Here is a 72,089-nt window from a genome sequence, read left to right as displayed (position 1 = left end):
ATCTACAGCCACTACAGCTTGTGTTCAATCCCCGGCCAGGGTGCTAACAATATGGAGCAGCAGACCTCTCCTGAATTCCCTGTTGCTCCCCTCAGCAGTGTATTTCAGTCAGTCTGCCTGCTCTGTTCCCCACTCTGTCTCTGGTGAATACTCTCACTCACCACCCCCCACATCTCTGGCCTGTATCCCAGTTCTTGTATGCATAAATAAATAATCTTTAAAAAAAGATATCACTACCTACCTACTAGAATAGCTAAAATTAAAAAACAAATTTGACCATGCTAAATGCTGGCCAGGATGCAGAGAATCTGGTTCTCTCTGATAATGATAGTTGAAATGTAAAATGTACCATTTTTGGAAAACATTTGGCAATTTTTTACAGTAATAAACAAGGAAATACTAAATACTATGGCAACTCAAAAATCATACTTTTGGGCATATACACTAGAGAAATAAACTATGTTCATACAGAGACATGTATAGAAGTGATCATATAAGTTTTATTTATAATTTATAAAATCTGGATGTCTTCTAAATTGTGAATTACTAAATAAAAATATATATTATCTATACCATGGATGATTACTCAGCAATAAATAAAGAACAAACTATGAAGACAAGACACAATTGAAGAATCTTAAAGGAATTATGCTGAGTTAAAAAAAACAGTCACTCTAGAAAGGGAACATACTATATTATTATATTTGTATAGCATTCTTGAAATGTCAAAATTACAGTTTAATCAGATATTAAAGAAAATACATATATAGTGGGAGACTTCAACACCCCACTCTCACCAATGGACAGATCAACAAGACAAAAAATAAACAAAGACACTAGAGACCTAAATAGAAACATAGAACTCATGGACTTAACAGACACTGCACCCAAAAAAATCTGAGTATACATTTTTCTCAAGTGTGCATGGATCATTCTCCAAAATCAATCACATACTGGACCACAAGACAAACATCAACAGATACATGAAAATCAAAATCATTCCAACTATCTTCAATGATCATAAAGGCATCAATCTAGAAATAAATCACGAAAAGAAAACAAGGAACATTCCCACTTCGTGGAGATAGAAATCCACACTACTGGAAGACCATTGGACTAATGAGGAGATCAAAGAAGAAATTAAAAAATACTTTGACTTGAATGACAAGGAGGACACCATTTTCCAGAAGGTATGGGATGCAGCAAAAAAAGCAGTAGTAAGAGGAAAATATAGAGCAATACAGGCTCACATCAACAAACAAGAAAGAACTCAAAGAAACAACCCAATCTTACATTTCAAAGAACTAGAAAAAGAACAACAAAAAAAACCCTAAAGCCAGTAGGAGAAAGGAAATAATAAAAATCAAAGCAGAAATAAATGAATTAGAAATAAAAAAAAATCCAAAAGATCAATGAAACGAAAAGTTGGTTCTTTGCAAAAATAAACAAAATAGACAAACCTCTAGCAAGGCCCACAAAGAAAAAATGGGAGAAAACACATATAAATAGGATTACAAATGAAAGAGGAGAAATCACAACAGGCTCAATAGAAATCAAAATAATAATAAGAGATTACTATGAACACTTATACACAAGCAAATTTAACAACATATAAAAGATGGACAAATTCTAGAACAATATAATCATCCAAAGCTGGACAAAGAAGAAATAGAACAACTAAACAGACCAATTACAAGCAGCAGAATTGAAGCAGTAATCAAAGCACTCCCCACAAATAAAATCCCAGTCCCAGATGGCTTCACAAATGAATTCTACCAAACTTTCAGCAGTGAATTAGTGCCTATCCTACACAAACTCGTTCAAAAAATTGAAAAAGAAGGAATACTACCAAATATATTCTATGAAGCCAACATTACACTAACACCAAAACTCAACAAAGACAACACAAAAAAAAGGAAAATTACAAGCCAATCTCCCTAATGAACACTGATGCAAAAATTCTCAACAGACTCCAACAATGCATCCATAATATAATTCACCACGACCAAGTAGGATTTATTCCTGGGACACAAGAATGGTTCAACATCCGAAAATCAATCAATGTAATCCAGCACATCAACAAAAAGAAATATAAAGACCATATGATAATACCCATAGATGCTGAAAAGCATTTGACAAAGTACAACATCCATTTATGATAAAGGCCCTTGAAATTCTCGGGATACGAGGAACAAATCTCAACATCATAAAGGCCATCTATGACAAGCCCACAGCCAATATCATTCTCAATGGTGAAAAGCTGAAAGCATTCCCATTAAGATCTGGAACAAGGATGTCCTCCACTCTCACCTCTGCTTTTCAACATAATACTGGAAGTCCTAGCCAGAGCAATACGACAAGAGAAAGATATATACAAGGAAATCCAAACGGCAAGGAAGAAGTCAAACTATCACTATTGTGAATGATATGATAATATAAATAGAGAACCCCAAAAACTCCACAGAAAAACTAATTCAACTAATCAATCAGTTTTGTAAAGTGGCAGGAAACAAAATCAACACATAAAAATCAGTAGCCTTCGTATACACAAACAATAAATCTGAAGAAGAAGAAATCAAGAAAACCATTCCTTTAATTATTGAAACAAAAAAAATATCAAATACCTGGGAATAAACCTAACAAAAGAAGTAAAGGACCTATACAAAGAAAACTATAAAAACACTGTTAAAAGAATATAGAAGTAGACACAAAGAAATGGAAAAACATCCCCTGCTCATGGATCGGAGAATTAACATTATCAAAATGGCCATCCTACCAAAAGCAATCTACAGATTCAATGCTATCCCAATTAAAATTTCAATGTCATTCTTCAAAGAAATAGAAAAAATATTGATGAAATTGATATGGAGCCACCAAAAGTCTTGAATAGCCAAAACCCTCCTGAAAAAAAAGAAGGGAATGGAGGCATCACTCTCCCAGATTTCAAACTATACTACAAAGCCATAATAACCAAAACTGCATGGTATTGGAACCAGAACAGACACATGGACCAATGGAACTGAACAGAAAACCCAGAAATAAACCCAAAGATCTATGGTCAACTAATTTTTGTCAAAGGAGCAAAGACTATACACTGGAGCAAGGAAAGTTTGTTCAGTAAATGGTGCTGGTAAAACTGGGTCGCTACATGCAAAAGAATGAAGCTTGACCACTACCTTACACCATACACAAAAACCAACTCAAAATGGATTAAAGAACTAGACATAACACCTGAAACCATAAAATATATAGAAGGAAATATAGGCGAAACACTACATGACATGCACCTCAAAGACATCTTTACGGACACATCACCCAAAGCAGTGATAGTGAAGGCAAAGATAAACAGCTGGGACTACATCAAATTAAAGAGTTTCTGCACAGCAAAAGAGACAATAACCAATGGACAATAACCAATAACCAAAACAAATAGAATCCCCATTGACTGGGAGAAAATTTTTGCTCCTAACACTAATGAAAAAGGACTGATCACAAATAATTACAAAGAGCTGATGAGACTCAACAAAAACAAAGAAAATAATCCAGTCAAAAAATGGGCAGCAGGGTGCCTCCCCTGGTGGTGCAGTGGTTGAGCGCTGGGCTGTGAGGCTGCCCACAGCCTCTGCAGCACCAGTTCGATCCCCGGCCACTGGCGAGGGTCCCACAAAAAAAAAAGAAAAAAAAAGAAAAAAAATGGGCAGAAGAACTAAAAAGGAATTTCTCCAAAGAAGAAATACAAATGGCATATGAAAAAATTGTTCAGCGTCACTTGCAATCAGGGAAATGCAAATCAAAACTACAATTAGATACCTTCTCACACCCGCGAGAATGGCACATATTACAAAAAAAAAAAAAAAAAACCTAGGAACAACAAATGTTGGTGAGGATGTGGAGAGAAAGGAACTCTCTCCTGCACTGCTGGTGGGAGTGAAAACTGGTCCAACCACTATGGAAAGCTGTGTGGAGATTCCTCAACCTTCTAAGGATAGAGCTTCCACATGATCCAGCAATTCCACTCCTAGGTATTTACCCAAAGGACACAGAAACATTAATTCCAAAGAGCACCTGCACCCCTATGTTTATAGCAGCACGATTTACAATAGCTAAGCTTTGGAAACAATCCAAATGCCCAAAAATAGATGACTGGATCAAGAAGATGTGGCCCATATACACAATGGAATGTTACTCAGCATTCAAAAAAGATAAACACATGCAATTTGCAGCAACATGAATGGAGCTGGAAGGGATCGAAATAAGCCAGAAAGACAAAGAAAAATACCAGATGGTCTCACTCATAACAGAAATCTAGAAACCTAAATAAGGGACCAGGAAAAATAATAACTATAAGAAAGAAAAAAATCAAAATCAACAAACAACTATGAACCAGAGATACACTTTAGGGGGCTGGCAGGGAAAGGTGGTATTTGGGTCAAAGTCAGGGGGTTGCAATTGTATGGGAATATAAAAATAAAATAAAATTTAAAAAAAAGAAAAATAAATAAATAAATATATAAATAAAACCACCCCAAAAATGTACTGGAAAAAAAACTTACAGTTTAATGACTTACAAGGGTTAAGGAACTTGACTGGAAAGGAAGTTGCTATTGTTAGAAATAGGTAGCAAAGGAGTTCTTGCTACCCCTTAAATTCTCTTTTATCTTGACTATCGTGGTTGTCACACCAATCTACACAAATGTTAAAATTGCATTGTACTAAATATACATGCACACAAATGACTCCATACATAACTGGTGAAATCCAAATAAATTTAGTAGATTTTATCAATGTTAATTTTTTTGTTTTGATTTTATATTTGGTAATGCCAGATGTTTAACGCTGGGGAAAATTGGGCAAAAATACACAGGACCTCTGTGCATTATTATTTACAATTGCATTGTATATGAATCAATAATTATCTCAAAAGATTAGCTTTTATTTTTCACCAGCAGAGTGGATTTATTCAGAAAGAACAACAACAACAAAATTTGAGAAGTGTGGTCTCAGAATAAAGCACATGTAAAAGATAATTTTTTAAGAACGAAAATGTGGTGACAGAGCAGTTCCCTGCAAGTCTAGATCCAATGTAAGGTGCAGTCAACACACACTCTATGTGAACTCTGGTTTCATTTTTGCTTCTGAATCAAATATGGCATGCGTCAAGGATTCAGAATCTTCTTCAGAAAGAACATATGCCCCAGAAAAAAAAGTTATAATTGTTGGGCTTTTGGCATGGCTTGTGCCATCAGTATCTTAATGAAGGACTTGAAAAATGAACTTGTTCTTGTTGACATTGTGGAAGACAAATTGAAAGGATAGATGATGAATCTCCAACATGGCAGCCTTTTCCTTAGAACACCAAAAATTATCTCTGGCAAAAACTATAATATGACTGCAAACTCTACGCTGGTTATTATCACAAATGGGGCATGTCAGCATGAGGGAGAAAGTCATCTTAACTTGTTCCAGCATAACGTGAACATCTTTAAATTCATCATTCCTAATGTTGCAAAATACAAATTCCAATCCAATGGATATCTTATGGAAGCGGTTGCAAACCTGTATTGAGTCTAGCTCCCTTACCTAATTGGGAAAAGGCTGGAAGTTCACCCACTAAGCTGTCCTGGGTGGGTCTTTGGGAACCATGGAAAATATAGTGTGCCTGTTTGGATTGGAGTGAATATTGTTGGGATCTCCCTGAAAAACCTTCACTCTGATTTAGTCACTGATGCAGATAGGGAAGAGTGGAAAGAGGTTCACAAACAAGTGGTTGACAGTGCTTATGTGGTGATCAGACTGAAAGGCTATATACATCCTGGGCTATTAGATTATCTGTGGCAGATTTGGTAGATAATATAATGAAGAATCTTATACAGGTGCATTGTTTCCACTATGATTAAGTGTCTCTGGAATAAAAGATATCTTCTTCGGTGTGCTTCTCATTTTGGAACAGAATGGAATCTCAGATATTGTGGAGGTGAATCCGACACCTGAGGAAGAAGCTCCTTGAAGAAGAGTTCAGATGCATTTTGGGGTATCCAAAAAGAGCTGCAGTTTTAAAGTTTTCTAATATTGTACCACTTCACTCTCTAGGCTACAATAGGATTTTAGTTGGAGATATTGAGCATATTGTCCTTTTCATTTGATCTGTGCCTAAAGTAATAATATTAAGACAGCCTGATTAAAAAAACAATCAATTTCCTAAAGCAGAAATAGGAATGATTCATAAAACACTACAGCTATATTCTAATGCTGGATGGTGGCCCTAAACTAGTTAGTGTAAAATAAGTCTACCGCTGTGGAGACACCACTGCCAGTGTTGCACATGCTAAACATGTCCTTGAAAACAGATGTGTATTTACTATGTTTTATATAATTTCTGGTTCCTTTACCCAACATGCCTAGTCCTGTCTATCACATCCTGGGATCCAGTATATATTTCCAACATTGCATGCCTTGAGCATAGCTCTTCTAAATAATAATATTTTGTGTATTATATATATCAAAATGTGTACATTACTATATATTGTAAAAATAAAATAATGTAGCCAACTATCAAATGATGTACCAACTATATAACACCTTGAACCTTCAAGTAAACTTTGAACTGTGAAAAAAAAAAAGTGGAGGGCCTCCCTAGTGGCCCAGTGGGTTGAGCACAGTGCTGTGAAGCTGTCCACAGCCTCTGAAGTGCAGGTTCAATTCCTGGCCGGCTAGGGAGATTCCCACATGGCGCACACAGTCGTCTGCCTGTTCTGCTCCCCACTCTGTCTCTAGTGAATCCTCTTACCCTCCTGCGCCTCTGGCCTGTACCCCAGCTCTTGTATAAAAATAAATAAATCTTTAAAAAATAATAAAATAAATAAAAGTGGAGCTATTACAATGTAATCAATGAGGAAAGTTATTCACTATATACACATTTCTGAACAGCAAATCAGATGCAGACAATTATACATAATATAATATTTACTATTAAATAATATTATTTCATGTACAGGAAAAGGTAGTAAAGCAACATTGGGCAAGACGTTAAATATAAATTTGCTTCTATTTCATCAGACAAAAAAAAAGAAGACATTTGAACTAATTCATCTCTAAAGTTCCTTCTTGCTCCAAACTCCTACAACTCAATGACATTGGAAGTTGGGAAAGACAGGCTTGACTAAGAAATGACTTTAAACTGGTGGTAGGTGTGGTGTGGTAACATACATCTGAAAAAGAAAAGATGTGAAACTACCATTATTTACAGATGATATATATAGAAAACCCTAATGACTGTACACACACAAATTACTGGTAAAAGAATGATACAGTGAAGTGGTAGGTCACAAAATCAGCATAAAAATGCATTGCATTTTTATATACAAAACAACATATGAGAAGAAAAATAAATTAAGAAAAAATTCATTCACAATAACTTTTAAAAGAATCAAATATCTTGCAATTAGCCTAACCAAGGAGGTAAAGGATCTATACAAGAACTGAAAACATATTTTTATGTGATTTAGATCATGCCATAAGGCAACAGAAAGACATTCCATGTTCATGACTGAGTAGAAACAATACAATAAAAATTGATTATTTTTCCTAAAGAAATATATAAATTTAATACAATCCCAATGAAAATTCCAACAATATTCTTCAAAGAAATTGAACAAAAATCATTGAAATCTACATAGAACCATAAAAGCCTTGAATAACAAAAGCAATCCTAAGGAAAAGGAAAGAAACTGAGGGCCGCCCTGGTGGCACAACAGTTGAGTGCTGGGCTGAGAAGCTGCCTGCAGCCTCTATAGTGACACTTCTATCCCCCGCCACTGGCGTGGGTCCCACATGGTGCGCAGACCTCTCCTGCCAAGCCCGCTGCTCCCCTCAGCAGTGTGCTTTGTCAGTCTACCTGTTCTGTTCCCTGTTCTGGCTCTGGTGAATTCTCTCACCCTCCCGCACTTCTGACTCTGCCCAGTGCTTGTATAAATAAATAAATAAATATTTTTTTTTTATTAAAAGGAAAGAAACTGAGGCATCACATTACCTAACTTTATACAATAAACCAACAGTAATTAAAATAGTGTGGTATTGGAACTAAAAGAGACACTTGGATCAATGGAACATAATCAAAAGCCCAGAAAGAAATCTATGTGTATATCAATAATTAGTGATAAAGAGCCATGACCACACAATGGGTAAAGGAAAGTCTCTTTAATAAATGGTGCTGGGATACATTTGAAGATACATAAACCTGTAGGTGTGAATCATATACAGTTTTGCAATTTGCAGTGCTGTAAATTAATATCACCTCAATAAAGATTTTTTAAGATGCATTTATTTATACATACAAAAACTGGGATATAGGCCAGAGGTGTGGGGGGTGAGAGGATTCACCAGAGACAGAGTGGGGAACAGATCAGGCAGATTGACTGAAATACACTGCTGAGGGGAGTAGCGGGCAAGTCAGGAGAAGTCTGCTGCACCATGTGGGTAGCTCCCAAGCCAGGGATTGAACTCGTGCTGCAGTGGCTGTGGACAGCTTCATAGGTTGCATCTTAACCCGTTGTGCCACCAGGGAGGACCCACAATAATTTTTTTTTAAGATTTATTTATTTATTTATTTGTTTGTTTGTTTGTTTGTTTGTTTGTTTATTTATTTATACAAGCACTGGGTACAGTCAGAAGCGCATGAAGGTGAGAGAATTCACCAGAGCCAGAGAGGGGAGCAGAACAGGCAGAAGGACCGAAGTACACTGCTGAGGGTAGCAGCGGGTGCGGCAGGAGTGTTCTGCAAGCCATGTGGGACCCTTGCCTGTGGCCGGGGATTGAACCAGCGCTGCAGAGGCTGCGGAAGGCTTTGCAACCCAGTTCTCAATCGCTGCGCCACCAGGGGAGGCCCTGCTCCTCTTTTTTTAAAGATTTATTTGTTTATTTATACAAGAACTGGCGTACAGGCCAGATGTGCGGGAGGGTGAGAGGATTCACCAGAGACAGAGCAGGGAGAAAAACAGGCAGACAACCAAAAACACTGCTGAGAGGAGCAGCGGGCAAGACAGGAGATGTCTGCCGTGCCATGTGGGTATCTTCCTTGCTGGCCGAGAATAAATCTGCATTGCAGAGGCTGCAGACAGCTTCACAGCTCTGTGCTCAACCTGCTGCCCTGCTGGGGAGGCCCCATACTTTTTTAATTATTATGGCTTTGTAGTATAGTTTGAAGTTTGGCAGTGTGGATCACTTCAATTTTTTATAACATTGAGAAATAGAAAAGCTATTTTGAAAAAATAACCTTACAAAGTTGTTCAAAGTTTATTAATTCACTAAGTATTGCTATTTTTAAGTCTTTATTACAAAATCTGATAAGAGTTAATACTATGAAATCATGAATACTGCAAATAACTTATTTCTATAATATATATCCCCATATATATATATATATATGTGTGTGTGTGTGTGTGTGTGTGTGTGTGTGTGTATATGTGTATGTATATATAAAACAGTGCTATCTAAAGAGTACTTAAAACAGTACCCATGACAGTGCCAATGTGGGAGACAGGTGACTCTGAGTTTTCACCCATATGCTAATAATTGAAAGAGCATGCAGGCTCAGGGAACAACAATGCAGTTTATTTAACAAATAGGAAGTTTTGGAAACTCTACAGTTCTGAATTACTTAACAAAGAAAACAAAACTTTTGATCTATTGGTTTTAAAGTGCTCTGTCTTTTTCCTTTCAGCTTACCTGCTTGCATTTTCTCCCTATATACCGTTTTCATGCACTGGCTCACTGATTATCGACACATCACAAGAGGCCAGCTGTCTCACCCAAAATAATGTCTTCAGTGTCCAGTAGTCCCAAACAAAACACTGCTTATTCAAGATGGTGCTGGAGCTGGAGCTAATGGCACACCAGTCAGCAGCATAACTGTAGTAACTCATGGTAGCAGCTGAAGTTGTTCATGGGTGGATCTCTGAGGTCCCACAGCAATAGTGTGAAGGCCATGTTGGACATTACTATTCAATGGACCAGACAACAACAGAGACAACAACACTGGGAGGTTGTGCTAGATGATCAGATGGGGTGGACAGCTCTCAAAGGTGGCTGGACACAGAGTGAAAGTCACCTGCCAACAGTGCTGGTTAGTGCCTCTCAGCAGTGCCAGTCACCACTGGTCACAAGAAGGCAGTTTCAGAGATATCAATGTTACACCTTTCTTTGAGTCGTTGGCCTTCACCACCAACAAAAAGTTCTTTGTGAGCTATTGGTGTAAGCCAATAGCAACCAACTCCTTTGAAACACTGGGTCAGGCCAGCAGTGCTCTTTGCAGGCAGTCTCAGAAGCAGGGTCAGAGGCAGGTGCAGCAGCCAGGTGTCTGCAAAGGTCTATGGAGATCTGGAAGTCTGCTGAATACCATGGAGGTCATCTGCTGAATGTACCTTCTCTTGGAGAACTTCTGCTGAATCCTTCATATCTCTTCAGAGGACTTAAGCAGAATGAATCAGTTTGGTTCCTGCCCTGCATTATATCCTCTTTCAGGTCCCCAACTATATAAGCCTGATAGACACATTTACAATCCTAAACATCTGATTGGTGCCAGTTAGCACCAATCAGCTCATTTCACTTCCATTATATAACCAAGATGAAAATGCATACATTGTGCAAAAATAAAAAATTATGTAAAAATATATAAAATAAAATTAAAATTAAAAAATTGAAAATGCATACATTGTGCAAAAATGAAAAATGATGTAAAAATATATAAACTAAAATAAAAATTCAAAAAGCCTATGTCTTCCCATCACCCACATATATTTCTGTCTCCCCCACTCTTAATTGTTTGTATCCCAATAATCTTTGATTATTTTTTTTTCATTATAGTGTTACTTACCTTTGTCTTTTAATCTTTCTGGTAGCTTCATAAGTGATTTATTCACTATCTTTACTACACTTTTATTTTCTTAGAAAATTTACATATGGCTTCATATATTAATAACATTTTACTGCTTTATCATTGGTTTATAATGTTATGTAAGCTTCAGGAGTACAGCGTCATACTCTGATACATGTATATACATCACTGCCCCACCACTGACATTCTAGTGTCATTCTCCATTATCAATTTGACATCCTCAAATCTCTCTTCCCAACCCCTTCGACTTGTCTTGGCAAACAACATATTTCTTAGAGTCTGAGAGTTATTTTTGTTGTGTTCAGTTACATCATTTGCCTTGGTTAATTATATTCCACACACGAGTAAAGCCATCCTGTAATTGTCTTTCACTTTCTGATGTCACCTAGTATAATCACCTCAAGTTCCATCCATATTGCCATAAAAGGCCAATTTTTTTCATAGCTAAGTAGTATTCCATTGTGTATATCTACACAACTGCTATATACAAGATTGGCTTGAGTAAGAATTGAATTAATTTATTAAAGTATACAACTGCTATATACAAGATTGGCTTGAGTAAAAATTGAATTAATTTATTAAAGAATCAAGATTTAGGACTCAAGCTTGGAAACAGGTTCCAAATGGCTCTGGGAGAGATGCTTAACCTTTGAGCTTCTCAATCATGATTTTATAGAATTTGTAAGGGAAACACATCAAGGATCCAGGCAGGTGGTTAATGTATCTATCTGATGTTCTCTATACATTAAGGAAAACAAAAATTGTTGACATTTATCCATCTATATACAGCCTTATCTTCTGGAAATTGGGAGTTTTACCAGTGTCGTAATCCATGAAGTCTGTTTTTCTTTGAAGTTACTGATTTTCTTGGAGGCAGCAGTATTCAAAATGTTACTTTTTCACAAGCGCAGCATTTTTTTTTTTTTGGACATAGGAGCAGAAAAGTTGCATGTTGACTCTTGACTTGTGCCCTTTAGTTGGAATAAGAGAGTGGGGTACCCACTTAATTGTTAGCTTTGGTCAACAATCCCCCCTCCCCTTTTAGTCAAAATAATTTCTGCATTGATGACAATTTGGATGGTGTTTTGTTGGATCCTGTTGATAATCTTATTCCCCATTGACCGATTTGCCAAATGACCAGTCAGGGTTTCTAGCTACCTGATTTGCAGCCTAAATGCATTTTTTATTCCCTGTTATTAAGCTCAATGCCCCACCACAATTTGCAAATTATTATGTAAAGATTTTAAGTAATAAATAATTTAGCATAGTTTGGATTGTGATGCTATTGAATGCAATATTTAAGATTTATTTATTTTTGCATATGAGAGCTAGGGTACAGCCAGAGATGTGAGTGGTGAGAGTGTTCAACAGAGACAGAGTGGGGAGCAGAACAGGCAGATCCACTGAAATACACTGCTGAGGGGAAAAGCGGGCAAGACAGGAGAGGTCTGCTGCACCATGTGGGTCACCACCCTGTCCAGTGATCAAACTCATGTTACAGTGGCTGCGAATAGCCTCACAGTGCTGCACCTTAACCCCTTGTGCCATGAGGGAGGCCCCAAGGGAATAAATATTTTTGACATCCTAACTATCCAAAGAATCAAGTACATTTTATCATATTGTTTTCCTAACTATGTCATCTAGGAGATGAATCAGAAGTTGGGATCTGTGAGGCCCAAAATGTTTCAAAGAAAATAATACCAGATATATATACACCAAGACACATAATAATAAAGCTGAAAGAACCAACGTCAAGGACAGGATATTAAAAAATATGAAGAGCAAAATGGGTAACTATAAGGAAATACCAATCCAATTGTCAGCAGAATTTTTACCAGAAACATTATAAGTATGAAGGAAACAGAAAAGAGATATTTAAAATACATAAAGAAAAATACCTACAGCCCAGAACCCTTTAGGATGACAATAAAGACCTTCATGGAAAAGAAAAATCCAAAGCAATTTACCAATACCAAGTAACATGTGAAAGGCATTACTATAAAGCAACAGAAAAATGAATGCTGAATTAACAGACACCTTAATCATTCAATATGAAAGAGGAGGAGGAAAGTAACAATGTGTACCACAAGAGCCAGCCAGAAATCAGACCTTCAAATGGGTCACACAAATAATCCATCATATACGAACCTCGGTAGAACCCTCAAATAAAGTGATAGAAGTAACACAAAAGACAATGAAAATGAAACTAAAAAAATAACAAAAATCCATCAAAAATAAGAAAAAATGAAGAAAAACATAATAAAATAGCAATGAGCAGATATGTCTCAATAATCAACTTAAACATAAATGGCCTGAAGTCACCAGTCAAAAGATGTAGAGTGGTTGAATGGGTTTCAAAACAAAGTCAAGTATCTTTACAAGAAACATACCTTACCAACAAAGACTAGCATAGATTTAGATTAAAAACTGAGTGACAGTTTTACAAGCAAATGGCAACCAATGAAAAATAAAAAAAAAAAATCAGCTATGTTTGTGTCTGATAAAATAGACTGTCAATTAACAAAAGTCATAAGAGATAGAGAAAAACACTATACTATGATTAAGGGTCTAATACAGGTAAAAATGATACTTATAATATATATGCACCAAATGATGGAGCACCAAAACACATAAGGCAATTAATAATATAAATTAAGAGGTTTTTTTTTAACATTTTATTTTTTGTAAAGATTTATTTATTTATGCATAAAAGAGCTGGGGTACAGACCAGAGGTGCGGGAGGAGGGATGAGAGGATTCACCAGAAACAGAGTGGGGAACAGAACAGGCAGACTGATTGAAATACACTGCTAAGGGGAGCAGTGGGCGAGACAGGAGGGGTCTGCTGTGCCTTGTGGGTTTCTCCCTGGCCAGCCAGGGACCGAACTCGTGCTGCAGAGACTACAGACAGCTTCACAGGTTTCATCTTAACCCCTTGCACCAACAGGGAGCCCCCTAAATTCAGAGATATTGATAACAATAGAATAATACTAGGGGAAATGAATACCCCCAATTACAGCAATGCACAATTCAACAAGACAAAGTATAAGAAAGAGTATCTTTAAATAAGGAGTTATATGATAGAAGCCAGAGACATCTACAGACTACTCCACCTAAACCTACTACATAAATACTGGTTTCAAGTGCATATGGAACATTTTATTTTATTTTTTTAAGATTTATTTTTATACAAGAATCAGGATACAGGCCAGAGGCACAGGAGAGTGAGAGGATTCACCAGAGGCAGAGTGGGGAGCAGAACAGGCAGATGACAGGAATACACTGCTGAGGGGAGCAGCAGGAGAGACAGGAGAGGTTTGCTTTACCATGTGGGATTCTCACTGGCTGGCCGGGATTGAACCCGTGCTGCAGAGGCCGCAGACTGCTTCACAGTGCGGCGCTCAACCGCCTGTGCCACCAGGGAGGCCCACATATGGAATATTTTAAAGGATAGACCATACTGGGGCACATGTATATTTTCAATAAAATACAAAGACAAAAAATATATCTAGCATTGTCTCTGACCATAATGCCATAAAAGTAGAAATCAACTATGTCATAAACAGGAAAAACATGACTATATGGAGACTAAACAACATGTTGCTTAATAACGTTGGATAAAAGAGGAAATAAAAGCAGAAATTAAAAAAAAATACCTTGAGATGAACAAAATATCAGAATCTATTGAAGTAGCAAAAGTGGTCCTAAAGGGGAAAATAATTGCAAAGCAAACCCACATTAATAAGCAAGAAAGATACTAAATAATCAATTTAATATCACATGTAGAGGAATCTGACAAAGAGGGACAAAAAAAGACCCAAAAGCAGTAGAAGGAAATAAATAATAAGAGCAGAAAGTAATGAAAATAGAGATTAAAAGCTATGCAAAAAAATCTTTGAAGCTAACAGCTGATTCTTCAAGAAGATAAAAAAGTAGATAAATATCTACTTAGGCTAACAAAAAAAAGAAGAGAGTAAATAATACAGTATTACAAATGAAAGAACAGAAATCACCACAGATAGCACAGAAATATAAAAGATAACAAGATATTACTAAGAACAATTTATGCCAATAAATTTAATAATCTTGAAGACATGGAACAATTTCCAGATCAAAAGTCTACCAGATGGATTGCACAAACCAATCGTAGGCACAGAAATTGAAACAGTAAAAAAAAAAAAAAATCCTCAGGAAAAAAAGAAGCCCCAAAGCAGATGGATTTACAAATGTATTTTATCAAATCATAAAGAACTAATGCTTACCATGCTAAATTGTTTCTAAATATTCAAGAAGGAATGTTCCTTAATGTATTTTATGAAGCCAACATTACCATAATACCAAAACCAGAAGAAAACACATGAAAAGAAAATTAGAGACCACTATCCCTCATGAATATCAACACCAAAAACTTCAACAAAATGCCAACAAATTGAATTCAACATATACCACAAGAAATATGCATTATGATCTAATGAGATTCATCACAGGGATGTGAGGATCGTTTAATGGTAATGATAAAAGACCCGGCCATATCAAAAGACACAGAGAAAGCATTTGATAAGATTCAGCAATTATTTATGATACACACTTTTTTTTTAAGATTTATTTATTTATTTTTACAAGCACTGGGTACAGTCACAAGCATGGGAGGGTGAGAGAATTCACCAGAGCCAGAGGGGAGAGTAGAACAGGCAGAAAGACCAAAGTACACTGCTGAGGGGAGCAGTGGGAGGCAGGAGAGGTCTGCGCGCCATGTGGGACCCTCGCCCGGTGGTCAGGGATCGAACCGGAGCTGCAGAGGCTGCGGGCAGCTTCACAACCCAGCGCTCAACCACTGCGCCACCAAGGAGGCCCTGATACACACTCTTAATAAAATGGAGATAGAGGAAACTTACCTCAATAAAATAAAATCTATATACCACATGCCAGCAGCCAATATAATACTCAACGGAGAAAAGCTGAAAGCTTTCTCCATAAGATTTGACACAAGACAAAATGCTTATTGTCTTCTACAAGTGGATGGAGCCCAAAAAAAAATCAGGGCCAGCAATAATAATAATGGATAAAATAGATTTCTGGTTAAAAATAGGTAATAAGACACAGGAATGGACACTACATAATGGTTAAGATAACAATACATCAGGAGGATGTAACAATTATCAGCAAAGGAGCACTGGAATACATTAGGCAACTACTATCAATTCAGAAAACATATACTGGAAAAAACACATTTGTTGTAGAAAACTTCAACACCCCACTCTCACCAGTGGACAGAGCAACAACACAAAACAATGAATAAGGACTTAATAGCTTCAAACGAAGAATTAGACAATATGAACCTAATATTTATAATATAGGATCCTGCATATCAAAAAAAGCAATAAAACCCAGAGTTTACTTTTTTTTTTTTCAAGTGCACATGAAACCTTCTTTAGGATTCACTACATATTGGGCCACAAGACAAATATCTATAAATTCATGAAGATTGAAATCATACCAAGTATCTTCTAGGAACATAAAGGTATCAAAGTAGAAATCAGCTACAAAAAGAGAGCAAACATCTAATATATGAAGACTGCACAACACACTACAAAAAGACCACTGGCTCAAAGAGGAAATCAAAGAAAAAATCAGAAAGTAACTAGCAGAAAATGACAACGAGAACACAAATTTCCAGAATATATGAGACACAGCAAAAACAGTGCAAGAGGGAAGTGTGTAACAGTATAAGGTCACATCAAAAACAAGAAAGGGCACAAAGAGACAACCTTATATTTCATCTTGGGAACTAGGAAAAGAAGAACAAAAAATTCAAAGACTAGTAGAAAGAAGAAAATAATAAAAAATAGAGAAAAAATACATGAAAAAGAAATTTTAAAAACATCAAAAGATCAAGGAAGCAAAAAGCTGATTCATTGAGAAAATAAAATTGACAAACCTTCAGGTAGGCTCAATAAATAGGATCAGAAATCAAACAGAAGTTACAACAGACACTGCAGAAACTCATAAAATAATAAGAGACTACTGTGAATACTTATACATAAACAAATTCAATTAACCTAGATGAGATGGACAAAGTCTTAGAATTATACAATCATCTGAGACTGAATAAGGAAGAAATAGAAAACCTAAACCAACCACAAGCAAGGAAATGGAAACAGTAACCAAAACTCTCCCAAAAAGGTAAACAAGGAACAGATGGCTCCCCAATTGAAATCTGCTAAATATTCAAGGAGAAAATAATACTTATTCTGTTCAAACTTTTTCAAAACATTGAGAAGGAAGGAATACTACCAAATATATTTTATGAGGCCAACATATATGTTAACACCAAAGCCAAACAAAGACAACACAAAGAAAGAAAACTCCCTAATGAGCACAGATGGTAAAATCTCCCTAATGAGAAAAAAAATGGTAAAATCTCCCTAATGAGCACAGATGGTAAAATCTTCGATAAAATCTTAGCAAACTGAATTCACAGTGCATTGAAAAAATTATACACCATGACCAAGTGGGATTTATACTAGGAACACAAGGGTAATTCAGTATCTGAAAATCAACCAACATAATTCACCACATCAACCAAAAGGTAAGTAAAAAACATATGGTCATATTAATAGATGCCAAGAAAGCATTTGACAAGATTTATCAAACATTTATGATGAAAACCCTTGAATAACTGGGGATAAAAGGGATATATGTTAACATAATAATAACCATACATGACAAACCCACTGCAAGTATTCTCGATGGCGAAAAATTGAAAGTATTTCCACTTGTCTGCTATAAGACAAGGATGTCCACTTTCAGCACTACTATTCATTATAGAATTGGAAATCCTAGCCAGAGAAACTAAGTGAGAGAAAAAAATATAAAAATGAATCCAAGTTGGGAAAGAAGAATTAAAGGTATCATTATTTAGAGGTGATATGATACCTAAAGACCCCATATAAAAACTAATCAAATTAATAAACCAGTTCAGCAGAGTGGCAAACTGTAATATCAACACCCAAAAATCAGTTGCTTTCCGGCATGCAAATGATGGGCTAGAAGAAGAAATAAAACTTTTTCATTTATAATGTCACATAGTTACTTAAATACCTGAGAGAATAAACATAACAAAGGAGGTGAAGGACCTATGTAAGAAAAACTAAGAAACATTGCTAAAAGAAATAGAAGACACAAAGAAATGGAGAGACATTGATGGCTTGGAAGAATCAACATTGTCAAAATGGCCATCCTACCCAAAGCAATTTACAGATTTAATGCAGTCCCAATAAAAATCTCAATGGCATTCTTCAAAGAAATTGAACAAATATCACCGAAATTCATATATGGAATTGAAAAAGTCAAACTACAATACAAAGCCATAATAATCAAAGCATCATGGTATTGGAACAACAACAACAACAACAACAACAACAAACAATAGACACACAGACTGATGGAAAATAATTGAGAGGGCCTCCCCTGGTGGCACAGGCAGTTGAGTGCTGTGCCGTGAAACTGTCAGCAGCTTCTGCAGCGCTGGTTCAATCCTGGCTGGCCAGAGAGGGTCCCACATGGTGAAACAGACCTCTCCTGTCGTGCCCACTGCTCCCCTCAGCAGTGTATTTCAGTCGTCTGCCTGTTCTGTTCCCCGCTCTGTCTCTCGTGAATCCTCTCACCCTCCCGCGGATCTGGCCTGTACCCAGGCTCTTATATAAATAAATAAATATTTAAAAACAAAAAAAAAAGAAAACAATTGAGACTCAGAATAAAGTCACATATATGCAGACAACTAAGCTACAATAAAGATGCAAATAATATACACTGGTGGGAAGAAAAAATTCTCAAGAAATAGTGCTGGAAAAATTGAACTGAAACATGCAAAAGAAATTAAAAAAAGAAGAAAATAGACCACCAACTCACAACATATATGAAAATCAATTCAACATGGATAAAGGACATGGATGTAAGACACAAAACCATAAAATACATATAAGAAAACAACTGCAAAACACTCCATGGCATAAACTTCAGAAATCTCTTTGAGGATTCATCTCCAGAAGTAGGAAACAAAGGAGAATATAAACAATTGGGACTACATCAAACTGAGAAGTTTCTATACAGCAAAATAGATGGCAGCCAAAATGAAGAGAGCCCCACTGAGAGGGAGAAAATATATACACATCATACATCTAACCTGGGTTTGATATTGAAGGACTAGAGAGATTACACACAACTCAACAAAAAGAAAACAAACAACTCAATCCAAAAATGTGCAAAAAAGATAAATAGGCACTTCTCTAACAAAAACATACAGATCACCAACAGCACTTGAAAAAATGTTCGTCATCACTTATCATCAGGGAAATGCAAATCAAAACTACAATGAGATACCATCCCATACCTGTGAGAATGACCCATATTTAAATAATAATTTTAACAAAAACAGAAACAGTAAGTGCTGAATAGGGTGTGGAGAAAAAGGGACCCTCCTACACTTGGTGGGAAGGTATACTGGTCCAACCCCTGTGGAACACAGTGTGGAGATTCCTCAAAGACTGAAAATGGATCTGCCATAGCACCCAGCAATTCCACTTCTAGGTATCTATTCAAAGAACACAAAAAATCAATTCAAAAGGAAACCTGCATTCTTATCTTTATCTCAACATTTTTTACAATACCCAAGACATGGAAATAACCTAAATGTACCATAACAAATGAGTGTATATATACCACATCAAAAAGATGTGGTATATATACACAATGAAACAGTATGCAGCAATCAGAAAAGATAAACTCGTGTCATTTGAGGCAATGTGGATGGAGCTGGAGGGGATTATGCTAAGCAAAATAAGCCAGGAATTGAGCGCTAAATACCATATGGTATATGTTGAACATAAAATAATCAAGCAAAAGGTCATACACTTTAAAACCAATTCTTGAAAACTAAAAATATATCTGAGGTATCTGAGAAGGGAGGAGAAGAGGAAGGGAGAGACAGTGGAATGAGATTGTGTGGGGGAAAGGAGAGCACAATGGACTCAGATGGGAGATTATGGGTGCTTTGGTGTTGGGAGACATGTGATCTCCACACCTGAAGGGAGAAATTTTACATTGTCAAAATATTAACAAAGATGTAAAACAATGATTCTTCACTAACAAAAACATAGTAAAAATAAAATAAAAACTTAAAAATTTGGTGGCATATTATATTGCAACTGATGAAAGCACAGACATCAATAAAACCACACAGTTAACTATATTTATTCACAGTGTTCAAAGGATTTTTGATATGACCAAAGGATTTTTGGGCAAAATGTCTCTAATAGGAATAACATTAAGAAATTACTTTTTGGGGGCCTCCCTGGTGGCGCAGCAGGTTGAGCGCAGCACTGTGAAGCTGTCTGCAGCCTCTGCAGCACCAAGTTCGATTCCCGGTCAGCCAGGGAGATTCCCAGCTGGCCAGGGAGATTCCCACATGGTGCAGCAGACCTTTTTTGTCCTGCCCGCTTCTCCCCTCAGCAGTGTATTTTTGTCTGTCTGCCTGTTCTGCTCCCCTCTCTGTCTCTGGTGACTCCTCTCACCCTCCCACGCCTGTGGCCTATACCCCAGCTCGTGTCTGAAAATAAATAAATCTTTTTTAAAAAGAAGAAATTACTTTTTTATGTATTATTAGGGAAATGTTCATGTTGGACAAATTCAAAATTATTAATCAACACTGTATAAATGATCAGTGGTCTATAAGTTTAATTCAAGGTAACAACATGCTCCTAAGTTACAGAAGTATAAGAAATAATAACCGGTCCGTGCCTCCCTGGTGGTGCAAGGGGTTGAGACACAACCTTTGAAGCTATCTAAAGCCACTGCAACACCAGTTTGATTCCCGGCCAGGGAGATACCCACATGGCACAGCAGACCTATCCTGACTCGCCCGCTGCTCCCCTCAGCAGTGTATGTCTGTCAATCTGCGTATTCTGTTCCCCACTCTGTCTCTGGTGAATCCTCTCAACCCCCCACACCTCTGGCCTGTCCCCCAGTTCTTGTATGCATAAATAAATCTTTAAAAAAAAAGAAATAATAACTGGTCCACTTTTGTACCCTAAAATTGGTTTCTAGAAATTAAAATATTGCTTCAACTAGCTTCTCAAAAGTAGTAGAGTTGAGGACTGAGTTACAAGAAATATTATCTGACTTAACATTTTATAACAATGACTTAGCATTTTGCAGTTAACCTTCTTTTGTGAACAAAGAACTAAACATACAATACTAAACTGTGGCAAAACAAAGCTGCAAAACAAATATGTTGGCATTAAGATATTAGAACTCTACAAGTATTTCAGATATAGCTATGCTAAATAAGAAACAAGTCTGCTAAAATATTATCGATGTTCAGAATGCTCTATGTTCGCTGTTTTCAAATCATGAAAATGAATAAAATGTAACAATGCCCCTATTAAAGTATTATGCTTGAATATTTATTGTACATGGAAATTCAAAATGCAAAAATGAAAGGTATACCTTAATTCCAATGAAAAAAATAACTGAGGACAGAGGGAGAAACATAAGTACTGGATGGTTTCACTTATTGTGGAATCTAGAGAAAATAAACAAATGATAAGGAAAAGACAAACTCTAAAAGTGACCCTTGAAAGCAGATGTAGATTTGAGACCCTCAGGAAGGGAGAGGAAGGGGAAGTGAGTGGAAGAGTATAGAACTGGGGGGATATGAATGGTATGGAGTATAGAGGAGCACTGTGGGAAAACAATGGTGACCACACATAAGGAAAGTAATCTTACATTTTGAAAATAAATAAGTATGTTTAAAACAAATATTAAAAAATTGAGGGTTTGGGTTCCAAATCAAACAAATAAAAAAATATGAAATAAAGATGATGACTATTTTCACCACTTCTGTTTAACTTAGTACTATACATGGGTTGACCAGTTATCAGACAAACAGGAGATAATGGGAATCCAAGGAAGAAAACAAGTGAAACTATCATTATTCACAGAAAATATGATATTATATATAGAAAATTCTAAATACTCCCTCAAAGTTGTTAGAAACAATAAATGAATACAGCAATATGGCAGGCACCAAAATTAACATCACATATTTATAGCCTTTTATTTTTTTATTTTATTTTAATTTGATTTTTATATTCCCCATACAATTGCAACTTCCTTATTTTGACCCAATTTCCTCCTTTCCCCAGCACCCCATAGTGTGTCTCTGGTTCACAGCTGTTTGTTGATTTTGATTTTTTCTTTCTTATAGTTATTCTTTCTCCTGGTCCCTCATTTAGATTTTCTAGATTCCTGCTATGAGACCATCCAGTATTTTTCTATTTCTTTCTGGCTTATTTCTCTGAGCATGATCTCTTCCAGCTCCATCCATGTTGCTGCAAATTGCATGTGTTTATCTTTTCTGAATGCTGAGTAATATTCCATTGTGTATATGCACCACATCATCTTGATCCAGTCATATATTTTTGGGCATTTGGGTTGTTTCCAAAGCTTAGCTATTGTAAATAGTGCTGCTATAAACATAGGGGTGCAGGTGCTCTTTGGAATTAATGTTTCTGTGTCCTTTGGGTAAACATCTGGGAGTGAAATTGCTGGATCATATGGAAGCTCTATCTTTAGTAGGTTGAGGAATCTCCACACAGCTTTCCATAGTGGTTGCACTCCCACAAGCAGTGCAGGGGAGTTCCTTTTCCTCCACAACCTCGCCAAAATTTGTTTTTGCTAGTTTTTTTTTTTTTAATATGTGCCATTCTCACTGGTGTAAGATGGTATCTCATTGTAGTTTTGATTTGCATTTCCCTGATTACAGGTGATGTTGAACATTTTTTCATATGCCTGTTGGCATTTCTCTTCAGAGAAGGTTCTTTTCAGCTCTTCTACCCATTTTTTGACTGGATTATTTTCTTTGTTTTTGTTGAGTCTCATCAGCTCTTTGTAGATTATTGTGATCAGTCCTTTATCATTAGTGTTGTGTGCAAATATGTTCTCCCAGTCAGTGGGGTTTCTCTTTGTTTTTGTTATTGTCTCTTTTGCTGTGCAGAAGCTCTTTAACTTGATGTAGTCCCAGCTGTTTTTCTTTGCCTTCACTATCACTGCTTTGGGTGATGTGTCCGTAAAGATGTCTTTGAGGTGCATGTCATGTAATGTTTCGCCTATATTTCCTTCTATATATTTTATGGTTTCAGGTATTATGACTAGTGCTTTAATCCATTTTGAGTTGGTTTTTATACATGGTGTGAGGTAATAGTTAAGTTTCATTCTTTTGCGTGTAGTGACCCAGTTTTCCCAGCACCATTTAATGGACAAACTTTCTTTGCTCCAGTGCATAGTCTTTGCTCCTTTGTCAAAGATTAGTTGACCATAAATCTGTGTGTCTATTTCTGGGTTTTCTATTCGGTTCCATTGCTCCATGTGTCTGTTCTGGTTCCAATACCATGCAGTTTTGATTATTATGGCTTTATAGTATAGTTTGAAATCTGGGCAAGTGATGCCTCCATTCCCTTCTTCTTCTTTTTTTTTGTCAGTAGAGTTTTGGCTATTCGGGGTTTTTGGTGGCTTCATATGAATTTCATGAATTTTTTTTCTATTTTTTGAAGAATGACATTGAAATTTTGATTGGAATAGCATTGAATCTGTAGATTGCTCTTGGTAGGACGGCCATTTTGATAATGTTAATTCTTCTGATCCATGAGAAGGAGATGTCTTTCCATTTCTTTGTGTCTACTTCTATTTCATTTAATAGTGTTTGATGGTTTTCTTTGTATAGGCCCTTTACTTCTTTTGTTAGGTTTATTCCCAAGTATTTGATTTTTTTTTGTTTCAATAATAAAAGGAATGGTTTTCTTTATTTCCTCTTCTTCAGATTTATTGTTTGTGTATAGGAAGGCTACTGATTTTTGTGTGTTGATTTTGTTTCCTGCCACTTTACTAAACTGATTGATTAGTTGAATTGGGTTTTCTGTGGGGATTTTGGGGTTCTCTATGTATATTATCATATCATCTGCAAATAGTGATAGTTTGACTTCTTCCTTGCCTATTTGGATTCCTTGTATGTCTTTCTCTTGTCTTATTGCTCTGGCTAGGACTTCCAATATTATGTTGAAAAGCAGAGGTGATAGTGGACATCCTTGTCTTGTTACAGATCTTAATGGGAATGCTTTCAGATTTTCACCATTGAGAATGATATTGGCTGTGGGCTTGTCTTATATGTCCAGGTATGTTCTTTGTATCCCGAGATTTCAAGGGCCTTTATCATAAATGGGTGTTGTACTTTGTGAAATGCTTTCTCAGCATCTATGGATATTATCATATGGTTTTTATATTTCTTTTTGTCGATGTGTTGGATTACATTGACTGATTTTCGGATGTTGACCATCCTTGTGTCCCTGGAATAAATCCTACTTGGTCATGGTGAATTATCTATGGATGCATTGTCAGATTCTGTTGGCAAGGATTTTGTTGAGCATTTTTACATCAGTGTTCATTAGGGAGATTGGCCTGTACTTTTCTTTTATTGTGCTGTCTTTGTTGGGTTTTGGTATTAGTGTAATGTTGGCTTTGTAGAACGTATTTGGTAGTATTCCTTCTTTTTCAATTTTTTGAAAGAGTTTTTGTAGGATAGGCACTAATTCACTGCTGAACGTTTGGTAGAACTCATTTGTGAAGCCGTCTGGGCCTGGGATTTTGTTTTTGGTGAGTGCTTTGATTACTGCTTCAATTTTGCTGCTTGTAATTGGTCTGTTTACTTGTTCTATTTCTTCTTTGCCCACCTTTTGATGATTATATTGTTCTAGGAGTTTTTCCATCTCTTCTAGGTTGTTGAATTTGTTTGTGTATAAGTGTTCATGGTAACCTCTGATTATTCTTTTGATTTCTACTGAGTCTGTTGTGATTTCTCCTCTTTCATTTATAATCCTATTTATATGTGTTTTCTCCCATTATTTCTTTGTGAGCCTTGCTAGAGGTTTGTCTATTTTGTTTATTTTTGCAAAGAACCAACTTTTCATTTCATTGATCTTTTTGATTGTTTTTTAAATTTCTAATTCATTTATTTCTGCTTTGATTTTTATTATTTCCTTTCTTCTACTGGTTTAGGGATTTTTTGTTCTTTGTCTAGTTCTTTGAGATGTGAGATTAGGTTTTTTCTTTGAGTTCTTTCTTGTTTGTTGATGTGAGCCTGTATTGCTATATATTTTCCTCTTATTACTGCTTTTGCTGCATCCCATACATTCTGGAAAGTGGTGTCCTCCTTGTCATTCAACTGAAAGTATTTTTTAATTTCTTTTTGATGTCCAGTGTTCTTCCAGTAGTGTGCATTTCAATCTCCACGAAGTGGGAGGGTTCCTTGTTTTCAATTCATGATTTATTTCTAGCTCAATGTCTTTATGATTGGAGAAGATAATCAGAATGATTTTGATTTTTATGTATCTGTTGATGTTTGTCTTGTGGTCCAGTATGTTATTGATTCTGGAGAATGATCCATGCACACTTGAGACAAATGTGTGCTCGGATTTATTGGGTTGCAGTGTCCTAGTGATGTCTGTTAAGTCCATGAGTTCTATGTCTTTATTTAGGGCCCTAGTGTCTTTGTTTATTTTTTTGTCTCTTTGATCAGTCCATTCGTGAGAGTGGGGTTTTGAAGTCTCCCACTATATATATATTTTCTTTAATATCTGTTTTCAGAGCTGATAATAATTGTCAAATATATTTTGGTGCCCCTTCATTTGGTGAGTGTATGTTGATGAATGTTACAAATTCCTGATGTATTGCCCCCTTGATCATAATGTAGTGTCCATCTATGTCTCTTTTTCCTTTTTTTAATTTGAAGTCTATTTTATCTGATATAAGTATGGCTGTTCCCACCTTCTTTTTTGGTCCATTTGCTTTTAGGATTGCTTTCCAACCTTTTACTTTCAGTGTGTTTATCTTTTGTGGTTAAATGTGTTTCCTGGAGACTGCAGAAGGTTGGTTTTTGTTTTTTAATCCAGTCTTCTACTCTGTGTCTTTTTATTGGTGAGTTTAATACATTTACATTTAGAGTTAATATTGATATGTTGTCATCTGTGTTTGCATTTTGTTTCTCTTTTTTGTATTTTTATTTCTTTCTTTATTCTGTTCTTCTTGTTCATTCCTCTGATGTTTTTCGCTTTAGGACTTGTAGAATGTTTTGGAGTGGGGTTTTAGTTGCAATGAATTTCTGGAGTTTCTGTTTGCCTGAGAAGGTCTGTATTTTTTCTTTGTAGAGGAAGGAGAGCTTTGCAGGGCAAAGTATTCTTGGTTGGCATTTGCTGTCTTGAAGTTGGCTGAATATGTTACTCCATTCTCTTCTTGTCCGTAATGTTTCTTCGGAGAAGTCAGAAGTTAATCTTATTGGGTTTCCCTTATAAGTTATCTGTTTCTTCCCCTTTGCCAGTTTCATTATCTTTTCCTTGTCTTGAACTCTTGCAGGCTTTACTATTAGGTGTCTTGCTGTAGTTTTCTTTTCATTGTGGTAATTGGGAGTTCTTCTTGCTTCTTGTATGTTTATATTCATCTCCTTTTTCATGCTTGGGATGTTTTCTTCAATTATGTCCTTGAATAATTTCTCAGTTCCTTTGTCTCTATCCTCACCTTCTGGAATGCCTATAACTCTTACATTTCCTCTCTTCATGGAGTCTGATAATTGTCTAAGAGTCTCCTCATACTGCTTCATTTGCACTTCTCTCTCCTTTTCTCTTTGGCTCTTTTTATTTCTGTATTTTGATAGTACTGATTCATTCTTCCATTTCATCGATTCCATTTTCATTGCTTTTCCCAGAGTTCCTTATCTCCTCTAGTAATCTTTTTGTCTCCTGCTTTTCTTTTCTTTCCTTTCTTAAGGTCTCAATTTCATTCTTTAGTTCAGTGATTATTAGTCTCAAGTTGTTTTTTTTCTTTTCATTTTCTTTCTGCTTTTTAATCAGGATGTTCCTTAATTCTCTATCTGATGGGCCTAGAATTTCTTCCATGTCATTGTTGAGCTCTGGTGACTGTATTTCTTTACGTGGTGTGTCCTCCTGCTGGCTTCCTTGGTTATTTATATTTTTTCTTCTCCCTGTTGTTTGCTTTCTAATTAGTTCTATGCATTGGGAATTTGTGCCACTGGTGTTGGCGGGCATCTCTTTGGAGTGCTGCTTTAGGGGTGTCGGAAAGTGTTTACCGAACTGAGACCAGCACTGGTAGTGTAACAGGGTGGTCCCCAGGAAAGGGGAAAGTTCCAGGTTCCCTGCCCCACCCAAGGGAGGGTGGAGCTGAGCAGGAAGAGGAGAAGCTGCAGAAGAGACTGAGGAAGGAAGCAGGATGGAGCCAGAAGGAGACCTGGAGGAGGCGCATGGAGCCTAGAGACACGTAAAGAAACTGCTTGTCTTTTGGTCGTGGACTGGGTGACACAGATGTGGGTGAGACCCGTGGGGAGGTGACAATGGCAGTTTTTATCTTGATGTTGATTTTGCTCTTTTCCTTCCGGGCTTGTCCAGTTGTTTGTGACCCTTTTCTGTGGGTCCCCACTGGAAGATGTTTTAGACTTGTGGTAGACTTTGGGGCCTTGTTCTGGGCCGATCCCATATGGATGGACTTTTACCCACGAGGGGATGGGTAACTTTGGGTGCTTCATTTAGAAACTAGACTCTTTGCCTTACCTGTATTGTTTCCTAGTTTTATTAAAGTTCCTTCCCATTAAAGTCTCATGTGTTTTGTGTTGATGCGGCGGATGGCAGAACCCATTTAGAATAGGCAGGTTTGCGGGGCTTGGGCTGCCCCTCTCCCTGTCCTATAACAGTAGGCCAAAACTCCACCAGGGTGTTGATGCTGTGTTGCTGGGCACTGTCCCTTACAGTTCCCTCCCTCTGTATTTAGGTCAGTTCCAACAGGGAATCAGCTAGTTGGTGATTTTGTTCTGGTCACAAGGTGGTGCCAGAGACCCGTACTTGCTGACCTCTGCTTTTTGCTAGTGGTTCTCTGAGTGTGTGTGTGGGGGGGTGCACGGAGGGGAGCACCTCAACACAGGGGCTCTTATTCAAGCCTCAAGCCGGGTGCTGTGTCTGCCCCATATTCACTGGGTGTTGTGTCCGCAGCTGTAGGGATCCTGCGCCCTGAATTCTGCACTCTAGGTCTCAGTTCCAGGGCTTTGGGATCCAAAACGCTGGCTGTCACCCTGTACAGTGCCTGCTGCTATGTCATGTCCTTTGCCCTGGATCCTGTGCCTAGCTCTCAGTTCCAGGATGGTGTCTTTCTCCAGGTCTTATTTCCCTCCTTACCCCAATTTGCTTGGCCCACCCTCTCTCAGCGCCTGAGGGTGTTTTTGGGATCCCAGGTTTCCAACTATAGGGTGTTGGTGATTTTTTTCTGGTCATTAGGTGGCGCCATAGATCTTTCCTAGTGTCCTTCAGGAAATGTTTTTTTTTATCCAGAGGGTGTGGGGAACAGAGTGGGAATGGTGTGGAGCACTCAAAGGTGTGGGGGTGCTGTGTCTGCCTTGTGCCCCACCGTTGTGGGGATCTCACACCCTCAAATCCATGCCCTATGTCTCAGTTCCAAAGCCCTCAGGTCCAGGACGTGGGCGGTAGCCCAGTTCAGTGTCCGCAGAAATGGGTCTTTTTGTACCCCGCCCCTATGTCTGGGGGCCTGGTTTCTGATTACTCAGTGAGGGACATTCCTCTCAATGAGGGCTCCAGCGTGTCTCCCCACAAGCCTAGGTGGCAGGTGCGGGGACCTGGGCAGCTGTGATCCACATATGCTTATCAAGTGCATGGTTTTTCTGCTCAAGCTTACTGGCTGGCCTTGGGCTATTTGTAGGTCTCCTGTGAGTCTTTGTTTTTCTCTAATGGTGCCTGGAGCCATTTGCTCACCTCCACAGTGATTCCTGCACTGTTCTCCACAGTTCCAGTTCTAGGGTACAGTGACTGAAATATAGTTTCTTTCCACTCACAGTCCCGCTTGATGCGTAGTTTGTTCTTGTTTGTTGTTTTAGTTTTTTTTTGTCCCTCCTTTCTGTTGGTCGGAGAGTGCTGACTTTGTGGGTGGGGGAGGGTAACAGGCTTCTGAGCTTTCCTCCCTTCTAGTTTTCTTTCATGGCAACTTTCTTTTTCAGGCAGTTTGCCAGAGTCACCCATTTCTCTTCCATGTCCCAGTTCTCTCAGGGACCTGCCGCTTTTCCTTTTCCTCCCTATTAACTTCTTTTTTTTTTTATGAGAGGTCTTATTTTCTAGTCATGTTGATCCAAGTCTCCTTATGGCCTTTTAAATGCAAACAACAAATAAAAGAAACAACCAAAATTAAGAAAATAATTCCATTTATTATTGCTTCAAAAGAATTGGATGCTTCAGAATCAATCTAACAAAGGAGATGAAAGAACTATTCAAGTAGAACTGCAATATATTAAAGGATTTAGATAGTGAAATAAGGAGATAGAAGGATCTCCCATGCTCATGGATTGGAAGAATCATTATAATCAAAATGACTATGTTCCCTAAAGTTATATATAAATTTAATGCAATCCCTAGCAAAATATCAGAAATAGTTTTCAAAGAAACTGAAAGAAAATATTAAAATTTATATGAAGGCACAAAAGGCCCCAAATTGCAAAAGCAACCCTAAGAAAATGACAGAAATGAATATGTTATATTACCCCACTTTAAAATTTACTATAAAGCGATGGAGCTAGAAGGTATTATGTGCAGTAAAATAAGCCAGAAGGAAAAATAAAAATATTGGATGGTTTCCCTTATAACAGGAATATAGGGGAACCAAATTAGACATCAGTATAAAAATAATAGCAGTACAAACCACAACAACACAAAAACAGACAATTATAAACCAGAGACATACTGCAGGGGAGGAGGCGGGAGAGGAGTGAGAGGGAGGGAGTGAGGAGCACAGGGACTGTAGTGATGGTGCATGTGTGCCTTGGAGAATGAAATTCTAGGGGGACTCAATCTGAGGGGGTAGGGGGAAGCAAATATTATCTAAAACATGTAAAATATCATAAATGTTAAAATAAAAAAATATTATAAAGCAACAATATTAAAAATAATATGTTACTGGTATAAAAATATATATTTGGGTCAAAGGAACAGAATAAAAAAAAACAGAAATTCACATACATAACATTACTTAATGTATGGTAAAACCCTTACCCATAAAATGAGAACAAGACAGTCTCTTTAATAAATGGTCTTGGAAAACTGGAAAGTCACACATAACAGAATGAAGTTGGGTTACTCTTTAATACCATACACAGAAAGTAAATGTCAAATGGATTTAAGATTTAGATTTAAGACGTGAAACAATAAAATATACTGAAGAAAACATTAGTAATATATTCCATGATAATGAGACACAGGGCAAGCTAGAAATTAGGCAGTTTTAGGGACAGTGCAGGAGGGGACCTCTGAAGAATTTAGGGAGGCTTCAGAGATCAGGACAACCAAGGGAATGTAACCAATTCCACTAGGAAAAACAAACATCTCAGGACCAAGGACAACATTGTTAACGCTGGTCCTGGTTTCCTTCAAGTGGTAAAGGGAGGCAGAGACTGGCGAAATGGAGAGTGGTTTAATTTATGGACAACTTAGAAGGGCAGCTGTTTAACTTCAATGCAGGGATGCCCATCCAGAGGACTGGGCCATAAATATAAAGATGCAACAAATGGGGAAAGACAAAGCTGTTAGATAAGGAATGTGAAGATCCCCCACTCAGTAGCAAATTAAGTGAGACAGCTGAGAACTAACCAATCACAAAGAGACTGGTGGAGATTTAGAATAATGAGGGAAGAAAAGGTACATATTCCCTCAGACAGGACTCCATTTGGGCTTCCTTGCCCCTCCCAGGCCTGGTTCCCTGGCCTGGGATTCCCACTTTATTTCTGTTCTTTTTCTCCTCAATAAACTCTTTCTTTCTCAAAACAAACCTGCCTCTTCTCGCTTGCTTGACTGAGCATCTGCGAAATTCCTGCTGCTGCTTCATGAGACACCAACCCATGGGGGTCTAGTGGCTGGGACTCAGCGCTGCCCCTGCAGCCTGGAATCTGTTCCTGGCTGGGAGACTAGACCTGACAATTCCGGTATCAATAACAACAACAAAATATCACTTCACATCCATGACAACATCATATATTGAAAAGCTCCCCCATTGAACAAGTGTTGGAGAGGATGTGCAGATAAAGAAAGCCTTTTATACTGCTGGTAGGAATGTGAGCTGGTACAACCACTATAGAAAGAACTCTGAATTTACCTTAAAAAACTAAAATGGAAATACTGCACAACCGAGCAATACCACTCTTGAGCTTATAAACAATCACTAAAAAAGAACAACATATATTCCACAATGTTCAAGGCAGCATTAATTACAATAGCTAGGACATAGAAGCAGCCTAAATGTCCATTGGCAGACAATTGGATCAAGAAGATGTGGTATTCCACACCATGGAATATTATGCAGTCATAAGAAAGTATGAAATACAGCCATTTTCAACAAATTGGAGATAATTTTGTAACCAGTGGCTGAAGCCAAAAACTGTTACAGGTGGTGCTCCCTGGAGGGTGGTGCTGGTGAGAATGGATAGCCCCAGGGAATATGCCAAAAATTATCAGTGGGGGTGGAGACTCTGATATAAGGTATTGCAGAAGCAGCCCTGCACATTCAGTGTTTGGGATTGAGCTTTTGGGATTTCAGCGTTTTGGGATCTTCAGGGAGTCCAGGGTCAGCCATTTAGAAATGGCTGATCTTCCATGAAGATCATCTTCCATGCCGATCTTCCAGAAAGCTGTTGAAGGCCTCTAAAGAACATGGAGAGGCTTCCAGCAATCAGTCTCAGAGAGAAAAAGTTTGGATGCTATACAAGTAGCAGATGACCGACTGTTTCTGTTTTTGCTGTTGTTACAGCCTGGCAGGGAAGGCAAAGACCCAGAGCCAATCACCTTGCTGAGCTGTATGAATGTGGGTCATTTGTTGGGTAGTTCAGCTGCTGCAGATGCTGTTTTGAGTGTCGCTTGTCTGGTGCTGTGCTGAGGCATCTTGGCAGCTCTGATGAGCATCTCCTGTTCTGTCTTCTGCTGTCTTCATGAGTTGGAACCTAGTCTATAGTCTGGCTGCCACATGCTCCGTGTCCTCAGTGGCAGGAAGATGCCATCTTGGGAGCATTTGTGTTTAGGAATTTAAAACAATAAACAGTGCTTTGGGTGAGGTAAACAGCCATTTCTAGACTTAGTCACTCTTTTTTTTTAAAGATTTATTTAATTATTTAATTATTTATTTATACATACAAGAACCAGGGTACAGACCAGATGCGTGGGAGGGTGAGAAGATTCATCAGACAGAGCGGGAAACAGAACAGGCAGACTGATGAAATACAATGCTGAGGGGAGCAGCGGGCATGACAGGAGAGGTCTGCTGCGCCATGTGGGACCCTCGCCGGTGGGCCGGGATCAAACAGGCGCTGCAGAGGCTGCGGACAGCTTCACAGAATGGCACTCAACTGCTTGCGCCACCAAGGGAGGCCCTAGACTTAGTGACTCTTTGTTTTTCCCTGGTTTGTTAAATAAATCCCATTACTGTTCTCTGAACCTGAGTAGTCTTACAATGAGATGAGTGTGAAGAACTCAGGTGGTGACCGGTAAACTATTTGGGGAGAGTCCTTATCCAGTTTTAGTGCCCCTTGCTGCCCTGTATCAATTTGAGAGAATTATGTGCATTAAAGTAAGTCAGAATAATAAAAACAAATACTGGACATTTATGTAGCACAGCATTTGATAATGTAAAATGCTTTCAAAAACTAGTGGGTATTAATAGACTTCCTGAGATCTCTGAGGCTGAGGGAGAGGCGAAAGAGAAAAATGAGGGGCCTCCCTGGTGGTGCAAGGGGTTAAGCACCACACTATGAAGCAATATGCAGCCTCTGCAACACAAGTTTGATCCCTGGTGGCCAGGGAGTAGCCCACATGGCACAGCAGACCCCTCCTGTCTCGCCCTCTGCTCCCCTCAGCAGTATGCTTTGGTCGATCTGCCTGTTCTGTTCCCCCTTCTGTCTCTGGTGAATCCTCTCACCCCCTGCACTTCTGGCTTATGTCCCAGCTCTTGTATGCACAAAATAAGTAAATCTGTAAAAAAAAAAAAAAAAAGAAAAAAGAAAGAGAATATGAGACACAAGGGATGGTGCTGGGGTGGAGGTTGGGAAATTAACATAATTACATACATTTGTTCTAACAATTAAATTTAAGCTAAAATAAGGGAAGAGGGTGATTACAAAGATAATTGTAGTGGAAAAAACGATATCTCCCTTGGCCTATACTTATTTGAATCTTTTTCAATTTTTAAGAAAGATTTATTTATTTATGCATACAAGAGTTGGGGTACAGGCCAGAGATGCGGGGGGGTGAGAGTATTCACCAGAGACAGAGTGGGGAACAGAACAGGCAGACTGACTGAAATACACTGCTGAGGGGAGCAGCGGGCGAGACAGGTCTGCTGTGCCATGTGGGTTGCTCCCTGGCCGGCCAGGGATTGAACTCATGCTGCAGAGGCTGCAGATTGCTTCATAGTGCGGTGTTTAACCCCTTGTGCCACCAGGGAGGTCCTAAGCCTATAATTATTTGCACCTTGTAAGAAACATAATTATTCTGGGCTAAGACTTATTATCCTGAACAGTAAACTTTTCATTGGCCCAATTTGTTTTCATAGAGGCTTGACAAGGGGATTGATAACTATATTCCAGTATACATAATTATCTATATTTGTGCAATTTATAAGGGTGTTAAGGTCAGGATTTTTATTGTTACTAGTTCCAGTATTATACCAAATGCTGGTTTGGTTTAGTGTTGAGTATAGTTACAAAACAATTTTATTAGTTGCATAATAGCGTTTTTAGGTGCTCACATGACAGATTGTTCTACTTCTAGTCCTAGTCCACAATTGTGTGTTTTTCATCCTTGTGGTTGTGGATTCTACAAAGGTGTAGTCAATTCCTAGAGATTGGCAGCCATCCTAGAGCTATTTGGAAGCTGTTTCTGGGCTGAGATCTCAGTCTTGATTCTTTAATAAGCTCACTTAATTTTGCTTGCTTCAATAACACCAGCCATCCATTTATGGGCATTTAGGTTGTTTCCATGTCTTGGCTATTTTAAACAATGCTGTTGTGAATATTGGGGTGCATATGTCTTTTTAAGTTAACATTTTAATTTTCTTCAGTTTAAATATCTAGGAGCAGTAACACTGGATCACAGGATATTTTAATTTTTAGTTTTTTAGGTAATCTTTATGCTGTTGACAAAGAAACTACACCAATTGTATGTTTACTTTTGTCAGTGAGACTAAGCTTTATTACTACTTCTTAGTGAGACTTCTAATCTTTTCTTTTTAAAGATTTATTTATTCAAGCATACAAGAACTGGAGTACAGGCCAGATGTGTGGGAAGTTGAGAGAATTCACCAGAGACAGAGCGGGAAATAGAACAGGCAGACAGACCGAAATACACTGTTGAGGGGAGCAGCGGGCAAGACAGGAGAGGTCTTCCGTGCCATGTGGGCATCTCTTTGGCCAGCTGGGTTCGAACCCATGCTGCAGAGGCTGCAGACAGACCCACAGCGCCGCACTCAACTGCCTGCGCCACCAGGGAGGCCCGCTTCTAATCTTTTTATAGAGGTCCCTTTAATATTTCTCAAAGACTGATTTGGTAGTGATAAATCTTTTGTCTGAAAAGTTCTTTCTTGTAAAATTCTGAACAATAAGTTTCCTGGGTAGAGTATTTGTAATTGAAAGTATAATCTTATTGCTTTTTTTTTTCCCAAAAAGCAGTTTTTATTTATACAGAGTTCTAACCAATTCAGCAGAGGAGGAATGGAAAAGGTTCCCTTTGTAATTCAGGGACCTCCATAATATTGATCTGTTGTTAGCAAATACACAGGCAAGTGGTGTCATGAATTTGGTAAGCTAACTACAAAATTTGGTCTCTCTCTTCTAGAGGAACAAGGTGAGCATTAATTGCTGCTTCTACAAGAATCCTGAATTTGGGATTTTCAAATGTAACTACTCCAGCTTCTGTATCGGAAGATTTTAAATCAATTGAGAGAACAGTAGACAGGCATTCAATCATTTTCCAGTGTCAGTTTAAATGTCCAATCAAATTTATTCTTGACTCCCCCACCCAGGGAACTGTAGGTTCAGATTGTTTAACTTCTGCTCTAGAGGCTTTATACCCACAGTAGTAACCTGCAGGATCACACTTGTACTCCTGAGGGCTTTGTTCATCACTATGCCAATTAAAATCATAAAATAGCCTCATTTCAGCATTTTGTGTGTAAACCTGACAAATATCAGCAATTATTTTACACAGCATGTCCACGGGAATCTCATAACCACACTTGTATTTCCGATTAACTGTCAAATAGTTTGCCTTCTGAGCCCGGGATCTGCTATCAGCTGTCATTCACACAGCTAATGTTTTTAATTATCTTGAATAAGTGAGTAACCATGCTGGAATCTAGTCATTTGTCAGGTACATTCTTCTGTTTGACAGTTACTGCAGTCTTTCTCTGTTACACCTGTTGATGTAAGACCATCCTGGTTAATACTCTAAAGAGCATATTATACTGGTAGAGCCAACCCTTGGGAGAAAAAAAAAATGATAACGTGACAGTCAAAACCAGCACTGGAACCAAGGAACCTGTTATTGCACACACCATTTCAAGCCCTCAGCCCTGCAGCTCCAGCACCAGACCAGAAGTATTTTCTTTTCAGCACTTGGAACATATCATGCCATTCCTTTCTGGTCTGCAAAGTTTATGTTGAGAGATCCACTTATCACCTTATGGGGATTCCTTTGTAAGTAAGTTGTTTTTCCTCTTTCTGGTTTTAGTATTCTCTCTAACTTCTGCTATATTATTTATAGTATGTCAGGTGTGTGTTTTTGGACTCAGAAGTCTTGAAGCTTCTTCTTCTGGATGTCTGTTTCCTTTTCTAGGTTAGGGAAATGTGCAGCCATTATTTCTCCAAACATATTTTCTGTCATTTTCTCTCTCTCTTCTCTTACTAGTACCCATATAATAATGCAAATGTCATTCCTCTTGACATTATCCCATAGGTCCCTTAAACTATACTTTTTTAGATTCTTTTTTTTTTCTTTTTCTGGTTCTGTTTAGGTGAATTCAACTAGCCTGTCTTCCAGACCACTGGTTCTGTTGCTTCATCTAGTCTGCTGTTGAATCTCTCTATTGTATTATATTTAGTTTAGCTATCATGTTCTTCAGCTCTGTGAATTCAATTTGGAACTTTTTCATGTTTTCTCTTTCTAAAGTTCCTCCTTTGTTCACACATTCTTCTCCTGTGCTTTTTGTGTATGTTTAGGATAATTTGAAATCTTTATCAGGTAATTTATTTTCTTCTGCTTCATTAAGAATTTTACCTGTGGCTTTATCTTGTTCTTTTGCTTTGGACATATTCCTTTGTCTCCTCATATTTTTTGTCTCTGTGTTTATTTCTATGTGTTAGGTTAAACAGTCTAGAAGAATTAAGTTTGTGTTGGAAATTAATTTTATTGATTAACCTTGTACTACTTTTTTGTTGTCTATATAATTTTTGTGCTTATCTGATCAGTCTGATTTTTACTGATAATTCCAGTTGTTAAGAGTGTCAAGGATTGTCTTTCTGGTTGTTTCACTTCCTTTGGTTTTAGTAACACAGTTCTCCCTGGCCACCAAGTGATATGCTAAAGTGGTGTCCTCCATATGCATTGCACATGCTGCCAAGGCCCAAAGACCCACCTGTTATTGGCGCCAGAGGGAGTTGCAAGAACACTTGAGCATGTGTGGTGATGACCTGGAGCAGTGGATGCCAGGTGGTTCACCCTCTGACCTTATAAGATTAAATTGATCTTGCAAGTATGGTGTCTACCAGTAGCAGGAATAGATGGACAAAGAGGTAACTAGAGCCTCCTTGGTGGCGCATGGTGATAAGACACAACCTATGAAGCTATCCACAGCCACTGCAGCACAGGTTCGATCCCCAGCCAGGGAGCTACCCACATGGTGCAGCAGACCTCTCCTGACTTGCCTGCTGCTCCCCTCAGCAGTGTATTTCACTCGATCTGCCTCTTCTGCTCCCCACTCTGTCTCTGGTGAATCCTCTCACCGCCCCCCACCTCTGGCCTGTAGCCCAGTTCTTGTATGCATAAATAAATAAATCTTTTTTTTTTAAGAGGTAACTAAAAGATGGCTCCTGTAGTGTCTTTGTTCCCAGAAAGATTATCTTTTTTCCTGCTCCTACCCTCCAGCTGGTTCTAAATTTAGCAAATCAATTTCATGCAGCTATGGTCTAGGTATCCTTCAGCATCCTCCTTTTATATTGGTTCTTGGGTAGTTGGGTTTATGTTCAGCCCTTTAAGAGCAAAATCTCCATTTTGCATTACCTGATTATGTCTACTTAACATAAGCCATTTTGTTTTCTAACCTTAAATATTATTGGGGATTCATTTCTTCAGTCATGTTCAAGTTTAGAGGTACCTGTGGGACACAAGCCCAACACCCAGGGAAAAGCTTCATATTTATGATAACCCTTACAGTTAAGAAATTCACTTCACTGTGAAGTGCATCAAGGGGTGCTGTTTCTAGTCAGATCATGTCAGATTCTCTTACACTTATTTGTAGGGGCTTTTCCTTCTATGTGGTGGAGATGCTACTCCTTAGTTTTCAGTTGTGTTTCAAATGGAATTGTTCCATATATAACTGTAGATTTGTTATGTCCATGGAAGAGGTTGATTTTAGGATCTTCTTACCTCTTCATCTTTAACCTGCCTCTCTATATTTTTTAAACGTTTAGATTACAGTTATGTAAAGACCAAATTTTCTGAAACTCAGTATTTTAACTATCAGATATAGAGTTAAAATAATTTGTGGACTGTTATATAGCAAAACAGCTATGTTTTTGAAAGGTCCATATAGCTAAAAATTATAAAGGAAGATCTTACAGTGAGTACATAGGAGATGTTATCCAGAATGTTCAGGCTGATAAAATAGAATCTCATTATTCTACTTATTTTGACTACAACATGTGTCTAATATATGCAGGATCTAAGAATACGAGAGAAAAATCAAAGGAAAAAAAATCAAGAAGATTTTGTCCCCTAAGTGCCAGCAACAAACATAGACATAAAATATTTCAGACATCCATAAGGAAAATTAGTTAAAATCAGGCTATTTTCACCTTCTACAGCTTATAACCTTGAAATGCTATGTTTTCCACTATTTAGCATACAACAGATGGGCCTTGAATTTTCAAGAATTTATCAATTATGTGGCTATGGGCACTTAACAGTGTAGAGGGGCTCAGTTTCTGTTCTGCCTCTCTCAGTCTTGGAGCCACACATAGTCTCTCTTGCCTGCCTGTGAATATGCTCCCCGTTTCAGCATTAAAGGTCTGAAAAATTCACCAAGGGCTTCAAATTCTATTTTGGTCTTCAATAACTGACATGAGCCTATGCTGCCTTGGATGGTTGCACAACAAGTGGCATAGAAATCAGCAGGATTCCATGAAGTTGGGTATGGAGCCCTTTGAGACCTAGGGAGAGACTGGGGGGTGACCAGCCATGAGCAAGTGGTATGCAGTGTCCAGCCTCCTCCCTCAGTGGACATTTCCCCATGAATAGCCAGACATAGACAAATGCCTGGTGCAATTGGAACAGGCCCTGTGCAGGATGGAAGAGACCTTGCACAGATATAGTGCCCATGAGGTGGCAGGGGCTTTGGGATGGATATTTCTCCCAGCTTTATGAGAGCCTATGCTGAAAGAAGAATCCAAGGTTTGATACAGGATGAGATGTGGGAAATGTGACAACATCTTGATACAGGGCAGCAAGGGGCAATAAAGCTGGTCAAGGAGAGTGCCCAAATAGTTTACTAGTCACTGTCTTAATTCTTCACCTGTGCACACAATTGCAAGACTACTCAGGTCCAAAAAATAACAAAAAATGGGATTTATTTAACAAACAAGAAAAACAAAGGGCTATGGAAGCCAAAAATGGCCATTTACCTTACCCAAAGTGGTGTCCAGTGTTTTAAAGTCCTAAACACAAAGCCTTCCAAGATGGCATCTTCTCACCACTGAGAGCCTGAAGCATGTGGCAGCCAGACAATAAACTGGGATCCAGATCAGGAGATAGCAGAAGACACAACAGGCAATGCTCACCAGAGCTGCCAAGATTTGCCAGCACAGCACCAGACAATCAACACTGAAAGCAGCAGCTGCAGCAATTGAATGACCCAACAAATGGCCTACACTCATCCACGTGCCCAGCTGTAGGTCTTCACCTTTCCTTCCAGGCTATAATAGCAGCAAAGCTGGGAACAGTTTGAGTCGCTCGGCTACCTGCAAAGCCTCCAAAATTTTCTTCTCTGAGGTTTGCTTCTTGAAGGAAGCCTGTCTGCTTCCTTCAGAGCCCCTCAACAGCCTTCTGGGAGATCAGCATGGTGGGGGCAGAAATGGCTGAACCAGGAATAGCTGAAGATCTGAAAACACTGAAATTTTGAATGCTGAATCCTGGGGGCCTGCTTCTATAGTCCCTTATATTTCTTATCTGAGCCTACACCCCCACCTATACTTTGTTCACATTTTCCCTGGGGCTATCCATCCTCACCAGCACACCCCTCGAGGGGGCACCAACTGTAACAATCTTTGGCTTCAGCCCCAGTTACAAAAATTCTTAAAAATAACTTTTCAACCAAGAGTAATCTTTCCAGCAATCAATTTTATAAGTTAGACGTAATTTCTACTAAAATTATATGTAGGGAAATAGTTTTTATTTCCTGTAAATTAACTAGTTTTGCTAAGAATATGTTTTTAAAGTAGCCTAGAAGTAGTATTGAGGTGTCTCAAAACTTTAAACATGGGTCTGACATTATACTCAGTAATTCCACTATCCCAGAACAGATGAGCAGATCAAGAAAATGTGATAATGGGCCTCCCCTGGTGGCTCAGGAAATTGACCACCATGCTGTGAAGCTATCTGCAGCCTCTGCAGTGCCGGTTCGTTCCCAGCCAGCGAGGGTCCCACATGGTGTGGGACCTCTCCTGTCATGCCTGCTGCTCCCCTCAGCAGTGTATTTCGGTCAGTCTGCCTGTTCTGTTCCCCACTCTGTCTCTGGTGAATCCTCTCATCCTCCCAGAATCTGGTCTGTACCCTGGTTCTTGTATAAATAAATAAATAAATAAATAAATAAATAAATAAATCTTTTAAAAAATTTTTAAAAAGGAAAATGTGGTACTATACATGATGGAATACTACACAGTGATCAAAAAAGATAAACTCATGCCATCTGAAGCAACATGGATGGTGTTTGAAAGGAAATAAGTGAAATAAGTCAAAAGGAGAAAGATATGTGTAATATAAAGTCACTAAATTAATAGTCAGATAAAGACAAACTGAAAAACTAACCCTTGATAAATGATTACAGAACTGAGACACCAAGGGGGGAGGAGGTGAGGAAGGGGAAAGAAGAGGCATGGAGGGAAGCATAATGGTCTGTAGTGATAGAGTATGGGTGAGTTGGTGGTGGATGTACTATGCTGGTACCCCAGTTACTGTTAACTGCACTTAAAAATTAATTAACTATTTTTAAAAGTAGCCTAAAGATAGCTCTTATCTTGGGCGTCCCTGGTGGTGCAAAGGGGTTAAGATACAACCTATAAAGCTGTCTGCAACCACTGCACACAAGTTCCATCCCCAGCCAGGGAGCAACAACCCACATGGCACAGCAGACCTCTCCTGACTCACCTGCTGCTCCCCTCAGCAGTGTATTTCACTCCATCTGCTTGTTCTGTTCCCCACTCTGTCTCTGGTGAATCCTCTTACCCCCCACACCTCTGGCCCGTACCCCCGTTCTTGTATGCATAAATAAATAAATAAAATTTTAAAAAAAAGATAGCTTTTATCTTAAACCAAATTAAGATAATGTATAAAATATATATTTATTTGGAAAGGTGGTGTTGTGCAATCTGGCCAGGCCAGGTTGGTTCATTGTCAGGATGACAGATTCACTGTCATTTGTCAGTTCTCACAGACAAAAAGAAAATTGGAGGCCTCCCCTGGTGGTGCAAGCAGTTGAACGCAGTTCAATCCCGGCCAGCCCGCAAGGGTCCCACATGGCGCGGCAGACCTCTCCTGTTGTGCCCGCTGCTTCCCTCAGCAGTGTATTTGGTTAGTCTGCTTGTTCTGTTTCCCGCTCTCTCTCTGGTGAATCCTCTCACCCTCCCACAAATCTGGCCTGTATCCTGGTTCTTATATAAATAAATAAATAAATCTTAAAAAAAAAAAGAAAATTGGAGACTTTGGTGGGTTTTGAAGGCCTTTACTAACAAAACAGGGGGCTGTATGCACAGGCAGACAGAGAGAAACTGAAAAAGACTGAGAAGCATAAAGACCAACAGCAACTGAACTCCTCCTAGACCCCTCTACCATGTTGAGTGCCCATAGTCACACAACTGTATATTGTTGCTAATGCAAGGCCCATCTGTTGTTTGCTAGATGTCTAAAAGGTGTAAAACATAATATTTTAGGGTTATGCACCTTCTGGGTTTTTTGAAAGGCAAAATAAAGCCTGATAAACTTATTTTCCTTATTGTTGGTTAGTCTACAATGGTATACAAACTTAGAAAAAGTTCATTACCTTTTGCATTGTTTTAAAAATAGTTTGTCAGACAATATATACAGCATATAAGTTTAAGGCTTATAGCATAATGACTTTCCTATATTATGAAATTATTCCCAGAGTAAATTTGGTTAATTAACATGAATCGTTTTTTATAGATATTTAAAAAAAGAAAAGAAATGGTTTTCTCTTTTCTCCTTGTGGTGAGAGCTCTTAGAATTTACTCTCTTAACATGCAAATATGCCATGTGGCAGTGTTAATGAAAGTCGTCATGTACATTATACTCCCAGATGTTACTTATTTTATAACTGAGAGTTTGTACCATTTGATGACTGTCATCCATTTTTTCTACTCCTTCCAATCTCCATGTCACTAATAAACACAAATCTGATTTTTCTCTGAAGATTCTTTTTCTTTAGATTGCACATATCAGTGAGATCATATAGTATTTGTATTTCTCTTTCTGACTTATTTCACTAAGCATAATGCCCACTAAGTACATTCATGTTATTCAAATGGCAGGATTTTCATTTTTATGGCTTTTCAATGGCTAAATAATTTCTTGATGATTCTACATATAGATAGGTAAATAGATATGGAGATATATAAAGATGATAACATACTGATAGTAAAAAGAAAAGATAGATATAATCAGTTGCTGAACTTTGGGAACAAATAACTAAGGCCTGCTGAGACAGGACTTCTAAAATATGGCTGGAAAGCTGCAGTCCAAGGCAATTTTTACTGGCTACAAGGGGGGGTCTCTGGAACCAGAGGGAACATAGAGTTCTTAAAATTGTGAGTGTTTATTCTTTTTTTTAAGATTTATTTATTTATACAAGCACTGGGTACAGTCAGAAGCATGGGAGGGTGAGAGAATTCACCAGAGCCAGAGCAGGGAACAGAACAGGCAGACCAACAAAATACAGTGCTGAGGGGAGCAGCGAGCGCGGTAGGAGAGGTCTGTGCACCATGTGGGGCCCTCGCCGGTGGCTGGGGATCAAACTGGCGCTGCAGAGGCCGAAGGCAGCTTTGCAAACCAGTGCTCAACTGCTGCGCCACTGGGGAGGCCCATGAATGTTTATTCTTGAGATAAACTGAATTCTGTCTAGGCAAGAGATGTATTTATGTGTACAAAGCAAAGAACAACACAGCTCCTACTGGTGGCAAACCAAATAAAACAAGAGTGTCCTGGGAAAAGGTAATGTATGCCCATGGAAAGAGTGGTATGTTTCATGCCAATTTCTGAAGTAACTTTCCTGCTAGGATCATAGGACACCAAATCCACATGATGCTGTACCCTTTAAGGATTTAAACTTACTGAGGAGGCAATAAATAAAAGCAGATTTGTCCTCTTTATTATTATTTTTTTTGTGTGTGGGACCCTTGCCTGCGGCCGGGGAACGAACTGGCGCTGCAGAGGCTGCAGGCCGCCTCGCAGCCCAGTGCTCAACCGCTGCACCACCAAGGGAGGCCCAGATTTGTTCTCTTAAAAGAATATCTTGAGGAATCACCACAGTGTTTTCCATGAAGACTGTATTATTAATCTCATGAACATTACACAAGCATTCCCCTTTCTCCTCATTCTTGCCAGTTTTTATCACTTGTCTTTTTGATGATAACCATTTACAAGCATAAGATGATATCTCATTGTGGTTTTGATCTGCATTTTTCTGATGAATAGTGATGTTGAGCAACTTTTCATGTAATTGTTAGGTGTTTGTTTTGTTTTGTTTTGTTTTGTTTTTTTTTGTAGCCCTTCAATAGAGAAATGTCTATTCAGGTCATTTGTCCATATTTTAATTGGGTTGTTTGTTTCTTGTTATTGAGCTTTATGAATTTCTTTTACATATTTTATATTAACTCTTTATTGGATATATGGGTTGCAGATAGTTTGCTCATTGTATAGATTGCCTTTTCATTTTGTCAGTCATTTCCTTTGCTGTGCAGAATTATTTTTATTTGATGTAGTCCTACTCTTGACTTTTCATTTTGTTTTCTACATATTTGGTGTCATATTCAAAAAATTGTTGCTGAGACCCTTGTTAAAGGATTTTTTTTCTTATGTTAGCTTCTAGAAATTTTAAGATTTTACAGTGCTACATTTAAGGCTTTACTCCACTTCAAGTTAATTTTTGTGAAAGGTGTAAGAACCACTTAATGGGAATAGTGTATTTTTAAATCATAAGCATCCTGTTGCTGTAAACAAAATAGCACACTATGGCTTGAACTGAAGTTTGATTTGTACAGAAGTGACAGGGCATTTTAGATGAAGAATGAGGGAATTAGGTGGAGGATGGGAAGAATTTTTATAGAGTAAGGCAAGCGAAAAATTAAAAAAAAAAAAAAACAGGGAATAGGTTGATCCATGTAAAACTTACATGGATTTGTTGAACTGGTGTATATTGAAATTAGACTATTACCTTCCCACACAGACAGGGAGGCAGGAGTTATGTCTTCAGTTGTTGGCTGGAAAAAAACAGTGAATTATTTTATCAGCTGTGAATTTTTCAAATAAGCCCTCTAGGGAAGACTAGACTTGTCCTCTGTATCTATTAGAAACTATGTGTGTTTTTATTCAAACCTTTATAGACCAAAATTGAGGCTTAGTCATGAAGATAACTCAGAGGAGTCTGACTAGAATTAGGCTAACGAGAAAATCTTTTTGAGAAAGCTTGTAGGTAAATAGATGTTTTCCGTGAATAACATCACTACCAGCAAGTACTTCACATTGGTAACCTACTTCAAGGATTGCTAGTTACTTGTTTCACAGCTCTTTTTTAAAAAGATTTATTTATTTATTTATTTATTTATTTATTTATACAGAACTGGGGTACAGTCCAAATTCACGGGAGGGTGAGAGGATTCACCAGAGAATGAGCGGGGAGCAGAACAGGCAGACTGATGAAATCTACTGCTGAGGGGAGTAGAGGGCGCGACAGGATAGGTCTGCCGAGCCATGTGGGACCCTCGCCTGTCAGCTTGGATGGAACCTGCACTGCAGAGGCTGCAGACAGCTTCACAGCGCAGCAATCAACTGCTGTGCCACCAGGGGAGGCCCTTGTTTCACAACTCTTATGGAGACTGATCAGTAAAACAAACAGTTCTTTATCAAAAAACTCATATTCTGGTGAATAGACAAACTGATCAGCAAATAAACAAGTAAATATAAAAATAGTATTGGAATATAATAAGAATTACAAAATATTAAAAGAGGAAGGGAAAAGAAAAAGAGGTGATGTAGGGTCATCAATATGACGAAGTACAGTCAAAATGACATTTGAAGTGAAAGGAGGTACCTACAACTAGATCTAGTGGAAAAGTATACCAAAATATTGATACAGCAAATGTAAAAACTATGAGACTGATATCAACTTCATGTTTTATTGAAGAGAAAGGCCAGAATAGCTGAAATAGAGTAAGAAAAGAGGAGAATATCATGACCTATAGCCAGCAAGCAATCAAAGGTCAGATCATAGAGCACCAACAAGGTGTTTTTTGCCATGGGTTTCAAATACAATTAATTCTAACATCAATTCTGACAACCAGGAATGGTAGTTTGATGTGAAATTTGATGAGAATTAAATCACAACAGATTGACCCAGTTGAATTATTTCTCCCAGGAAAGTGAATGCAAGAATATAGAATACTAGATAGTGAGTTATGTGTTTATTATGAATGATAATGAGTTACTGTGACTCTCACTCTCAGGAAAACTTGTCTCAGTAATAATTAGGTCTATGATAGCTAAATTGTTCCCTATGCTAACTCACTTTCTGTGTAATTTAACAACAAAGCCTCTTTATGGTAGGTGATGTGTACAAGTATGTTTATTATGTGATTCTGAATGTTCTAATATAGGACACCTTGTATGGTTTGCTATTTCTCTATAATTTGTTTTGTGTATGTTATTTAAGTAGGTTAAAATTTACTATCTCCAAGAATTTTTTTTTAAAGTTTGAAAGCAGTTATTGCTTATTGACTGGCCCTATTACAAAAACAAGTCACAGTAGACACCTTAGTTTATTCTTCTCACAAGCCCGTTGATCTCGACTTCCCTGTTGCCAGCATCTCCACCTTCTGCAAATATCTAGCTTTCATTTTCATTCCACCTCATGGAGAAAGCAATTTGAAAGGCCAGAAGTTGTTTGCCTCTTTGAAGTGTTTTCCAACAGTAAAATTTCATGAATCAGATCTTCCGTACAGATGATGCAATATTTGCCAAGAGATGGAGCAATCAATTTGATGTAGTCCCAGCTGGTTATCTTTGCCTTTACTATCACTGCTTTGGGTGATGTGTCTGTAAAGATGTCTTTGATGTGCATATCACGTAGTTTTTCACCGATATTTCCTTCTATGTATTTTATGGTTTCAGGTCTTATGTCTAGTTCTTTAATCCATTTTGAGTTGATTTTTGTGTATGGTGTGAGGTAGTGGTCAAGCTTCATTTTTTTGCATGTAGTGACCCAGTTTTCCCAGCACCATTTATTGAACAAACTTTCTTGCTCAAATGCATAGTCTTTGCTCCTCTGTCAAATATTAGTTGACCATAAATCTGTGGGTTTAAGCTGGGACTACATCAAATAAAAGAGCTTCTGCACAGCAAAAGAGACAATAACCAAAACAAAGAGAAACCCCACCGACTGGGAGAACATTTTTGCACACACCACTAATGATAAAGGACTGATCACAAATATCTGCGAAGAGCTGATGAGACTCAACAACAACAAAGAAAATAATCCTGTCAAAAAATCAGAAGAGCTAAAAAGAAACTTCTCTGAAGAGGAAATGCAAATGGCCAACAGGCATATGAAAAAATGTTCAACATCACTTGTAATCCGGGAAATGCAAATCAAAATTACCATGAGATACCATCTTACACCAGTGAGAATGACACATATTAAAAAAACTAGCAACAACAAATGTTGGCGAGGGTGTGGAGAAAAAGGAACTCTCCTGTACTGTTGGTGGGAGTGCAAACTGGTCCAACCACTATGGAGAGCTGTGTGGAGATTTCTGGACCTACTAAACATAGAGCTTCCATATGATCCAGCAATTCCACTCCAGGTATTTACTCAAAGGACACAGAAACATCAATTCCAAAGAACATCTGCGCCACTATGTTTATAGCAGCAATGTTTACAATAGCTAAGCTTTGGAAACAGCCCAAATGCCCAAAAATAGATGACTGGATCAAGAAGATGTGGTACATATGCACCATGGAATATTACTCAGCATTCAAAAAAGATAAACACATGCAATTTGCAGCAACATGGATGGCTCTGGAAGGGATCATGCTCAGCGAAATAAGCCAGAAAGAAAAAGAAAAATACCGGATGGTCTCACTCATAGCAGGAATCTAGAAAACTTAAATAAGGGACCAGGAAAAGGAATAACTCTAAGAAAGTGAAAATCAAAATCAACAAAAAACTATGAACCAGAGACACTTTTTGGGGGGTGGCGGTGGGAGGGGAGGGATTGGGGTCAAAATGGGGGGCTTGCAATTGTATGGGGAATATAAAAATAAAATTTATTATTTAAAAAAATAAATCTGTGGGTTTATTTCTGGATTTTCTATTCGATTTCATTGGTCTGTGTGTCTGTTCTTGTTCCAATACCATGCAGTTTTGATGATCATGGCTTTCTAGTATAGTTTGAAGTCTGGGAGTGTGATGCCTCCATTCCCTTCTTTTTTTTCAGGGGAGCTTTGGCTATTTGGGGTTTTTGGTGATTCCATATGAATTTCATCAATAATTGTTCTATTTCTTTGAAGAATGACATTGAAATTTTGATTGGAATAGCATTGAATCTGTATATTCCTTTTGGTAGGATGGCCATTTTAATAATGTTTATTCTTCCAATCCATGAGCAGGGGATGTCTTTCCATTTCTTTGTGTCTTCTTCTATTTCTTTTGACAGTGTTTTATAGTTTTCTTTGTATAGGTCCTTTACCTCTTTTGTTAGATTTATTCCCAAATATTTGATTTTTTTTTGTTTTGATAATAAAAGGGATTTTTTTTTGGATTTGTTCTTCTTCAGATTTATTGTTTGTGTATAGGATGGCTACTGACTTTTGCGTGTTGATTTTGTATCCTGCCACTTTACTGAACTGATTGATGAGTTGAATTAGTTTTTCTGTGGAGTTTTTGGGTTCTCTATGTATATTATCATATCATCTGCAAATAGTGATAGTTTGACTTATTCTTTTCATATTTGGATTCCTTGTATGTCTTTCTCTTGTCTTATTGCTCGGCTAGGACTTCCAGTATTATATTGAAAAGCAGTGGTGAGAGTGGACATCCCTGTCTTGTTCCCGATTTTAATGGAATTGCTTTCAGCTTTTCACCATTGAGAATGATACTGGCTGTTGGCTTGTCATATATGGCCTTTATTATGTTGAGGTATGTTCCTTGTATCCCAAGAATTTCAAGGGCTTTTATCGTGAATGTGTGTTGCCCTTTGTCGAAAGCTTTCTCAGCATTGATTGATATTATCATATGGTTTTTATATTTCTTTTTGTTGATGTGTTGGATAACGTTGATTGATTTTCGGATGTTGAACCATCCTTGTGTCCCTGGAATGAATCCTACTTGGTCGTGATGAATTATCTTATGGATACATTGTTGGATTCTGATAGCTAAAATTTTATTGAGGATTTTTGCATCAGCGTTCATTAGTAAGATTGGCCTGTAGTTTTCCTTTTTTGTGTTGTCCTTGTTCGGTTTTGGTATTAGTGTAATGTTGGCTTCATAGAACGTGTTTGGTATTGTCCCTTCCTTCTCAATTTTTTGGAAGAGTTTGTGAAGGATAGGCACTAATTCGTCTCTGAATGTTTGGTAGAATTCATTTGTAAATCCATCAGGTCCTGGGCTTTTGTTTTTGGGGAGGTTTTTGATTACCGTTTCAATTTCGCTGCTTGTAATTGGTCTGTTTAGGTGTTCTGTTTCTTCTTTCACTAGCTTTGGGTGATTGTAGAGTTATAGGAATTTGTCCATCTCCTCTAGATTGTTGAACTTGTTTCCATATAACTGTTCATAGTAGTTATTGATTATTCTTCTGATTTCTGCTGTGTCTGTTGTGATTTCTCCTCTTTCAATTATGATCCTGTTCATTTGTGCTTTCTCCCTCTTTCCTCTGTGAGTCTGGCTAGGGGTTTGTCTATTTTATTGATTTTTTCAAAGAACCAGCTCTTGGTTTCATTGATCTTTTGGATTGTTTTTTTAGTTTCAATTTCATTTATTTCTGCTTTGGTTTTTATTATTTCTTTTCTTCAACTGGTTTTGGGTTTTTTTTTGTTGTTTTTTTTCTAGATCTTTGAGCTTCGAGATTAGGTTGTTTCTTTGAGTTCTTTCTCGTTTCTTGATGTGAGCTTCTATTGCTATATATTTTCCTCTTATTACTGCTTTTGCTGCATCCCATACATTTAGGATATTGGTGTCCTCCTTGTCATTCAATTCAAAGACTTTTTTAATTTCTTCTTTGATCTCCTCTTTAGTCCAGTGGTCTTCCAGTAGCGTGGTTTTCAATCTCCAAGAGGTCGGAGAGTTCCTTGCCTTCTTTTTATGGTTTATTTCTAGTTTGATGCCTTCATGGTCAGAAAAGATGGTTGGTATGATTTCAATCTTGGTGTATCTGTTGATGTTTGTCTTGTGCCCCAGTATGTGATCGATCCTGGAGAATTATCCATGTGTGCTTGAGAAAAATGTGTACTCCATATTTTTGGGGTTTAGTGTTCTATAGATGTCTGTTATGCCCAAATTTTCTAGGTCCTTATTTAGAGCTTTGGTTTCTTATTTTTTTGTCTTGTTGATCTATCCATTGTTGATAGTGGTGTGTTGAAGTCTCCCACTATGTATGTGTTTTCTCTCATGTCTTTTTTCAGAGAGGACAACAGTTGTCTGATATATTTTGGTGCTCCTTCGTTTGGTGAGTATATGTTAATGAGTGTTATTTCTTCTTGAAGTATTGTCCCCTTGATCATAATGTAGTGACCATTGGGGTCTCTTTTTATCTTTTTGAGTTTGAAATCTGTTTTATCTGATATAAGTATAGCTGTTCCTGCTTTCTTTTTTGGTTCATTTGCTTGTAGGATTGTTTTCCATCCTTTAACTTTGAGTCTATTTTTATCTTTTGTAGCTAAATGTGTTTCCTGGAGACAGCAAAAGGTTGGGTTTTGTTTCTTAATCCAGGCTGCAACTCTCTGTCTTTTTATTGAAGAGTTTAGTCCATTTACATTTAGAGTTAATATTGATATGTTAGCATCTGTATTTGCCATTGTGTTTGTCTTTCCTTTGATATTATTTATTTATTCTTTTAATAACTTTTTTTTGGGCCTCTGAGGTTATGGCTTTATAATTCCTTGTAGTATTTTTTGGAGTGGGGGTTTAGTCATAATGAAATTCTGGAGTTTCTGTTTGTCTGGGAAGGTCCTTATTCTTTCTTCATAGAGGAAGGAGAGCTTTGTGGGATAGAGTATTCTTGGTTGGCATCTGTTTTCTTGGAGTCTGTTGACTATGTCCCTCCCTTCTAGTCCTCTTTTATGGCAACTTTCTTCTTCAGGTAGTTTGCTGGAGTCATCCGTTTATCTTCTGTGTCCCAGTTCTCACTGGGACCTGCCACTTTTCCTCCCTATTAACTTTTTTTTAATTGGGAGATCTTACTCGTAGCGTCTCCTCGCCGCCATGTCTACCTTCTTTTTTGGTCCATTTGCTTGTAGGATTTTTTCTGAACCTTTTACATTCAGTCTATGTTTATCTTTTTTTTTTTTCAAGCAGTGTTTCATTTAATTAATTTATTTGTTTAATATTTTATTTTATATAATTCTTACATAAGTTATCATTTCTGCACAATATATGCATTTTCATTTTGGTTATATTCCCCATACTGTTGCACTCCCCCTTATTTTGACCCTAATCCTTCCTCTCCCTGCTGCCCCCCCCCCCAGTGTGTCTCTGGTTTATAGCTGATTGTTGATTTTGATTCTTACTTTGTATTAATTAGTCTTTTTCCTGGTCCCTTATTTAGGTTTTTAGGTTTTCTAAATTTCTGCTATGAGTGAGACCATCCGGTATTTTTCTTTATTTTTCTGACTTATTTCGCTGAGCATGATCCCTCCTAGCTCCATCCCTGTTTCTGCAAACTGCATGTGTTTTTTTCTTTTTGATTACTGAGCAATATTCCATTGTGTATATGTACCACATCCTCTAGATCCAGTCATCTATTTTTGGGCATTTGGGTTGTTTCCATAGCTTAGCTATTGTAAATACTGTTGTTATAAACAAAGGGGTGTAGGTGCCCTTTAGAATTAATGTTTCTGTGTCATTTGGGTAAATACCTAGGAGTGGAATTGCTGGATTATATGGAAGCTCTATGTTTAGTATGTCAAGAAATCTCCACACAGCTCTCCATAGTGGTTCGACTAGTTTGCACTCCCACCAGCAGTGCAGGAGAGTTCCTTTTTCTCCACAACCTTGCCAACATTTGTTGTTGCTTAACTTTTGTGGTTAAATGTGTTTTCTGGAGACAGCAGAAGGTTGTATTTTGTTTTTAATCCAGCCTGCTATTCTGTGTCTTTTTATTGATGAGTTTAATCCATTTATATTTAGACTTAATATTTATATGTTGGCTTTTGTATTTGCCATTTTTTGGTCATTTTTTGTGATTTTATTCCTTGCTTTGTTCTGTTCTTCTTGTTCTTTCCTTTGTTGGTTTTGGCTTTAAGACTTGTAGAATTTCTTGTAGAATTTTTTGGAGTGGGGGTTTAGTTGCAATGAATTTCTGGTATTTCTGGTTGTCTGAGAAGGTCCATATTTTCTCTTCGTAGAGGTAGGAGAGCTTTGCAGGGTAATATTCTTGGTAGGCATTTGCTGTCTTGAAGTTTGCTGAATATTTTACTCCATTCTCTTCTTCACGGTAATGTTTCTTCAGAGAAGTCTGAAGTTAAACTGATTGGTTTTCCCTGATACGTTATCTGTTTCTTCCCCCTTGCCAGTTTCATTATTTTTGTCTTGTTTTGGACACTTGCAAGCTTTTCATTTTATAAGTCTTGCTGTCATTTTCTTTTCATTGTGGTAATTGGGAGTTATTCTTGCTTCTTGTATGTCTATATTTGTCTCCTTTTTCATGCTTGGGAAGTTTTCCTCAATTATCTCCTTGAATAATTTCTCAGTTCCTTTGCCTCTCTCCTCACTTTCTGAAATGCCTATAACTCTTACATTTCCTCTCTTCATGGAGTCTGATAATTGTCTAAAAGAGTATCCTCATACTTCTTTGTTTGCACTTCTCTCTCCTTTTCTCTTTTGGTTCTTTTTATTTCTGTATTTTGATAGTACTGATCCATGCTTCCATTTCATTCATTCTGTTTTTATTTCTTTTTCCAGAGTTTTATCTCCTCCAGTAATCTTTTAATCTCCTGCATCTTTCTTTCTTTCTTTCTTTCTTTCTTTCTTTCTTTCTTTCTTTCTTTCTTTCTTTCTTTCTTTTTCTTTCTTTCTTTCTTTCTTTCTTTCTTTTTTCTTTCCTTTTTCCTTCCTTCCTTCCTTCCTTCCTTCCTCCTTCCTTCCTTCCTTCCTTCCTTCCTTCCTTCCTTCCTTCCTCCTTCCTTCCTTCCTTCCTTCCTTCCTTCCTTCCTTCCTTCCTTCCTTCCTTCCTCTCTCTTTCTTTCTCTCTCTCTTTCTTTTTTAAGATTTACATATTTATTTATACAGGAACCGGGGCACAGGCCTGATGCACGGGAGGGTGAGCGGATTCACCAGAGACAGAATGGGGAACAGAACAGGCAGACCAACGAAATACACTGCTCAGGGGAGCAGCTGGAGAGACAGGAGAGGTCTGCCGCACCATGTGGGACCCTCGCTGGCCTGCCGGGGTTGGACCTTTGCTGAGGCTGCGGACAGCTTCACGGCACTGTGCTCAACCACCTGCACTACCAGGGGAGGCCCTTTTTTACTTTCTTAAGGTCTCAATTCATTCTTCAGTTCAGTGATTATTTGTCTCAAATCATTTTTTCCTTTTCATTTTCTTTCTGCTTTTTAATCATGATGATCATTAATTTTCAATCTGATAGGCTGAGTAGTTCTTCCATGCCATTGTTGGTGACTGTATTTCTTTTTGTGGTATGTCCTTCTCCTGCGGGTTAGCTTGGTTATTTATATTTTTTCTTCTCCCTGTTGTTTGGTTTCTAATTAGTTCTATGTGTTGGGACATTGTGCCATTGGTATTGGTGGGCATCTCTTTGGAGTGCTGCTTTAGGGGTGTCAGAAACTGTTTACCAGACTGAGACCAGCACTGGTAGGCTAAAACTCAATCAGGGTGTTGATGCTTTGTTGCTGGGCACTGACCTTACAGTTCCCTCCCTCTGCATTTACTCAGTTCCTACAGGAAATCAGCTAGTTGGTGATTTGGTTCTGGTCACGAGGTGTCACCAGAGACCCGCACTTGCTGACCTGTGCTTTTTCCCAGTAGTTCTCTGAGAAATGAAGGGGGGTTGTGGAAAGTGCCTCAACACAGGGTCTCTTATTCAAGCTGGGTGCTGTGTCTGCCCCCTGTTCATCCTGTGCTATGCCTGCAGCTGTATGGATCACGTGCCCTGAATTCTGCATTCTAGGTCTCAGTTCAAGGGCTCTCAGATCCAAAACACTGGCTGTCACCCTGTGCAGTGCCTGCTGCTATGGCACATCCCACACTCCAGATCCTGAGCCTGGCTCTCAGTTCCAGAATGGGGTCTTGCTCCCCACCTTATTTCCCTTCTTATCCTCTTTTGCTTTACCTACCCTTTCTCAGAGCCTGAGGGTATTTTTGGGATTCCTGGTTTCCAACTATCATGATGTTGGTGATTTTGTTCTGGTCGCTAGGCGGTGCCAGAGATCTTTCCTAGTATCCTTCCAGAACTGTTTTCTTTTTTTCTCTGGTGGGTCCAGGAACAGAGTGGGGGTGGCAAGGAGTGCCTCAGTGACATGGGTGTGCTGTGTCTTCCCTGTGCACCACTGTCATGAGGATCCCACATCCCAAATTTTGTGCCCTGGGTCTCAGTTCTGAAGCCCTTAGATCCAGAATGCAGACTATAGCCCAGTTCAGTGTCTGCAGAAATGGCTCCTTTTACCCTGCTCCCATGTCCAGGCACCTAATTTCTGATTACTCAGTGAGGGACATTCACCTCAGTGAAGGCTCCCACTCATCTCCCCACAAACCTAGGGCATGGGGACCTGGGCAGCCCTGATCTACGTATGCTCTCTGAGTTCTTTGCTTTTCCCCACAAGCTTACCTGCTGGCCTTTGGCTATTTGTATGTTGCCACAGAGTCCTTATCTTCCCCTAATGGTGCCTGGAGCTGTTTTCTCCCCTCTGTGGAGATTCCTACATGGTTCTCCACAGTTCCTGTTGGCGGGGTGCAGTGCCTGAAACAGTCCCTTTCTACTCAGTGTCCCACTTCCCACTTGATCTGTAGTTTGTTCTTGTTGTTTTGGTATTTTTTTTCCTCCTTTCTGTTCATTGGAGAGTGCCAACTTTGTGGGTGGGAGAGAGTACCAGAGTTCTGAGCTTTCCTCTCCTTGTCCTCTTTTGTGGCAACTTTCCTCTTCAGGCAGTTTGTCAGAGAATCCTAATTATCTTCCTTGTTCCAGTACTCTCAAGGACATGTGGCTTTTCCTCCCTATTATATATATATATATATATATATATATATATATATATATATATTTTTTTTTTTTTTAATGTGAGGACTTACAGCATTTCCCCACCGCCATGTCGCCATGTTAATCCCAACCTCCTACAAGGAGTCTTTTTTTTTTTAAGATTTATTTATTTATTTATTTATACAAGCACTGGGTACAGTCAGAAGCGCGGGAGGGTGAGAGAATTCACCAGAGCCAGAGCAGGGAGCAGAGCAGGCAGAAGGACCAAAGTACACTACTGAGGGGAGCAGCAGGCAGCAGGAGTGGTCTGCATGCCATGTGGGACCCTCCTCTGGTGGCCCGGGAGCAGCCGGGGATCCAACTGGGGCTGCAGAGGCTGCGGGTAGCTTCGCAACCCAGCGGTCAACCGCAGCGCCACCAGGGAGGCCCCCTACAAGGAGTCTTAAAGCCAGAACCAACAGAGGGATGAATAAGAATGAAAGAAGATATAAATAAATAAATAAATAAATAAATAAAACCAGAGTAAAGACATACAAAATTGCAAATGCAGAGAGTAAGATATCAATATTAACTCTCAATGTAAATGTGTAACAGGGTGGTCCCCAGGAAAGGGGGAGGTTCCAGGTTCCATGCCCCACCCAAATGGAGGGTGGAGCTGAGCAGGGAGAGAAGAAGCTGCAGAGGAGACTGAGAAGGAAGGAAGCAGGATGGAGATCCAGAAGGAGACCTGGAGGAAGCACATGGAATGGAGAGACATGTGAAGAAACTGTGCTTGCCTTTTGGTCATGGACTGGGTGACACAGATGTGGGTGAGACCTGTGGGGAGGTATCAATGGAAGCTTCTATTTTTATTTTGATTTTGCTCTTTTCCTCCTGGGCTTGTCTGGTTGTTTCTGACCCTTTTCTGTGGGTCTCCACTGGAAGATGCTTTAGACTTGTGGCAGGCTTTGGGGACTTGCTCTGGGCTAATCCCACTTGGATGGAGTTTTACCTACGAGGTGACAGGTAACTTTGGGTGCTTGATTTAGAAACTAGATTCTTTGCCTTTCCTGTATTGTTTCCTAGTTGTGTTAAAGTCCCTTCCCATTAAAGCCTCACATGTTTTGTGTTGATGCGGCAAATGGCAGAGCCCATTTAAAAGAGGCAGGTTTGCGGAGTTTGGGCTGCCCCTCTCCCTGTCCCATAACAAATGGACTAAACACTTCAATAAAAACACACAGAGGCAGGCCTCCCCTGGTGATGCAGGTGGTTGAGCGCTGCACTGTGAAGCTGTCTGCAGTCTCTGTAATGCCGATTGAATCCCTGGCCAGCTGGCGAGGGTCCCACATGGCACGGCAGACCTCTCCTGTTGTGCCCACTGCTCCCCTCAGCAGTGTATTTCATCAGTCTGCCTGTTCTGTTCTCCACTCTGTCTCTGGTGAATCTTCTCACTCTCCCACGCATCTGGCCTGTACCCAGGTTCCTGTATAAAATAAATAAACAAATTAAAAAATAAACACACAGAGTCACAGGCAGAATTAAGAAACAAAACCCAATCTTTTGCTGTCTCCAGAAAACACATTTAATTACAAAAGATAAAAATAGACTGAAAGTAAAAGGATGGAAAACAATCCGACAAGCAAATGGACCAAAAAAGAGAGCAGGAATAGCTATACTTATACCAGATAAAATGGATTACAAAATCAAAAAGGTAAAAAGAGACCCAGATGGTCACTAAATTATGATCAAGGGGTCAATACCTCAAGAAGACATAACACTCATTAACAAATACTCACCAAATGAAGGAGCACCAAAATATATCAGACATCTGTTATCATCTCTGAAAACAGACATCAGAGAAAAAACATATGTAGTAGGAGACTTCAACACACCACTATCAGCAATGGGTAGATCAATGAGACAAAAAATAAGTAAGGACATTAAAGCTCTAAATAAGGATCTAGACCTCATGGGTTAACAGACATCTATAGAACATTAAACCCAAAAAATCTGAGTAAACATTTTTCTCAAGTGCACATGGATCAGTCTCCAGGGTTGATCACATACTGGGCCACAAGACAAACATCATATGAAGAAATAAGAAAGAACTCAAAGAAACAACCTAATCTCACATCTCATAGAGCTAGAAAAAGAACAACAAAAAACTCTAAAGCCAGTAGAATAAAGGAAATAATAAAAATCAAAGCAGAAATAAACAAAATAGAAATTGAAAGAACAATCCAAAAGATCAATGAAACCAAAAGTTGGTTCTTTGAAAGAATAAACAAAATAAACAAACCTCTAGCCAGGCTCACAAAGAAAAAATGAGAGAAAACACATATAAATAGGATTATAAATGACAGAGGAGAAATCACAACAGGCTCACTAGAAATCAAAAGAATAATCAGAGATTACTATGAACACTTACATGCAAATTCAACAACCTAGAAGTGATAAGTAATGGACATTCCTAGAACGACACAATCCAAAGCTGGACACAGAAGAAATAGAACAACTAAACAAGTCAATTACAAGCAGCAAAATTGAGGTAGCAATCAAAGCACTCCCCAAAAACAAAAGTCCAGGCCCAGACGGCTTCACAAATGAATTCTACCCATCATTCAGCAGTGAATTAGTGCCTGTCCTACACAAACTCTTTCAAGAAATCGAAGAGTACCAAATATGTTCTATAAAGCCAACATTACGCCAATACCAAAACCAAACAAAGAAAGCACAAAAAAAGAAAAGTAGAGGCCAATCTCCCTAATGAACACTGATACAAAAATCCTCAACAAAATCCTTGCCAATGGAATCTGACAATGCAACAGAGGGATAGTATACCACGATCAACTGGGATTTGTCCCAGAGACACAAGGATGGTTCACCACATGAAAATCAGTAAGTGTAATCCAACACATCAACAAAAAGAAAAACAAAAAAAAACATATGATCAATCAATAGATGCTGAGAAATTGTTCGACAAAGTCTAACGTCCATTTATGATGAAGTCCCTTGAAATTCTCAGGATAGAAGGAACATACCTTAACATGATAAAAGCAACATACAACAAACCCACTGCCAATATTATTCTCAATGGTGAAAGCTGAAGGCCTTTCCTTTAGGGTCAGAAACAAGACAAGGGTGTCCTCTCTCACCACTGCTCTTCAATATAATACTGGAGGTCCTAGCCAGGACAATAAGACAAGAGAAAGACATACAAGGAATCCAAATAGGGAAAGGAGAAGTAAAACTATCACTATTTGCAAATGATATGATGATATACATAGAGAACCCTAAAAACTCCACAGAAAAGCTACTCAAAATAATCAACCAGTTCAGTAAAGTAGCAGAATACACAATTAACATGCAAAAATCAGTAGCCTTCCTACACACAATCAATCTGAAGAAGAAGAAATCAAGAAAACCATCCCTTTTATAGTTGAAACAAAAAAAAAATCAAATACTTGGGAATTAACAAAAGAGGTGAAAGGCTTATACAAAGTAAATTATAAAACACTGAGGACACAAAGAAATGGAAAGACATCCCCTACTCATGTATTGAAAGAATTAACATTATTAAAATGGCCATCCTCCCAATAGCAATATATAGATTCAATGCTAGTCTAATAAAAATCTTAATGACATTCTTCAAAGAAATAGATCAAATACTGATGAAATTCATATGGAACTACAAAAAACTACGAATAGTCAAAGCCTAACTGATGAAAACAAAGAGAAATGAGGTATCACACTTCCAAACTTCAAGCTATACTACAAAGCCATAATAATTAAAACAGTTTGGTATTAGAGCAAAAACAGATACACAGACCAATGGAACTGAATGGAGAACCCAGAAATAAAGCCACACTTATATGAACAACTGATCTTTCACAAAGGAGCAAAGAATATGCAATGGAACACAGACGGTTTGTTCAATAAACAATGCTGGGAAAATGGACCTCCATTATGTCTCAGCGTGCACAAAATTCAACTCAAAATGGATAAAAGACCTGGACTTAAGACCTGAAACCATAGAATATATAGAAGAAAATATAGGAAAAACACTACAAGACATATATCTCAGAACCATCTTTAAAGACTCATCACCCAAAACAAAGAAAGTCAAGGAAAAGTTAAAAACCTGGGATTATATCAAACTGAAAAGCTTCTGTACAGTAAAAGAGACATTAACCAAAACAGAGAGACACCCCACTGATTGGGAAAAAAATCTTTGCACTCCATTCAACTGATAAGTGACTGATCACAAAGATATACAAAAAACTCACGCAGTCAACATAAAAAAAATAAATCCAGTCAAAAAATGTGCAGAAGAACTTAAAAAAAAAAAAATTCTCCAAAGAGGAAATGCAAATGGCCAACAGGCATATGAAAAAATGTTCAACATCCCTTATAATCAGGGAAATGCCAATCAAAACCTCACTGAGATACCACCTTACATAACAGTAAGAATGTCACATATCAAAAGTCAAGCAACAACAAATGTTGGCTAGGATGTGGTAAAAAAGGAACACTCCTACATTGCTGGTAGGAGTGCAAACTGGTCCAACCACTGTGGAAAGCTGTCTGGAGTTTCCTCAGTCTACTAAAAATGGAGCTACCATATGATCCAGCAATTCCACTACTAAGGATCTACCCAAAGGATGCAAAAACAGTGATTCAAAAGAGCACCTGTACCCCTATGTTTATTGCAGCACTATTTACAATAAGTAAAACCTGGAAACAACCCAAATGCCCAAAAATAGATGACTGGATCAAGAAGATGTGGTATATATACCCAATGGAATATTATTCAGCAACCAAAAAAAGATAAATTCATGCCATGTGCAACAACGCGGATGGAACTAGAAGGAATTAGGTTCAGTGAAATAAACCAGACAAAAAAAGAAAAATATCGGATGGTTTCAGTTATAACAGGAATATAGGGGAACCAAATAAGACATCAGTGTAAAAAATAATAATAACAGTACAAAACACAGCAAAGCAAAAACAGACAATTATAACCAGAGACATACTGCAGGGGAGGAGGTGGGAGAGGGATCAGAGGGAGGGAGGGAGGAGTACAGGAGACTGTGGTGATGGTGCATGGGTGCCTTGGGGAAGGAAATTCTATGGGTACTCTACCTGAGAGGGTGGGGGGGAAGCAAATGTTGTTTAAAAATAATATATATATATATATATATATACACAAAAAGTAAGTTACAGAAAAATAAAATGTTTCTACGATTAGCCATAAAAAGTGAGAGACTTCTCTACCAAAAAAAAAAAGTGTATACAGGAAAAGAGAGAGCAAGAAATAAGGAAGAAATTGCCAGAGAGAGAGGATTAGCAAACTGGACCCACAAGTATGAGCCCCTGCATCCCTCTACTCCACTGGTCTTTCTTGTGCTCATTCTCATTCCCCCACCCCCATCCCTGGCTGCTGTTGATCCTAAGCAATTCTTACCTTCCTGACTTCAGGCAGTATTCACATCCAATTTACCATTTAGTTGCAACATTCTGCTGTCTGCCATTCTCCAAGTCCGTAAGGTCTGCTCCCTTTGCCACAAGCTCCAAGCCTTTAGATAGAGTCTTGCTAGTCCATGCAGCCTGTCAGGAGCCCTTAGGCTTTTGTCAGTGTCCCCCTTCCTCCCTCCCCCCTCCTTCCAGCCCACCTGCTGCTACAGCACTGATTTCCTAGCAGAAGTACAGAATCCAGGTCAAGTCAGATTTCCTGCACTTAGTTTGTGACCAAAGATTCCCACATGAGTATGTTTCCCTGGCAATGGCTCCTTCCTTCAGAATATCATCTCCCAAGGAATGGAAAGAGTGCTACTCTGAACTAATGCTCAACACAGCCATGACCAGCCTGCTGAAAGTTTTTTTTTTTTTTATTTCTATGGCTTTAAGCTAGGGATTATAAAGAAAGAAATAAAAGTAATTGGAATTGGAAGTGTCCATCAACTATGCACAGCTCTTTTTTTTTTAAGATTTATTAATTTTTTTATACAAGCACTGGGTACAGTCAGAAGCGTGGGAGGGTGAGAGAATTCACCAGAGCCAGAGCAGGGAACAGACCAGGCAGACCGACGAAATACACTGCTGAGGGTGTTACGGTGCAGCCCCGATATAAAACGGGTTGCCTGGCTGTGGGTCCTCACCCACGCACTTCAAAGGGACTTATTAATATTCCACTACAGGCACACACAAAAGGTTAATAAAAGGTTTATTTACAAGGGAAAGGGAAATGAGGGAATGTACAACTCAGGGAGAAAATAGGGAAATAAAATCTTTAATGTGTCCCACCCGATCCGCTGACCTGGAAACCCAAAGGTACTTTCAGAGCTGGCCTAGCGCTGCGAGCTGGCGGAGAGCCAAAAAGGGACCCCCCCAAAAAAAAAGCCCACATGTATGGTTTTATAACAAACCTCGATGCTTAACCCCACCCTCAGGTTCCAGCAACCTTCCCTTTGGTGGTGATGGGATTTGTAGTTCCCAGTGTCTTTTGGCTTTGGTCTGGCATGGGGGTGGAGTCCACAAAGCCTGTATGGAATTAGCTTTAGGACATCATTTTCCCCCTAACAAGGGGAGCAGCTGGTGGCAGGAGAGGTCTGCGCACCATGTGGGACCCTCGTTGGTGGATGGGGGATCGCTCAACAGCTGCACCACCAGGGGAGGCCCTATGCACAGCTCTTTATTGACCTAGGATTCCTTGAATGAACATGTGGTGTTTTTGTAGTTAAATCAACAAAAGAAAAATAAATAATGATGAATAAATAAAAATGTATTGTGTATACAGAAAAACCTTATGATTACAGCACCTTATGTCGCTTCAGAAATATGTAATGTTCTATAAAAAAGAGGTGATGGCCATGTTCAAATGTCAATTCAGACTTCAAGTAGGAAGAAATTTCACAAAAGGGATATAAAGGTCCTCTACTATTGTCAAGAGACCTAAGAGAACTTAATATTCTGAACACTCCCATCAGAAAGAGAGTTACCACATGTTGCAGTTGTTTCTGAATCGTGACATGTCATAAAATCAAGTCCTGAAGTTTCTAGAACAGAGAAACCTTTGCATGTCGGAAAGTAGGAGACTCCCTTTGTAGAAAGATTAAGCTAAGGCGCTTTAAATTCATGCTACCTTTGTTAGAATCCAGTTTTACACTTTTTAAAAAATATTTTATTTATTTATGCATACAAGAGCTGGGGTGAAAGCCAAAGGTGTGGTGGTGAGGGGTGGGGAGTAAGAGAATTTACCAGAGACAGAGTGGGGAGTAAAACAGGTGGATTGACTGAAATACATGCTGAGGGGAGCAGCGGGTAAGACAGGAGAGGTTTGCTGTGCCATGTGGGTTAGCTACCTGGCCAGGGGTAGAACTCATTCCATTCCTAGGTTTTTACCTAAAAAGTATAAAAACAGCAATTTGAAGGGAAACATGCACTCCCATGTTCACTGCAGCACTATTTACAATAGCCACACAATGGAAATAACAAGAACCAAGGAATTTTCACCTTGAATGAGAAGCTGCTGTACAATGGAATACTACTCAGTAAAAATTAAACTACAAAAAATTAAACTACAAAAAATTAAAGGAATTCTTCTGCACTGTTGGTGGGAGTGCAAACTGGTCCAACCACTATGGAGAGCTGTGTGGAGATTTCTGGACCTACTAAACATAGAGCTTCCACAGGATCCAGCAATTCCACTCCTAGGTATTTACCCAAAGAACACAGAAACATCAATTCCAAAGAACACCTGCACCCCTATGTTTATAGCAGCACTATTTACAATAGCTAAGCTTTGGAAACAACCCAAATGCCCAAAAATAGATGACTGGATCAAGAAGATGTGGTACATATATACCATGGAATATTACTCAGCATTCAAAAAAGATAAACACATGCAATTTGCAGCAACATGGATGGCGCTGGAAGGGATCATGCTCAGTGAAATAAGCCAAAAAGAAAAAGAAAAATACCGGATGGTCTCACTCATAGCAGGAATCTAGAATACTTAAATAAGGGACCAGGAAAATGAATAACTATAAGAAAGTGAAAATCAAAATCAACAAAAACTATGAACCAGAGACACTTTTTGGGGGTGGGGGGCGGGAGGGGAGGGATTGGGGTCAGAATGGGGGATTGCAAATGTATGGGGAATATAAAAATAAAATTTATTAATTAAAAAAATAAAAATAAATGACTATCCTTAAAAAAAAAGAATTAAACTACTAAAAATTAAACTATCAAGTTTTCCCTTCCTCTACAACCTTGAACCCACTTGTTAATCCTTGTCATTTTGTTGACATATCCAGCAGATTTGAAGTGGTATCTCATTGTGGTTTTGATTTGCATTTCTCTCATGAGTAATGTTGTGGAAGATCTTTTCATGTACCTGTTAGCCATTTGTATGTCTGGAAAAATGTCTCTTCAGATCCTCTGACCATTTTATAATCAGCTTGTTTTGGCTTTTCTATTGAGCTGCATGTGTTTTTTTATATATTTCACCCATTAACCCCATCATATATATGATTTGGAGAGTTTATTTAAGCAATGTAGTTTTTTACCTTTCATTCTGTTAATGTGGTGTATCATTGCTTTGTATGTGTTGAACTCTCTTTGCACTCCAAGGGTAAATCCCACTTGGTCAATGTGTGTGATCCCTTTAATAGGCTATTCAGCTTGTTAATATTTTATAGAGGATTTTTGCATCTATATTGGCCTATACTTTCATTTTCTTATAATGATCTTAGCTTTGGCATAAGGGTAATGCTGACTTCATAAAATGTGTTTAAAAGCATTCTCTCTTCCATTTTTTGGAATAGTTTAAGAAGGTTTGCTAATAATTTGATAGAATTCACAAATGAAATCACCTGCACCTGGGCTTTTCTTCGTGGGGAGATTTTTGATTAGTGAATCAATCTCCTATTATGTTTTTAATCTGCTCAAGATTTCTAGTCTTGATTCAGTCTTCATAGGTTGTATGTTTCCAAGAATTCATTCATTACTTCTAGATTGTCCAATTTATTGGCAAAAAAAAATTGCTCATAATAATCCCTATGATCCTCTTTATTTCTGAGACATCTGTTGTAATATCTCCTCTTTCATTTTTGAGTATATTTATTTAAATTTTCTCTCTTTTTCTCCTTAGGTAGTTTAGCTAGTGGTTTGTTGATTTTATCTCTTTTTTAAAAAAGATTTATTTATTTATTTATTTATTTATTTATTTATTTATACAAGAACTGGGGTACAGGCCAGATGTGTGGGAGGGTGAGAGGATTCACCAGTGACAGAGCAGGGAACAGAACAGGCAGACTGATGAAATACACTGCTGAGGGGAGCAGCGGGAGAAACAGGAGAGGTCTGCCATGCCTTGTGGGACCCTCGCCTGCCGGCAGGGATCAAGCCAATGCAGCAGAGGCTGCGGATAGCTTCACAGTACAGCTTCACAGTGCAGCACTCAATCACCTGTGCCACCAGGGGAGGCCCTGATTTTATCTCTAAAAAAAAATCCCTATAGAATTTCCTTCCCCAAGGCACCCATGCACCATCACCACAGTCTCCTGTACTCCTCCCTCCCTCCATCTGATCCCTCTCCCACCTCCTCCCCTGCAGTATGTCTCTGGTTTATAATTGTCTGTTTTTGCTTTGTTGTGTTTTGTATTGTTATTATTATTTTTTTATACTGATGTTTTATTTGGTTCCCCTATATTCCTGTTATACGTGAAACCATCCATTCAGTATGTATATTCATTTGTCCTTGCACTATCCAAGCAACAGTAGGATCTTTTGTGATGTAAAAGTGTGTGAATTAGAAAGAAGAACTATAGTTTGCTGGCTTGCTCATCTTAGTCCACAGAGTCTGATGTATTGTGAGCCAGACCCAATAGAAGTAGACTGTGGGATTCCTTGACTGATGAGAACATTGAGCTTTCAGTGACTCAATTCATAAACATTCCTGTTTTATTTCAAAGATCTGTTTTGCAGGGTAGGGATTTTTACCTTGAGCTGGGAGGTTCTTCCTAGTCCTGACTCAGCCCAGACACAGTAGTCATTTAGGAAAGACTTAATTCTACAAATGTCTCTCAACAATTGTTCTTAGGCAACTGGCAACTTCAATAACATGGACGGCCCATGTTTAAGCAGCCTCGGTTTTTTTTTTTTTCCACCTAACAAGATACAGGCAGCAGCGATATTTACAACATCCATAGCCCCCAGGCAGGTGGACAGCCCCTTCTCCCCAATGGCCCTCTAGGGCAGCCTCGGGGTGGTGTGGAGTGGGGGGTTGGCCCAGGTAGCAACAGCAACTGCAGGCAGAAGCAGTGGCAACAGTCAGTGGCAGTACCCCTCTCCCAACTAAGGCCAGTATAGTAGTGGCTTTCCAGCAGTCTTATTAGCTTTTATATGATTTATAGACAAAGCCAGCACAGAGCCAAATTTATGCCTAGCTTACATAAGTATGTTTTTGCCCATGTGACCTATACCTTAAGATACATATTATTTACTGTTTTCTGCACAAGCAGACTACATCTACTAGGCCACCTGTGCTGGAAGGTCATAGCAAAAAACAGTCTGGGAAACACTGAGAAAACTTTTTTTTACTTGTCCTATATTTCCCTTATGTCTTTTTATATAGGACTTATGAGGAAAAAAAATGGTTTCAGTGCACAAATCCCAGCAGCTGAGATTTCTGCAGGAGAACGGGATCTCAGCAAGGACTTGTGCCTTCTTTCCAAGGGCCTGCTCCTTTTTCTCCAATGCTCACTTGTCCTTCTTAAATCTGTAGTGAGACAGAAGCAGAGTAAGCAAAGTTTCAGCCTGTCAGGGTGAGGTGGAATGCCCCAGAAACCTTTGTCAACACTGAGAATAAGCAAAGGCATGTAGATAGGGCTGTGCCATTTAAAACGACAGCTAGTGGCCCATCTATTACAGGTGACCAGTCATATTTGCATATACAGGTACACACACATACACACTCATATATCCTTATAAGGCTTAGTGGAACACTCACACACACACACACACCCCAACTTCCTCCTTTCTTGGACACTGCTGAGGGGAGCAGCAGGAGAGAGAGGAGACGTCTGCTTCGCCATGTGGGATTCTCGCCGGCTGGGGGGAATCAAACCTGTCCTACAGAGGCTGTGGCCAGATTCACAGTGCAGTGCTCAACTGCCTGTGCCACCAGGGAGGCCCTGTTCCTTTCATCTTATGGAGGTTTCTGTTATACATGTGTAACACGCATGGTGCATGGTCAAATGGTTATTATTTTTAAAACATGCTGTTTAATACTTTCATATATTAAATATGCTGCACTTTACACTTTTCCTTGAACTACATTCTTAGCAATAAACTGCAGTCTTGGGCCTCCCCGGTGGCGCAGCGGTTGAGCGCTGGGTTGCGAAGCTGCCCGCGGCCTCTGCGGCGCCGGTTCGATCCCCGGCTGCTCCCCGGCCACCGGAGGAGGATCCCACATGGCGCGCAGACCTCTCCTGCCACCCGCTGCTCCCCTCAGCAGTGTACTTCAGTCCTTCTGCCTGCTCTGCTCCCCACTCTGGCTCTGGTGAATTCTCTCACCCTCCCCCGCTTCTGACTGTACCCAGTGCATGTATAAACAAAAACAAACAAACAAATATATTAAATAAATAAATAAAAACATGCCCTCTATTAAAAAAAAAAAAAGTGTTAAAAAAAAAAATAAATAAACTGCAGTCTTTGATTATATACATAAGTGCCCTTCAGCTGACTTTCCTGAAGAGGTAAATAACTGCTTTAGGTATCAATTTGACATACCAGTGTTAGAACCGAATCTATTTTATGTTAGTAAACCTGAGGTCTGATTGCCTTGAATTCCTGGGAAACATCACCTAAATTATTAACTTTGTTTTTTTATTATTAACTCAAGGATGTGAGTATTTCTTAATAATGAATTTCTAAAGAGAATGATTTGCTCAAACTTTTTTTTTTAAAGATTTATTTATTTATTTATACAAGCACTGGGTACAGTCAGAAGTGCGGGAGGGTGAGAGACTTTACCAGAGCCAGAGCGGGGAGCAGAACAGGCAGAAGGACTGAAGTACACTACTGAGGGGAGCAGCGCGCAGCAGGAGAGGTCTGCACACCATGTGGGACCCTCGCAGGTGGCCAGGGATCAAACCGGTGCTGCAGAGGCTGCGGGCAGCTTCGCAGCCCAGCGCTCAACCGCTGTGCCACCAGGGAGGCCCTTGCTCAAACTTTAAAGTATCAAATTAGAATGGCATGAAAAGGAAATACATTAAGTTTTCAGAGTGTGAAATATGTAATTTTGAGATTTAAATACATACTGTTCCTGAAAACTATACCTTAGAGGCAGTCAGCCTTCAGAATGCCTGTCTTACCCCCAACGGCTCTGGCACCGCTTACATTTGCTCACACTTTTTTTCACTATCAACTTCCAAATATCAACCTGGCCATATTTTCCTACGTGGAGGACATGTGATTACAAAATGAAAAACTGATCTGTAAGTCTGTTTTCACAGATTTTTTTTCCACCCTGTCACCCAAATAGCCAACCTGTTGCGTATAGGTGCTTTAAGCTCTCACAGGAGCTCGGCTCTGGATCAATCTTGGATAACCTTGCTCACTGGTATCTGTGGAACTACCCAGTTTTGGGAGTGGATTTTGGAATTTTTATTGGATGATTAACATACACAGACTAAGTCCTATTTTTTTTTTTCACTTAGCATACATTGCTGACTAGTACATTCTTTTGAGTAGCTCTATAAATCTAAAGAGGTTTGCTCAAAGAAGTCAATGGGCACTGGGCTGCTCTGGAAAGGACCTGGGCCTCTGAGCTCTACCCAATACTGTGCTAGATCCCCCAGGGTCCTGCATCATGGCTGTGTCCGTGGTGTCAGCTCGGAGGTTCAATACAAATAAGACATTATCCTGCTAGTACTGCCTTTAACTGGCAGAGCCCAAACCAGTGGCATAGTGGGCAGGGAATCACCTTGACTGGGTGAAATCAGGTTAATATGAAAGTCAAGGCCAAATTTGAAAGAGGAAGAGACAGTCTGAGAAGTGTATCAGAGGGAAAACACTGATTACCTAGTCTGCATCCATTCATCCATGCATGCATGCTTTCTCTCATTCAACAAATACTGGAATGCCTACTGTGTACCAAGCAGTATTCTAGGTTTGGGAATATCAAACAGTCAGAAATATTTGCCTTCTGAGGTTCTAGAAGGGGGAAGATGAACAACAAACAAAATAACTAAGAAAATATTTGTTGGGGCAGGATGTTGGTCCCATGATTTTTGTCTCTAGTTTCCACTTGTGAACATGTCACCTTATATGGAAAAGGGGTTTTGGCAAGTGTAATGAAGATTGCTAATCAGGTAACCTGCAATTAGGATGATTATCCTGAATCAAGCAGTAGCCCCAGTGAATCACAAGGGTCCTTGGAAGCAGGAGGAACAGAAGCTTGAGGGAGCCTCTACCTACATGTACATGGTTTGGAGGTATAGAAGTCACAAGCCAGGACATGCAAGTGACTTATATAAGCTCAGAGCAATCCTGGTTGACAGTAAACAAGAGGCAGTGAGTTCAGTCTTAATTCTGAGATTGGTAGCCAGAATGGAGGAGGATTCTCACCCAGATCCCCAGCAGCTGACACCTTGAGTCTAGCCTGGGAGTAGGGGTAGACTTGGGGGGAGCATGAGAACTGAAGCAGAGAAAGCACTCCTTATAACCTGCAGAAACATGAGATAATACTGTGCTGTTGTTTTTAGCCACCACATTGGTCATATTTTGTTTCACAACCACAAGCAGCAAATCCCTTCAGAGAAGGGTGATAATTGCTAGGGAGGAAAATCAAAGGAGGGAGAGGGGAAGGGAGGGGGTAAACAACAGGAAAGTCTTTCAGTGGAAGTGAACAGTGGAATGCAGATCTGATTAGGGATACAGAACCACCAGGAGGGCACTCTGGAGGAGAGCTTTGAAGGTAGAGGATACAGGAAGTGCAAAAGACCTGGAAGAGGGGAATCTGCCTGGTGAGTTTGAGGCAGAGGAGGGATGAGAGGCAATACTGGAAGAAATGACATCAGAAACCCAAAGAAGGTGGGAATGGGGAGTCTGGCATCCATGTAGACTACAGCAGCAAGATAATTCTCCCAAATGCAAAATAGAAGAAAGATACCAGACATTAAATGATATACACTATCCTCCACTTACATCAAACTCAAAAACATAATAAACTGACCCAGAAATTGGGCTCTGGCTACTTTTGGAAAAAAGGAAAATTGTGATAAATGAAACCAAGTTGGAGGGTATTGTACAAACATCCCAAGCCGGGTAAGTTCATTGTCAGTTCTCACAGACAAAAAGAGAATTTAGAGCCTTTGGTAGATTTTGCAGTCTTTTAATGCTGAGACAGGAGACCATATACACAGTCAGGCTGACAGAGCAAGAAAGACTACAACTCTGAGAGAAGCAGAAGAGCAACTCCACTGCCTGGCTCTCTTTATACTGTTAAGAACCACAGTCACACAACTAAGACATTTGCAGCAAATGCAAGGTCCATCTATTGTAGCTAGATATCCAAATGGTGGAAAACATAGCATGTCAAGGCATGGGGTATCTGTTGTGTGGAATGGGAAAAATAGCTTGATTTTAATTTTAATTTTCCTTACAGTCCACTCCACCAAGTTTTCTCTGTACAACCTACACTTCAATCATCGGCGAGGTTCCCTTGGTGAGGAGTGTAGGACACTGTACCCATAACCTGCAAAATCAAGATAAGCTGTAATAGAATACAAATGAATACAATTTATTCAATAATACAACTAAGCCCAGTCCACTAAGATATTAGGGCATACCAACCTAGGGGCCAAAAGACAAAGAAGTTATTGGCACCAGCAATGGGAGATCTCTCCCATCTGACAATATACAGACCAACTTTTTGTCAGAAGACAACACTGTAGTTGGCAACATGGCCTCCCTGGTCTCAAGTACCATACATATTTTTCCAGTGAAGAGGAATCAGAGGGTTCTACATGCAACAAAATTGGTGAGCTCATAATAGGCCATAAAGTTAAAAGAAATATTCTTTTTGGATTACCCTCTGATTTGCTACCCCAGGGTGGGTAATACATATGATTGGGGGCCATTGCCTAGTTATCCAGAGTGTTATTTGTAGGTCGGCCTCCAGGCTGCATACCCAAGGGGCTATCAGGACCACACAGTGCATGTGGGGAACCTTTTTTGTCCAGGGCTATGCCCAGTCTACAGTTTGTCCTGGGCCCAACCTGGTCGGGGCTGACAAACAAGACATTGCCCTGCTGCCCAAACCTGGGCTTTAGCATAATGTCTGAAGTATGTATTTGTATAAACAGAAGTCCAAATTTGGGCCACCTGTTACCACTAATGCCAAAAAACTAGAGATAGGAATTGAACATTTATAATGAGCTTTAATAAGACAGTCAGCAATCTGGAAGATGGGGGGGTTAACACCCTAAAGAACCTTAGGGTTAACACCCAAAAGAAGTCTTAACATTTCATACCCAGCTGCCTTTCTGTAGTGTGTTCCCTGAAGGCAGCGAAATGTTGGTTCTGTTTCTTTTCTCTTTTTTAAAAAGATTTATCTATTTATGCATACAAGAACTGGGGTAGAGGCCAGAAGTGCGGGGGGTAAGAGGATTCACCAGAGACAGATTGGGGAGCAGAACAGGCAGACTGACTGAAATACATTGCTGAGGGGAGCAGCAAACAAGACAGGACAAGTCTGCTGCTCCATGTGGGTTGCTCCTTGGCCAGGGATCTAACTCATGCTGCAGAGACTTAGGATAGCTTCACAGTGTTGTGCTTAAACCCTTGCACCACCAGGGACGTCTTGGTTCTGTTTCTTAATCCAACCTGCAGCTCTCTGTCATTTTATTGATGAGTTTAGTCCATTTATATTTAGAGTTAATGTTGATATTCTGGCGACTGTATTTGCCATTTTTTTTGTGGTTTTATTCCTTGTCTCGTTTTGTTCTTCTTCATCCCTGTGTTCGTTCTGGATTTAGGACTTCTTATATTATTATTATTATTTTTAGTGGGGGTTTAGTCTTAATGAAATTCTGGAGTTCTGTTTGTCTGAGAAGGTCCTTATTCTTTCTTTGTAGAGAAATGAAAGCTTTGCAAGATATAGTATTCTTCGTTGGCATTTGTTGTCTTGGAGCTTGTTGACTATGTCCCTCCACTGTCTTTGTGTCCATAGTGTTTCTTCAGAGAAGTCTGATACCAATCTGATTGATTTTCCTTTATACGTTATCTGTTAATTCCCTCTTGTCAGCTTCATTATTTTTCATTGTCTTGCATTCTTGGGAGCTTTCCTATTATGTGTCTTGCTGTTTTTTTTTTTTTTTTCTTTTCGTGGAAGTTTGGTGTTCTCGATTCTTCTATGTCTATTTTCAGCTCCTTCACGCTTGGGAATTTCTCTTTGGTTATTTCCCTGAATATTAGCTCTGTTCCTATGTCCCCCTTCTCTACTTCTCAGATTGTTATTACTCTTATATTTCCTTTCCTCATGGAGTCAGATAATTCTCGAAGTGTTTTTTCATTCTTTTTTCCTTCGTACTTCTCTTTCTTTTTCTATTTTGGTTCCTTTTATTTCTGTATCTTTGAGAGTACTTATTCATTCTTCCATTTCATCTATTCTGTTTTCATTGCTTTTCCCAGAGTTATTTAGCTCTTCCATTAATCTTTTAATCTCCTGTGTTTCTTTCACTTCCCTCTTTAGGGACTCAATTTCATTCTTCTGCTCAGCGATTATTTTTCTCATATCATTCTTTTCCTTTTCATCGTCTTTTAGTTTTCTAATAATGGTGATTTGAAAATTTCTATCTGGCAGTCTGAGATATTCTTCCAGGTTTTTGTTGTTTGGTTCTAGTGGTTGGTTTTCTATTTGGTTTTCTTTTCGTGGTGTGTCCTTCACCTGAGGGCTTCCTTGGTTGCTTGTTTTTTTCCTTCTCCCTGATGTTTGTTTTCTAATTTGTTCTATGCTTTGGGACACTGTGCTAGTGCTTTTGATGGGCATCTCATTGGAGTGCTCCTTCTTGGATGTTGGGAACTGGTGGCTAGATTGAGTTCAGCACTGTTATTTCTAAACTCTACAAGGGTAGGGCCCCCCTAGTGGTGCAGCGGTGGAGCGCTGGGTTGCGAAGCTGCCCGCAGCCTCTGTGGCGCCCGTTCAATCCCCCGCTGCTCCCCGGCCACCGGAGGAGGGTCCCACATGGCGTGCAGACCTCTCCTGCCACCTGCTGCTCCCCTCAGCAGTGTACTTCGGTTCTTCTGCCTGCTCTGCTCCCCGCTCTGGCTCTGGTGAATTCTCTCACCCTCCCGCACTTCTGACTGTACCCAGTGCATGTATACAAACAAACAAACAAACAAACAAACAAACAAACAAATAAATAAAACATGCCTCTATATAAAAAAAATAAAAAAAATAAACTCTAGAAGGGTAGTGATATTGTGGGTATGTTCGTGGTTGCTGTCTCTGAGGATCCCCTCCCTCTGTATTTATTCAGTTCCACAAGAAGATCTTCGGGTCCTTGACTTCATTTGCGTAGTCGTCCCTTTCTCCAATTCAGAAGGTGGTTGTGGGGGCCCCTAGCTTCTCCCAATGATGTAGAGACTGCACCTTCCTGGTGTCCATGGTTTGCCTTGATGGGGGACACATGCCCCAGTTCAACTCAGTTCCACAGCTGGTGCAGGTGGGTGCTGGAGGCCTGTAGCAGCTTTGCTCAAGGTGTACTTCCTTAATGAGTCCATATTGGGGCCCTCCCTCTCTGTGACCCTGGGGGTGGTTGTGGTTGTCCCTGGCTTCCCCTGATGATGCAGTGACCGTGTCTTTCTGGTGTCTGCAGTTTATCTTGATGGTGGAACTGTGTCCCAGTTCAACTCAGT

The 72,089-nt window shown here is 38.9% G+C and overlaps 2 pseudogenes; one reads left to right on the top strand and one right to left on the bottom strand.

Annotated features, from left to right (window-relative positions):
* The first annotated feature begins 5,107 nt into the window (after positions 1-5,107).
* Positions 5,108-6,057, top strand: LOC119246694 (L-lactate dehydrogenase A chain-like; annotated as a pseudogene).
* Positions 6,058-34,850: 28,793 nt separating this feature from the next.
* LOC119245649 (proteasome subunit alpha type-6-like) lies at positions 34,851-37,693 on the bottom strand (annotated as a pseudogene).
* Positions 37,694-72,089: the final 34,396 nt, after the last annotated feature.

The sequence above is a fragment of the Talpa occidentalis genome, unplaced genomic scaffold (assembly GCF_014898055.3).
Source record: "Talpa occidentalis isolate TD23 unplaced genomic scaffold, MPIMG_talOcc4v2.1 talOcc4.15, whole genome shotgun sequence".
Classification (NCBI taxonomy): domain Eukaryota; kingdom Metazoa; phylum Chordata; class Mammalia; order Eulipotyphla; family Talpidae; genus Talpa; species Talpa occidentalis.
This window is presented reverse-complemented; position numbering and strand designations above follow the sequence as displayed.